Genomic DNA, 62,500 nt, shown 5'->3' with positions numbered 1-62,500 from the left:
TGAGTGAGTGAGCGAGGTGTGTGTGCGTGAGCGAGTGAGTGAGCGTGAGTGAGTGTGTGAGTGAGTGAGTGTGAGTGAGTGAGTGCGTTTGTGTGGGTGAGTGAGCTAGGGAGAGAGTGTGTGTGTGTGTGTGTGTGTGTGTGTGAGAGAGTGAGCGTGAGTGAGTGAGTGCGTTTGTGTGAGTGAGTGAGCTAGAGAGAGAGAGAGAGAGAGAGAGAGAGAGAGAGAGAGTGTGTGTGTGTGTGTGTGTGTGTGTGTGTGAGTGAGCGAGTGTGTGTGCGCGAGTGAGTGAGTGAGTGAGTGTGTGTGTGCGTGAGTGAGTGAGTGCGTTTGTGTGAGTGAGTGAGCTAGAGAGAGAGAGAGAGTGCGTGTGTGTGAGAGTGAGTGAATGAGCGTGAGTGAGTGCATTTGTGTGAGTGAGTGAGCTAGAGCTAGAGAGAGAGAGAGAGAGAGAGAGAGTGTGTGTGTGTGTGTGTGTGTGTGTGTGTGTGTGTGTGTGTGTGTGTGTGTGAGAGAGAGTGAGTGAGTGCGTGTATGTGTATATGTGTGCGAGTGAGTGTGTGTGTGAGACGGCACGCGATGACTGGTCGGAAAGCAACGTGTAGTCCGACATGACAAGATTTTAGGAGTCTAAATCGTGTAATCTGAACCAGGCATAAGAGCAATAAAATTCAAGCTGCAATACTTTTCAGACGCGGCTGTTATTTAAAGAAGGAACCCGTCTAAATAAAATACAGATTTGTGTGAAGGTAAAAATGTAAAATAGTCATCTTCATTTATACAGCGCTTTAACAATGTAGATTGTTCCAAAGCAGCTTTACAGTGATAATAGGAAATTAAAGTAATTGTTTGGGCTTTACAGCAGATCTAGAATAAAGTTATTGTCCAGCTAAAGTTAGTTTGATTGATTCACTTCCGTCGCAACGATCATTAGTTATTAGTTATAGATTAGTTAGTCTATTAGTTATAGTTATAGATTAGCGTGTGCTCCATTTTAACCACCTCTCTTCCTTTTCTGTTGATGTTCATTTCTTCATATTTCAATTCAATTCAATTCAATTCAAATTTATTTGTATAGCGCTTTTCACAATACATATTGTTTCAAAGCAGCTTTACAGAAAGTGCATTTCAGAAATGTACATAGAGAAAAACAGTTAGTTAATTAATCATGTATTGATTTAGGGCATAAACATATCGCCAGCGTCGAGTCGTCTCTTCACGGGCGTCGAGTCGTCTCGTCACGGGCTTCGAGTGGTCTCTGCACGGGTGTTGAGGCATCTGTAGTTTCCATGGGAGGCTGAATACAAACTGGAGCTGACGATCTGTATTTACCTCGGGACTAGCGTCCCGAGATAACAACAGAAAAGCAGATGGGAAATAATTAGCGTAGCTGCTGTTCATAATATCAATGCATTCAATCTGATTCAACTGTAGTATAAAAGGTAAGTATTATGTGAATGCTTGGCTAAAGAGATGCGTCTTTAATCTAGTTTTAAACTGGGACAGCGAGTCTGAGACTCGAACAATATCAGGAAGGCCATTCCAGAGTTTAGGAGCTAAATGTGAAAACGCTCTCCCTCCTTTAGTGGACTTAGATATCCTAGGAATGACCAGAAGCCTCGAATTTAGTGATCTTAAAGAGCGCGATGGATTGTAGGGCGATAGAAGTTCCGTTAAATACAGGGGAGCTAAACCATTTAGGGCTTTATAGTTCAGTAGTAATACTTTGTAATTGATACGGAACTTTATAGGTAACCAGTGTAGAGACGATAGAATTGGTGTTATATGATCATATTTTCTTGATCTAGTAAGAACTCTAGCGGCTGCATTTTGGACTAACTGTAGATTGTTTATTGAGGATGCAGGACAACCAGCTAATAAGGCATTACAGTAATCTAGTCTCGAGGTCATGAATGCATGAACTAACTTTTCTGCATCAGAAACAGATAGCATATTACGTAGCTTAGCAATGTTTCTAAGGTGGAAAAAGGCTGTTCTTGTAACATATGAAATATGATTTTCAAAAGACAAGTTGCGGTCTAATATAACACCCAGGTCTTTTACTGTAGTGGATAAAGTAACAGGACACCCTTCTAAATTAAAGTTGTATTGTAAGAGGTTTTGTGGGCAGTTTTTTGGACTAATAATTAATACCTCCGTTTTATCTGAATTTAATAGCAGAAAATTACACGTCATCCAGTATTTTATATCTTTAACACACTCTGTCAATTTAGATAATTTATTGTTTTCATCTGGTCGTGATGAAATATATAATTGAGTGTCATCCGCATAACAGTGGAAATTAATTCCATGTTTTCTTATAATATTACCAAGTGGCAGCATATATATTGAGAATAGCAGAGGGCCTAACACAGATCCTTGCGGCACTCCATAGTTTACTGAAGTTATCTTCGATTTTTCCCCATTTAAACAGACAAAATGGTAACGGTCTGATAAGTACGATCTGAACCAGTTTAATGCCTGTCCCTGAACACCAGTGTAGTTTTGTAGTCTATCTAAGAGTATTTTGTGATCTACAGTGTCGAACGCAGCACTAAGTTCGAGTAAAACTAGTATTGAGATACAGCCTTGGTCAGAAGCTAGAAGTATTTCCACAAGATCAACAGCTCCTCTAACACACGATCACTCTTCAAGACATTCAGCTCTTTCCTCTGTCCACCTCCTCCTCCACCCGCCTCCTCTTTAACTGCTGATGATTTTGCTAACTACTTCACCAACAAAACAACATCTATCAGCAGTCAGTTCTCAGCTCCACACACACACAGGAACCCAGACCGACCTCTCCCACAGCCAATAACCCTCTCTCCTCCTTCTCTCCACTAACCGATGAAGAAGTATCTAAACTTCTCCTCTCCAGTCATCCTCCCTCCTGTCCTCTAGACCCCATCCCCTCACACCTTCTACAAGCCATCTCTCCCACACTTCTACCAGCACTCACACACATCATCAACTCATCCCTCCATACTGGCATTTCCCTACAGCATTCCAGCAGGCTCGGGTAACTCCACTGCTTAAACCAACACTAAACACATCACTTGCAGGGAGTTACAGACCTGTCTCTCTCCAACCATTCATTGCGAAAACACTTAAAAGAGCTGTTTTCAACCAAGTAACATCCTTCCTGTCTCTAAACAACCAGCTGGATGTCAACCAATCCGGCTTCAAGAAAGGGCATTCAACTGAGACTGCATTACTGTCGGTCACAGAAGCCCTACGGATCGCAAAAGCTGCTTCCAAGTCCTCAGTTCTCATTCTCCTGGATCTGTCTGCTGCCTTCGACACTGTGAATCATCAGATCCTTCTGTCCACCCTCTCATCTCTGGGCATCACAGCAACTTCCCTCCACTGGTTCGAGTCCTATCTCACAGGTAGGTCCTTCAGGGTCGCATGGAGAGGCGAGGTATCCAGAGCACATCAACTGACCACAGGGGTTCCTCAGGGCTCAGTGCTGGGACCCCTCCTCTTCTCCATCTACACCACATCACTGGGACACATCATACAGGCACATGGTTTCTCCTACCACTGCTAGGCTGATGACACACAGCTCTTCCTCTCATTTCAACCAGATGATCCCACAGTAGCTGCACGGATCTCAAGCTGTCTGGCGGACATCTCGACATGGATGAAGGAACATCACCTGCAGCTCAACCTGGCAAAGACTGAGCTTCTCGTCCTCCCTGCCAATCCGTCTCTACAGCACAACTTCACTATCCAGCTAGATTCAGCATCAATCACCCCATTAAGGTCGGTCAGAAATCTTGGAGTAACATTTGATGACCAGCTGACCTTCACGGATCACATTTCAAAGACAGCCCGATCATGCAGGTTTGCACTGCACAACATCAGGAAGATCAGGCCTTTCCTAACTGAGCATGCAACACAACTTCTTGTCCAGGCTCTGGTCATCTCTAGGCTTGACTACTGCAATGCTCTTCTGGCTGGACTTCCACCATCTGCAACTAAACCTCTACAAATGATTCAGAACGCTGCAGCTCGTCTTGTCTGCAACGAGCACAAAAGGGCCCACGTCACTGCTCTGTTCATCTCTCTGCACTGGCTACCTCTTGCTGCTCGCATCAAGTTCAAGGCATTGACGCTTGCTTACAGATCTATCACAGGCTCAGCTCCCTCCTACTTTCACTCACTCCTAAGAGCCTACATCCCTACCAGAAGCCTACGATCGGTCAACGAGCGACGGCTCGTGGTTCCATCACAGAAAGCCACAAAATAACTTTCCAGAACATTCTCATTCACAGTTCCATGCTGGTGGAATGCTCTCCCCACCCTCATCCGGAATGCAGAATCCCTGACAACATTCAAAAGACAGCTGAAAACCCATCTCTTCCGTGAGCACTAAACCTCATAAAAAAATGTTTCCTTTAAATCCTCGCTTATAGGGCTTATGCTACTCTGACCAATGCCTGAACTTCGTATTTTGAGCACTTCTTGTGTTGTTTCTTGCCTCTTCACGATGACTCGCTTAATTTAGTCCTAATTTGTAAGTTGCTTTGGACAAAAGCGTCTGCTAAATGACTAAATGTAAATGTAAAATGTAGTTATTAACTAAGGGGCCGCTAACACGACACCGTTCTAACAGAAAACTCTTAAAGTCCCTGTAAAGTCAAAATTAAGTATGTGTTCTGAGTAGGGATGTTAACCGATGACCGTTTGACCGATGGTTGACCGTATCAACGTTAACCGATCAAAGTTGTCGGTAAAAAAAAAAGAAAAAAAAAAGTGATCTCTAAATTAGGCTATTATAGACAGTGGACTAAACGCTACTACAGTTAGCCATCTCATTCCAAGATCTTTTTGTGTGAAGTGAACAAATCCCTCACACTCAATTTTTCATAACTCGCCTGTTTGTACTTAATAAACCAATAAAAACATCTGGGGCGAGGTCACAGCGTTTGGGTTCGCGCGCTCACAAGGTTTGCGAAAAGTAAAGGCTACAGGCTAAAACACTCGAGGTTAGAGCCAGGGCAGACGACAGGATGAAGCGTTCAAAGAAAAGTAGTGTGTGGGACCATTTCACCAAAAAGAATGACACAGATGTAAGTTGCAACTTGTGTGATACAGTGCTTAAATACAGTAGTAGCACATCATCTATGATGTGATGATGATCATCATCTTTCTTTATTATTGCTAGCACTACCTCAAACTAAAGCGGCGTCTCTTCGGAGCTGTCGTTTTCTTGAGCTTCTAACGCTAGACAAATGCCTTTATTTTCAACGCGATCACCTTGCACCAAACCATTCCAAAACTAAGGAGCCATTTGTCCTCTGATTACATACAAGCTCCTCGGCGCCGCGTTTGCAGGACTCATGTTTCGCACTGTAGGGGATTTAAAAAAAAGTGATGTGACTGGAAGGGCGGGTGTGTGTGTGTGTGTGTGAGCGGGAGGCAGAGCGGCAGAGAGATGCAACAGAGTTGCGAAATTGCAGGCGCGGCTCGAAATGGCTGTTATTTCAAATAGCGTAGCATATTTTAAACTAATCGGTTAACCGGTTTCAACCGGCTAATGAGGCTCGGTGGTCGGTCAAGACATTTTTTAGTTTTCACCATCCCTAGTTCTGAGCTTGTCACACAACAGAAAAAATTGTTATTAGCCACCCAGCCAAATTTGAATGATAAAAAAAGCAGCCAAGTAAATAAAATAAGCTATCAAAATCTTGATATCTTGATAAAATCTCCCTACAAATCAACCCTCAACAAACTACTTGTCTGGCCTTAAAATTAATACAGAATTTGTATCGCTTCCACGTAGCCACGCAAACTGGAATTATCCCGACAACGCTTTATCTGTAGATAGGTAAAGGGAGGGAAGGAGGGAGGCCTTCACAGAGGAGAGACTAGTGGACATTTCAGGACTGCGCTGTCATCGTGTCCAGCCGAAGGTCCTTCATCAGATTTGGATCCGGCGGACTGTAGTAAACCTCGGGATAAACAGAGAGACTAATATTAGCGTAGACGCCATTCTTCTTATGATGTAACGAGTACATCAGGATTTATGGGAAGTGTTCCCGGTTCCGGCTGACCTAATCTATGCAGCTTAATATTGAATTATGGATGTCTATAATGTGTTATGTGTATGCTAGGTCAAAGAGATGTGTTTTTAGTCTAGCTTTGAACTGACAGAGTGTGTCTGCTTCCCGGACAATGTAGGGAAGATTGTTCCAAAGTTTTGGAGCTAAATAGGAGAAGGATCTACCACCAGCAGTCGATTTTTATATTCTAGGTATTATCAACTGGCCGGAGTTTTGAGATCGCAATAGACGTGAAGGACTATAATGCATTAAGAGCTCGCTCAAGTACTGCGGAGCTAAACCATTTAGTGCTTTGTAAGTAATCAGCAATATTTTAAAATGTATATGATGTTTAATAGGGAGCCAGTGCAGTGTTGACAGAACCGGGCTAATATGGTCATACTTCCTGGTTCTGGTAAGAACTCGAGCTGCTGCGTTTTGGACCAGCTGTAGTTTGTTTATTGAGTGTGCAGGGCAACCACCCATAATAGCATTACAATAATCTAGCCTTGATGTCATGAACCCATGGACTAATTGTTCCACATTTGTCAATGAGAGCATATGACGTAATTTAGATATATTTTTAAGATGGAAGAATGCGGCTTTACAGATACTAGACACGAGACTTTCAAATGAAAGATTGGTATCAAAGAGCACACCCAGGTTCCTAACCGACGACGAAGACTTAACAGAGCAGCCATCAAGTGTTAGACAGTATTCTAGGTTATTACGTGAGGACGTTTTTTGTCCAATAATTAGAATCTCTGTTTTTTCAGAATTAAGTTGTAGGAAATTACTAGTCATCCAGTTTTTTATATCAGCTATGCATTCTGTTAATTTTGTGACCTGGTAAGTTTCGTCAGGGTGTGAAGAAATATACAGCTGAGTATCATCAGCATAACAGTGAAAACTAATGCCATGCTTCCTAATGATATCTCCCAAGGGTAGCATGTACAGAGTGAACAGCAACGGTCCTAGTACTGAGCCTTGTGGTACGCCATACTGAACTTGTGATCGATAAGACATCTCTTCATTTACTGCTACAAACTGATAACGGTCAGATAAGTATGATTTAAACCATGCTAATGCAATTCCACTAATGCCAACATAATTTTTGAGTCTATTTAAAAGAATGTTGTGGTCAATAGTGTCAAATGCAGCACTAAGATCGAGTAACACTAATAGAGAGATACAACCACGATCGGATGATAAGAGCAAATCAGTCTAAAGTGCTGGAAAAGAGAGAGTTAAAAGTTTCTGTCGCAATATCGAGTTCTTCTAAGCTATCTGGGATGCTGAGATGATGAAACTGATCAGGAAGATTATTAATAAAGCAATCTTTAGCGGCAGAAGTGACAGGTCTCACATATTTGTAACACGGAGTCGGCTTTGCAGCCTTGGCTAAATGAAGTTTACACGAGACTAAATAATGATCTGAGATGTCATCGCTCTGCTGCAGAATTTCAACGCCTTCAACATTGATTCCGTGTGATAATATTAGATCTAGGGTATGATTACGACAATGAGCAGGTCCTGACATGTGTTGTCTAACTCCAATAGAGTTAAGAATGTCTTTAAATGCCAGTCCCAATGCATCTTTTTTGTTATCTACATGTATATTAAAATCACCAACAATTAGTACTTTATCTGCAGCCAGTACTTACTCTGATAGAAAATCTGCAAATTCTTTGATAAAGTCTGTATGGTGCCCTGGTGGCCTGTATACAGTAGCCAGCACAAATGTTAAACGTGATTTATCATTGACACTATATATTGCTATATTAAGCACCAACACTTCAAAAGAATTATATTTGAAACTAGACTTCTCAGTAATTCTAAAAATATTACAATAAATTACAGCAACACCTCCCCCTTTGCCTTTCAGACGAGGTTCATGTTTATAACAGTTGTAATGATTTATATCTGTGTTCCTCTGTTCTGTCCCGTGTTCAGCAGTTCCCCGTTATGTTGATTAGTCTCCCCAGGTGTTTCTGATTAGCCACGCCCCCTTGTTATCTTGTTTAGCTGGTCTGTCTGTGTATTTAAGCCCTGTGTTTAGTTTAGTCTTTGTCAGTTCTTGTTTATTGTTGCACCATTGCGGTTGTTCTGTTCCCCGAGTCTGAGTCCTGAGTTTGTGCTTGTATATGTGAAGTTTTGAGTTCATTTAATAAAAGACTACTGCACGTGGATCCTGCTTCCTCCTCTGCTTCAACCAAAGATGTAACAGAAGAACTGACCACACAATGGATCCAGCAGTACGCATCCTTCAGCTCCGTCAAGGTAACCGACCACTCGAATTTTTATTGTTATGGGCTCAATAAATATTACCAGTCAAAACTGGTTCGTGATGGTCCTCGAGGCTCGCTTGCAGGATTTATTAACTTTGCCCTTTTTTGGAGCGGATCGTCAGTTACTGTGGGCTATACAAATGAAGAGCCCCGCAGGCTCACATTATTGCCTAAAACTGAGCCAATTCACGTCATGCCCACTTTAATATTGGCAACTCCAGTGCTCACACCGCTCGCAAGTGTATTCACGCCAGATCCTGTCATGGCCGCTGCCGAGCCTGAGCCTCTTCACGTCAGCTCTGCCGAGCCTCAGCCTCTTCATGTCAGCCCTGCAGTGCCTGAGCTACTTCACATCAGTCCTGCCGAGCCAGAGCTTCACGTCACTTCTGCCGATCCAGAGACGGTTCTCGTCACTTCTGCCGATCCAGAGATGGTTCACGTCATTTCTGCCGATCCAGAGACGGTTCACGTCATTTCTGCTGATCCAGAGACGGTTCACGCCAGTCCTGCCGAGCCTGCACTTCACGCCAGTCTTGCCGAGCCTGCACTTCACGCCAGTCCAGCCGAGCCTGCATTTCACGCCAGTCCCGCCGAGCCTGCGACTGAGAGCGTCATGCCCGCCGAGCCTGCGACTGAGAGCGTCATGCCCCCCGAGCCAGAGCTTCCTTCGCCGCTGGTTCCGTCCAGCCCAGAGCCCTCTTCGCCGCTGGTCCCGTCCAGCCCAGAGCCCTCTTCGCCGCTGGTCCCGTCCAGCTCAGAGCCCTCTTCGCCGCTGGTCCCGTCCAGCTCAGAGCCCTCTTCGCCGCTGGTCCCGTCCAGCTCAGAGCCCTCTTCGCCGCTGGTCCTGTCCAGCTCAGAGCCCTCTTCGCCGCTGGTCCCGTCCAGCTCAGAGCCCTCTTCGCCGCTGGTCCTGTCCAGTCCTGACCTGCCCTCGTCGCAGAACTCATCCAGCCCTGACCTGCCTTCACCGCCTGTCTCATCCAGCCCTGACACGCCTTCGCCACTGGACTCCTCCTACCCGGAGCCTAAGTCCGTTAACCTCCCCAAGAAAATTTTGGGGGGGGGGGGGCAATAAGCCTTCACCGCCATGGCCACCCGAAGGGTCCTCTCCGCCGTGGCCACCTGAAGGGTCCTCACCGCCATGGCCACCCGAAGGGTCTTCTCCGCCTTGGCCACCCGAAGGGTCCTCTCCGCCGTGGCCACCCGAAGGGTCCTCACCGCCATGGCCACCCGAAGGGTCCTCACCGCCATGGTCACCCGAAGGGTCCTCACCGCCTTGGCCACCCGAAGGGTCCTCTCTGCCGTGGCCACCCGAAGGGTCTTCTCCACCTTGGCCACCCGAAGGGTCCTTTCCGCCTTGGCCACCCGAAGGGTCCTCTCCGCCGTGGCCACCCGAAGGGTCCTCACCGCCATGGTCACCCAAAGGGTCCTCACCGCCTTGGCCACCCGAAGGGTCCTCTCCGCCGTGGTCACCTCCTCAGCCTGCTTCACCATTGCCGCCTGCACAGCCTGATCCGCCCTGGCCGCCTGCACAGCCTGATCCGCCCTGGCCTCCCGTCCTGCCACAGACTCCAGGTCTTCTGCCGCTCCACGGGCCTGGCCCTCCATCCCGCCCCCGGGTCCGCCTCCTCTCCACCACCCTCCTGAACTATTGTTTTTGTTTTGATGGGCGTCGGGAGAGGAGGAGAGGAGACGGACCCGGGGGCGGGATGGAGGGCCAGGCCCGTGGAGCGGCATAAGACCTGGAGTCTGTGGCAGGACGGGAGGCCAGGGCGGATCAGGCTGTGCAGCCGGCCAGGGCGGATCAGGCTGTGCAGGCGGCCAGGGCGGATCAGGCTGAGGAGGTGGCCATAGTGAAGCAGGCTGAGGAGGTGACCACGGCGGAGAGGACCCTTCGGGTGGCCAAGGCGGTGAGGACCCTTCGGGGTGGCCAAGTCGGAGAGGACCCTTTGGGGTGGCCAAGGCGGAGAAGACCCTTCGGGTGGCCACAGCGGAGAGGACCCTTCGGGTGGCCAAGGCGGAGAAGACCCTTCGGGTGGCCACGGCGGAGAGGACCCTTCGGGTGGCCAAGGCGGAGAAGACCCTTCGGGTGACCATGGCGGTGAGGACCCTTCGGGTGGCCACGGTGGAGAGGACCCTTCGGGTGGCCATGGCGGTGAAGGCTTATTGACCCCCCCCCCCCAACATTTTCTTGGGGAGGTTAACGGACTTAGGCTCCAGGTAGGAGGAGTCCAGTGGCGAAGGCGTGTCAGGGCTGGATGAGACAGGCGGTGAAGGCAGGTCAGGGCTGGACGAGTTCTGTGACGAGGGCAGGTCAGGACTGGACAGGACCAGCGATGAAGAGGGCTTTGAGCTGGGCAGGACCAACGATGAAGAGGGCTTTGAGCTGGGCAGGACCAGCGATGAAGAGGGCTTTGAGCTGGGCAGGACCAGCGGCGAAGAGGGCTCTGAGCTGGACAGGACCAGCGGCGAAGAGGGCTCTGAGCTGGTCGAGCTGGACGGGACCAGCGGTGAAGAGGGCTCTGAGCTGGACGGGACCAGCGGCGAAGAGGGCTCTGAGCTGGACGGGACCAGCGGCGAAGAGGGCTCTGAGCTGGATGGGATCAGCGACGAAGGAAACTCTGGGCTGGACGGAACCAGCGGCGAAGGAAGCTCTGGCTCGGGGGGCATGACGCTCTCAGTCTCAAGCTCGGCGGGCATGACGCTCTCAGTCGCAGGCTCGGCGGGCATGACACGCTCTCAGTCGCAGGCTCGGCGGGACTGGCGTGAAGTGCAGGCTCGGCAGGACTGGCGTGAAGTGCAGGCTCGGCAAGACTGGAGTGAAGTGCAGGCTCGGCAGGACTGGCGTGAACCGTCTCTGGATCAGCAGAAATGACGTGAACCGGGCAGAAATGACGTGAACCGTCTCTGGATCGGCAGAAATGACGTGAACCATCTCTGGATCGGCAGAAGTGACGTGAACCGTCTCTGGATCGGCAGAAGTGACGTGAAGCTCTGGCTCGGCAGGACTGATGTGAAGTAGCTCAGGCACTGCAGGGCTGACATGAAGAGGCTGAGGCTCGGTAGAGCTGACGTGAAGAGGCTCAGGTTCGGCAGAGCTGACGTGAAGAGGCTCAGGCTCGGTAGTGGCCATGACAGGATCTGGCGTGAATAATCTTGCGAGCGGTGTGAGCACTGGAGTTGCCAATATTAAAGTGGGCATGACGTGAATTGGCTCAATTTTAGGCAATAATGTGAGCCTGTGTGGCTCTTCATTTGTATAGCCCACAGTAACTGACGATCCGCTCCAAAAAAGGGCAAAGTTAATAAATCCTGCAAGCGAGCCTCGAGGACCATCACAAACCAGTTTTGACTGGTAATATTTATTGAGCCCATAACAATAAAAATCAATGAGTGCGTAATCTGGAAAGTCAATGAGGTGTGAAAGGTCTAGGAAATCTCGGGTGTGGTCCTCGAGTGGTCGGTTACCTTGACGGAGCTGAAGGATGCGTACTGCTGGATCCATTGTGTGGTCAGTTCTTCTGTTACATCTTTGGTTGAAGCAGAGGAGGAAGCAGGATCCACGTGCAGTAGTCTTTTATTAAATAAACTCAAAACTTCACATATACAAGCACAAACTCAGGACTGAGACTCGGGAACAGAACAACCGCAATGGTGCAACAATAAACAAGAACTGACAAAGACTAAACTAAACACAGGGCTTAAATACACAGACAGACAAGCTAAACAAGATAACAAGGGGGCGTGGCTAATCAGAAACACCTGGGGAGACTAATCAACATAACGGGGAACTGCTGAACACGGGACAGGACAGAGGAACACAGATATAAATCATTACAACAGTAATCTTGCAGGGTGAACTCATTTAAAGTAATGTAATCGTTTGGTTTTAGCCAGGTTTCTGTCAAACACAGCACATCTAGATTATAGTCTGTAATCATATCATTAACAATGAGTGCTTTTGAAGTAAGGGATCTAATATTCAGCAACCCAAGCTTTATCATTTGCTCATTTGTATTATACCTGTTTTTTTTTTTTTTTGTTGAATATCAATTAAATTTTTACCCTTAGATGGGTTTGGAAGTTTTTTTTTATGTCCTAATTCGGGAAACAGACACAGTCTCCTATATGATGATATCTAGGTGAAAGAGGCTCTATGTGATCGGATTTATCTGACCTTGGTGATGTGAGACAGCTAGCAGACGGTCGGTTTAGCCAGTCTGTCTGCTTCCTGACCTGAGCCCCAGATTGTCATGTTTGAGCTCTAAGACTATGAGCCATATTACTAGAGAAAAGAGCAGCACCATCCCAGGAGGGATGAATACCATCTCTTTTCAACAGATCAGGTCTGCCCCAAAAACTTTTACAATTGTCTATGAATTCTTTATTATTTTGCGGACACCACTTAGACAACCAGCCATTGAGTGAGGACAATCTACTAAGTATCTCATCACTCCTGCGAAAAGGAAGGGGGCCAGAGCAAATTACAGTGCCTGACATCTTACTTGCGAGTTCACACACCTCTTTAATATTAATTTTGGTGATCTCCGACTGGCGGAGTCGAACATCATTTGTGCCGACGTGAATAATAATCTTAGAGAATTTACAATTAGCATTAACCAGCACTTTTAAATTTGCTTTGATGTCAGGCGCTCTGGCTCCCGGCAAACATGTGACTGGTGGCTGGTGTCTGTATTTTCACGTTCCGTGTAATAGAATCGCCAATAACTAGGGCACATTCAACAGGATTCACAGTGGGTGTTTCACTGAGAGGGGAGAACCTGTTTAATGTTGTTATCGGAACGGAAGAGCTGTGTTTTGTCCCGCAACTACAGCGCCTCACCGTCACCCAGTTGCCCTGCTGCACGGGCTCTCCTTCAACCGGAACCGAACAATGTACAGAGTTCACTAAGCTAGTCGCATCCAAAGCAGTATCTAAAGCCCTTGCACTCTTACAATTAACCTCGATTAAAGTTTGGATTTGTGTCTCTAGTTCTGAAATCTTCCCGGTCAGCTTTACTATCTCCCTGCATTTATCACATGTAAATCCTGTGCTGATAGAGAAGGATATGCTAAACATGTTGCATGAGGTGCAAGTAACAATAAGAGGAGAAGATGACATGACTTACCGTGTTTGTTGACTGATTCTACTCATCTAAATTGTTTGATGGACTCATAAAAGGCGCGAGCGCGTGCGAAAAAAATAAATAAATAAATAAAGAGCGCACAGATGGCACGCTAACAGGCTAGCGAATTACTAGCGTGTTGTGCTAGCAATAACGATTTAGATTGAAGCTAGCAATGTCAGGTTAATGTGTGATGCTGAGTAAGTTATATTTAGCAGTATAAACAACAAGGAATGATAGTAAATAATGATTCAAAACAGAAAGATATACGAAGCTTTGAGACGCACACCAACGCAACAGCTGCAGAAGCAACGAGGCAGACAGGAGCACCTGTATAGACAAGTACTGCAGAGTTAAACCATTTAGTGCTTTGTAAGTAATCAGAAATATTTTAAAATGTATACGATGTTTAATAGGGAGCCAGTGCAGTGTTGACAGAACTGGGCTAAAATGGTCATACTTCCTGGTTCTGGTAAGAACTCGAGCTGCTGCGTTTTGGACCAGCTGTAGTTTGTTTATTAAGCGTGCAGGGCAACCACCCATAATAGCATTACAATAATCTAGCCTTGATGTCATGAACGCATGAACTAATTGTTCTGCATTTGTCAATGAGAGCATATGACGTAATTTAGACATTTTTAAGATGGAAGAATGCGGTTTTACAGATACTAGACACGTGACTTTCAAATGAAAGATTGGTATCAAAGAGCACACCCAGGTTCCTAAACGACGACGAAGACTTGACAGAGCAGCCATCAAGTGTTGGACAGTATTCTAGGTTATTACGTGAGGACGTTTTTTGTCCAATAATTAGAATCTCTGTTTTTTTCAGAATTAAGTTGGAGGAAATTACTAGTCATCCAATTTGTTATATCAGCTATGCATTCCGTTAATTTTGTGAACTGGTAAGTTTCGTCAGGGCGTGAAGAAATATACAGCTGAGTATCATCAGCATAACAGTGAAAACTAATGCCATGCTTCCTAATGATATCTCCCAAGGGTAGCATGTACAGAGTGAACAGCAACGGTCCTGGTACTGAGCCTTGTGGTACGCCATACTGAACTTGTGATCGATGAGACATCTCTTCATTTACTGCTACAAACTGATAACGGTCAGATAAGTATGATTTAAACCATGCTAATGCAATTCCACTAATGCCAACATAATTTTCGAGTCTATTTAAAAGAATGTTGTGGTCAATAGTGTCAAATGCAGCACTAAGATCGAGTAACACTAATAGCGAGATACAACCACGATCGGATGATAAAAGCAAATCATGTGTGACTCTAATAAGAGCAGTCTCAGTACTATGGTACGGTCTAAATCCTGACTGAAAATCCTCCAGATATAATTTCTTTCTAAAAAGGAACATAGTTGTGAGGATACTGCCTTTTCTAGTATTTTTGACAGAAAAGGTAGATTCGAGATCGGCCTGTAATTGACTAATTCTGTACGATCAAGTTGCAGTTTTTTAACAAGCGGTTTAATCATAGCCAGCTTAAAAGATTTTGGTACGTATCCTAGAGAAAAAGATGAATTAATGATATTAAGAAGAGGATCTGTGACCTCTGGAAGCATCTCTTTCAGTAGCTTAGTCGGTATAGGGTCTAAAATACATGTTGTCGATTTAGATGATTTAATGAGTTTAACGAATTCTTCCTCTTCTATAAACAATGAATGAATACATTTTTTCCTTAGGGAGACTACAATGCACTCCCTGATGCGATGCGATGTTATAATTTTCTCCCTGATATTATCAATCTTATAAGTGAAGAAGGTCATAAAGTCATTACTGCTGTGCTGCTTAGAAACTTCTGGGCTTGAAGCTTTATTATTCGTTAGTTTAGCCACTGTTTCAAATAAACACCTAGGGTTTTGTTTATTTTCTTCTAATAGGGTTGAAAAATAAGCAGATCTAGCAGCTTTTAAGGCCTCTCTGTATGCAATCGAACTCTCTTTCCATGAAATGCGAAATACCTCTAGTTTTGTTTTCTTCCAGTTGCGCTCCGTTTTTCTGGCTGCTCTCTTAAGTGCCTGAGTGTGCTCGCTGTACCACGGCGTTGGACTATTTTCTTTAATCTTCTTTAAGTGCAACGGAGCAACTGTGTCTAAAGTGCTGAAAAAGAGAGAGTTAAAAGTCTCTGTTGCAATATCGAGTTCTTCTAAGCTATTCGGGATGCGAAGATGATGAAACTGATTAGGAAGATTATTGATAAAGCAATCTTTAGTGGCAGAAGTGATAGGTCTCACATATTTGTAACACGGAGTCGGCTTTGCAGCCTTTGCTAAATGTAATTTACACGAGACTAGATAATGATCTGAGATGTCATCGCTCTGCTGCAGAATTTCAACGCCATCAACATTGATTCCGTGTGATAATATTAGATCTAGGGTATGAGTACGACAACGAGTAGGTCCTGACACGTGTTGTCTAACTCCAATAGAGTTCAGAATGTCTTTAAATGCCAATACCAATGCATCTTTTTCATTATCTATATGTATATTAAAATCACCAACAATTAGTACTTTATCTGCAGCCAATACTAACTCTGATAGAAAGTCAGCAAATTCTTTGATAAAATCTTTATGGTGCCCTGGTGGCCTGTATACAGTAGCCAGCACAAATCTCAAACGTGATTTGTCATTTACACTATATATTTTTACATTAAGCACCAACACTTCAAAAGAAGTATATTTAAAACTAGATTTCATAATGATTTCAAAAATATTACTATAAATTACAGCAACACCTCCCCCTTTGCCTTTCAGACGAGGTTCATGTTTATAACAGTAATGTAATCGTTTGGTTTTAGCCAGGTTTCTGTCAAACACAGCACATCTAGGTTATTATCTGAAATCATATCATTAGCAATGAGTGCTTTTGGAGTAAGGGATCGAATATTCAGCAACCCAAGCTTTAGCATTTGCTCATCTGTATTATAGCTGTTTTTTATTTGTTGAACATCAATTCAATTTTTAACCTTAGATGGGTTGAAACGTGTTTTGGATCTAGAGGCTCTATGTGATGGGATTTATTCTGACCTTGGTGACGTGAGACAGCTAGCAGAAGGTCGGTTTAGCCAGTCTGTCTGCTTTCTGACCTGAGCCCCAGATTGTCATGTTTGAGCTCTAAGACTATGAGCCAAATTACTGAGAAGAGCAGCACCATCATCGCGGGTGAGAAAAATAAATAAATAAAGAGCGCACGGATGGCACGCTAACAGGCTAGCGAATTACTGGCGTGTTGTGCTAGAAATAACAATTTAGTTTGAAGCTAGCTATGTCAGGTTAATGTGTGATGTTGAGTAAATTGTATTTAGCAGTATAAACAACAAGGAATGATAGTAAATAATGATTGAAAACAGGAAGATATACAAAGCTTTTCAGACGCACACCAACGCAAACAGCAACGAGGCAGACAGGAGCAATCGAATAGCCAATTCGAATTCGAGCAGCCCGATTATTTTCTGCCTTCAGCTCTCTTTCAGATATGGCACTTTTCTTCTGAGGTATATGATGTATCCTCTTTACAATTCGCTAAATAAAAAACTGAGAAAGAAAGAGAGAACACACAAAAGAAAAACTTACTCCACACAATTCACAAGCAGTAGATATTTCATATCGTCACCTTCCTAAAATAATTGCCCAAGTCATTTTGATTATTTTAGGAAGGTGACGATATTTCAAAATGTCAAATTCATTTGAACTGAAACAATCAGAATATATAAAAATTCACTTAATTCATAGCTAATTTTTCGTTTAAGCTCAGCCCTGGGTTGCACAGCCCTGATGCCGTATTCAGCTTAGTCGTCGTCTTCCTCTGAGCGGGTGGGTGTGGACACAGTCCTGTATAAAACATCACATGTTAATATGCTTCTCATGAAGGAAATTATGTTTACATCATATTCAAGTGATATGTTTTGAATTCAGATGTAGCGCCCGTTTCACACATACTCCGTTTTCAGTGCGTATTTTTTTCCGTACCCATGTTAACAGGTTAGAGCTTTCACACTGCACGCGGCTGCAGTCCGTCGATCCGTTCCAGTTGCGGTGCATATACAGCAGTGTAAAACAAGTTCTTTGTGATCGAGTCTATTTTTGCTGTGCTGCAAACGCTGAATTAAAGTGACAGCGCATGTTTTGTGGTCAAAATGAACACAGATTGACCTGAAAATGTAGTAATTTCACCATAAATGCGATTAATTAAATAAAATGTAGTCATCTCACCATAAATGTATTTAATTAAATACTACTTTTTTCACTTTAAGACCGGGGTAAAGCAAGGAAAACTACAATTTACCTCAACAAGGCGACATAATGAACGACACTCGTCTCATTCGTGGAGGTGGAAAAACAAGTTCTTTGTGACATGCAAGATATATTGTATTAAAATTTAAATGCAAAAGAAGCTGTTTTTGTCAATTTTAAGTTTTAATTTAAAATGTTTGCGATTTTTATATAAGTACATGGTTAAATATTTGACCACTGGCTTGAGGAACTTAAAGGTGAACTAAGTAACTTTTTTACCTTAACTGAACAGCTTCGGAGTCATTGGAATGGTTATATTACTTATTTCGGGTTGAATGGTGGTCGTTTCGCACCCCCCTGGTGCCCGTGAGTGGAAAATTCGCACTTGCAACTTTGAGACCGCGGGCCGCTGGCCGCCGCGTCAGGAAGTATCGTGTGATATCAGGTCTCGCGATGTAAACAATTGCTTTACGGCCAAAAGAAATCTGCTAAAATGCTGTCATTATTGCGCTCCCTCACGCTGTCCGACCCCGAAGGAAGAAGACGTTTTAAAGAATGTCCCATCTGCTTTGATGTCGTTGATCTGCTAGCCTCTGGTGTCTGAGAATCACCAAAGAGTTTTTACAACAGTGTTGTCAAATATCTATTCCGAAGCTGTGGGGGGAGCTCTAGAGAGAAACCTGCGAGCAAAAAGCGAGAATACAGCAAAGAAATCCCGAAGCTACTGAGTGCTGCTTTAATATAAGTAGAAGTAATGCATTGAATAATAGGCCGACTGTTGAACATTGGTGACCTTGAATGTGCTCCTGGTGTCTAAGGGGGTGTGAGTCTAAGGGGTGTGGTTCATTCATTTCGGCTGTTCAGGTGTTGCAATTTAATAAATGACTGCATGCCCCTGTGAGTGTGCACGCCAGTCAAACGAAACCCGATGGCTACGTGAGTTTATTCCTCCGTCATGTTTTAGTCGGCTTTCTACCCTTTATGTTACGATGGCAGCTTCAACAGGTTATGGGCCCAGAAAGGAGTTTGGAAGCCGGTGGAACCGTTTATGTTTTGACGGGGATGAGAAAAATTATGAACTGTGGGAAACTAAGTTTCTGGTGCACCTGCGTCTGCTCAGTTTGAGGAGCACCATACTGAACGAACCACCTAATGATGACGGTGTAGAAGAAGACGTAGAGAAAAATGAGGACGCGTATGCAGAACTGATTCAGCTGTTGGATGATAAAAGTCTTTCCCTCGTGATGAGAGATGCAGCGGATGATGGAAGAAAGGCGCTGAAGATTCTGAGAGAACACTATGCTGGTAAAGGGAAACCACGAGTGATCAGCTTATACACAGAGCTTACGTCTATCCAGAAAGCTGTCAATGAGAGCGTCACAGATTATGTCATTCGCGCAGAGACCGCTATCACAGCTTTGAGAAATGCGGAAGAGACTTTAAGTGATGGCTTGTTGATCGCAATGGTTCTGAAGGGCCTACCGGACTCTTTTAAGCCATTTTCCATCCATATAACCCAAAGTGATGAAACGATAACTTTCACGGAGTTTAAAAAAAAGCAGAGGAGCTATGAGAGCACAGAAAAAATTAGTGCTGCTTGCTCAGAGGATGACAGCGTGATGAAGGTGAAAGCAAGAGACGGGTGGAACATGAAACTCTGACCTGTTTTAACTGCGGACAGAAGGGACATAAGGCTGTGGAGTGCATTTCTGTTACGGGCGAGCATAGAGAACAGCGACAGTGGTGTCATCTTTGCAAGAGTTCCACGCACAGGGATGTGAATTGCAGGCGGAGAAAGCAGGACAACGCGAAGCGGGTGGTGGATGAGGAGGACCACACCTTTGCTTTTAAGGTGGGCCAAGTGGATGCCGTCCTGGTCAGCGGAGTGAAGGAAAAAGGCCTCATGGTTGATACAGGAGCCACGTCGCACATCATCCGGGACATCACACAGTTCAAGGACTTTGACAAAAGTTTTGAGCCACACAAGCACATCTTAGAGCTGGCTGATGGAGGGAGGACCAGCGGTATCGCCTTGAGGAAAGGTACAGCCAAAGTTCGCCTGAGAGACAACAAAGGTCGAGTGGTGGAAACGATGCTGATGGGGGCGCTGTACGTCCCATCTTTTCCACAGCACATCTTCTCAGTCAGACGTTGTTTAAATTGTGTTTAAACGTGCATACGTCTATTAAAGAGTGTATATGTGTACAAAGAGAATCGCAATGCTGAGACGTTAAGACCGGGGTAAATCAAGGGAAAATACAATTTACTTCAACAAGGCAACATAATGAACAACACTCGTCTCATTCGTGGAGGTGGAAAAACAAGTTCTTTGTGACATGCAAGATTTATTGTATAAAGATTTAAATTATGCAAAAGAAAGGGTATGAGTCTGCTGTTTTTGTCAATTTTAAGTTTTAATTTAAAATGTAGGCTATGCGTTTTAATATAAGTACATGGTTAAATATTTTACCACTTTGCTTGAGCAACTTAATATATAATTATATGGAGGTAATGCATTGAATAATACGTTGTTTAAATTGTGTTTAAACGTGAATACGTCTATTAAAAAGTGTACATGTGTACAAAGAGAATCGCAATGCTGACAAAAAACTTTTTTTAAATGAAAGTTGCTGATAACTTCTGAATTTGAAATACAAAGTATTGAGTATGTGTTTGTGGTACAGCCACGGATCAGTTGCGCACTGCAAACGCATCATATGTGAAAGCACTATAGCGCGTGCTGCTCCTGCACCGCATACGCACCGCAACACGCACTGCACACGGAGTATGTGTGAAACGGGCGTAGGAAACCGGTTTCAGATTGCTGGACTAGCTCACCTTTGGCACGGGAAGAGAAAGATGAAGAGGAAGAGGAGGAAGCTTTACTGACTGTGGTCGGCTGGAGATTGTCGAATTTTCTTTCATAATATTTCTATTCTGTTGACGATACATAAGAATAAGAAAACACCTTAATACAATGCTCAACATATGAACGCAGGCTTAATGTTAATAATGTTAACACATTCAACACTATGATAGCTTTCTTACCCTCATCGTTGTCAGGGAAGAATTCAGTATCACAGAGATATGTCGGGAGATTGAGCTTGCGCTTGCGCCTGCGCAATTGTATATCGCCATACTCTATCTCAATTAAAGTAATAGATTCATCAAGCAACCTGTGTATATCTTCAACCATATTGTAAATGGTGAATGACTTCTTTGGAGGAGGTTTGCATGACATCGGCTCTTCTCTCTGGATTGTGCTTTTCACTGGTTTCTGTTCCTTTATAACCTTCTGTGGAGGTTTGCGTGGCATTGGCTTTTTTCCTATCTGCAATAGAGATGTGATTTTTAAGTCAGCATCACACTATTGATCCATATTACAATATTTAATGAGCAAGACAAAAATATGGGGGAAGTAGAGCTGGTTCTGTGTGCCACTTACTATGTTCTCTGAAAACTGCATCAATTTCTCTTTCACTGTTTTCCAATTAGCTTGTTTCTGTAGGCTGGCACTGTGAAAGAGAGAAAGCAAGAGTGAGATTACCAAGAGGTCACTCAAACCATAAAATTATACTAGCCACTGATGATCATCACAGTAGCTTTATCGCTTTGTCTTATAAAGACATGTATTTTTATATCTTACCACTTATCATAGTCTTCCGAAACCTCCTCTTGTCGTAAGAGGAGTCTCACAGGATCCGTGTCTTTCAGCACATCTAAAGCCACTTCATCTAAAGCTGGCCCAATCTTAGATGGACTGTAGACATCCCAAAAGTTCTCTGAGTAAACCAAAACCGGATCTTTCATGTTTTCTTTAGGCTCACAGACTTTCCTGAAACAGATTACAGTAACAGAGATGGCTATGAATAATGTTATCAGAAGCAGTATCTTAACTGTGCATATGCAACATCTACATATGTAAAACTAGAACATAAGTTGTGCACATTGGCATGACAGTAGTATTGTGCTGACCCTGTTTTTATCTGTGTCCTGTTCGCATTATTTTCTGCCTTCAGCTTTCTTTCAGATACAGCACTTTCCTTCTGAGGTATATGATGGCCCTCTTTACGAATCTTTACAATAGAAAAAGAGAGAAAGGTTACAAGAGTACAGATGCTACACACAAAAGAAAAACTTAGTCCACAAATTACAAGCAGTAGATATTTCATATATCATGTTGACGATACATAAGCATAAGAAAATACTTTAATACAATGCTTAACATATGAACGCAGGCTTAATGTTAATATTGACCGATGATGATGGTTGAAAAAAATCATTATTACGATATAGGGTGACCACCATCAAACACACCAAATGTGGGAAGATTTTAAGTTTGTGTGGGACAATGTGTGACATGTTACCAACACTAAAACATAACCTGAAACTGTTATATAATGTCTATATAACTTAATAAAAACATTTGTATTCTGCCTTTCAGCTGATAAAAGTTATTTGTTCTTTAGTAATATGATCATTAAAAACCAATAGACTGATGAAAATGCGGGACATTTTCTCAACAAGCGACGTGCGGGACAAGGGGTGAAAATGCTGTGCGGTACAACCAAAGACAGTAAAAGAAAGGGTACAACGCAAAGCGGGACGGGTGGTGATTGCTTTCTTACCCTCGTCGTAGCGATGCCTTCTGGGCTTCTCTGAGGCAGTGGTTGTGGTCTCAGTCTAGGCATCTCTGAAGCGCCCACAGGTTGTGCAGTCTGAGCAAGACTGACACGTTCCAGGGGCCTGAGCCTGCGAAATTTTTTGATTTCCATTTTATGATCTTTACGAATCTTTACAATAGAAAAAGAGAGAAAGGTTACAAGAGTACAGATGCTACACACAAAAGAAAAACTTAGTCCACATTTTACAAGCAGTAGATATTTCATATTTCATATTTCATGTTGACGATACATAAGCATAAGAAAATACTTTAATACAATGCTTAACATATGAACGCAGGCTTAATGTTAAGTTTGTGTGGGACAATGTGGGACATGTTACCAACACTAAAACATAACCTGAAACTGTTATATAATGTCTATATAACTTAATAAAAACATTTGTATTCTGCCTTTCAGCTGATAAAGGTTATTTGTTCTTTAGTAATATGATCATTAAAAACCAATAGACTGATGAAAATGCAGGACATTTTCTCAACAAGCGACGTGCGGGACAAGGGGTGAAAATGCTGTGCGGTACAACCAAAGACAGTAAAAGAAAGGGTACAACGCAAAGCGGGACGGGTGGTGATTGCTTTCTTACCCTCGTCGTAGCGATGCCTTCTGGGCTTCTCTGAGGCAATAGTTGTGGTCTCAGTCCAGGCATCTCTGAAGCGCCCACAGGTTGTGCAGTCTGAGCAAGACTGTCACATGTCAGGAACCTGAGCTTGGGCAATGTATTGCTTTCTATTCTCTGATCTTTACTATTCTTTACAACAGAAAAAGAGAGAAAGGTTACAAGAGTACAGATGCTACACACAAAATAAAAACTTAGTCCACAATTTACAAGCAGTAGATATTTCATATTTCATGTTGACGATACATAAGCATAAGAAAATACTTTAATACAATGCTTAACATATGAACGCAGGCCTAATGTTAATATTGACCAAGGATGATGGTTGAAAAAAACTCATTCATTACGATGTAGGGTGACCATCATCAAACACACCAAATGTGGGAAGATTTTAAGTTTGTGTGGGACAATGTGTGTTACCAACACTAAACCATAACCTGAAACTGTTATATAATGTCTATATAACTTAATAAAAACATTTGTATTCTGCCTTTCAGCTGATAAAAGTTATTTGTTCTTTAGTAATATGATAATTAAAAACCAATAGACTGATGAAAATGCAGGACATTTTCTCAACAAGCGACGTGCGGGACAAGGGGTGAAAATGCTGTGCGGTACAACCAAAGACAGTAAAAGAAAGGGTACAACGCAAAGCGGGACGGGTGGTGATTGCTTTCTTACCCGTGTCGTAGCGATGCCTTCTGGGCTTCTCTGAGGCAATAGTTGTGGTCTCAGTCCAGGCATCTCTGAAGCACCCACAGGTTGTGCAGTCTTAGCAAGACTGTCACATGTCAGGGGCATGAGCCTGGGCAATGTATTTCTTTCCATTCTGTGATCTTTACGAATCTTTACAATAGAAAAAGAGAGAAAGGTTACAAGAGTACAGATGCTACACACAAAAGAAAAACTTAGTCCACAAATTACAAGCAGTAGATATTTCATATTTCATGTTACATAAGCATAAGAAAATACTTTAATACAATGCTTAACATATGAACGCAGGCTTAACCCTCTGGGGTCTAAGGTGTTTTTGGGGTCCTTGAGATGTTCTGACATGCCCTGACATTTGTGCTTTTTTCAGTTGCTTATAAACATATTAATGGCAAAGGTGTAATTACACTCTATTTAGCACAAACAGGGCTACCATAATATGTGAGCAACATGTATGTACATGTTTGTATTTTTGAGAGAATAATGTTTATGCATGGTTATTGAAAAAACGAAAAACTAGAGTTTCTGAAATACGGCCACAAAACACAAACTAAATATGTGTCCACAAGACTTTTGACTAATGGATGTCGTCGCCTAGAGTTTTTTCCTCAAAATGATCTGAAAATCATCCTGCCTAATCATTCACATAAAACAATACATTGATTTAAATTTTGTAAGACACTTTCTGCTTGGAAAGGCAATATGCGAGGGGGGCGTCAACGATCCAACACCATCATGCATATTGAGTGGTTCGCACCTGAGGAGACAATGGGGCCCGCATACATAATGAGCCATTCATTCAGGTGTGTCACTGAGCCACAAGAAAGAATGCAAGAGCTATATATATATATATATATATATATATATATATATATATATATATATATATATATATATACACTCACCTAAAGGATTATTAGGAACACCATACTAATACTGTGTTTGACCCCCTTTCGCCTTCAGAAGGGTACATGGTGCTCATAAAGGGATGGACATGGTCAGAAACAATGCTCAGGTAGGCCGTGGCATTTAAACGATGCCCAATTGGCACTAAGGGGCCTAAAGTGTGCCAGGAAAACATCCCCCACACCATTACACCACCACCACCAGCCTGCACAGTGGTAACAAGGCATGATGGATCCATGTTCTCATTCTGTTTACGCCAAATTCTGACTCTACCATCTGAATGTCTCAACAGAAATCGAGACTCATCAGACCAGGCAACATTTTTCCAGTCTTCAACTGTCCAATTTTGGTGAGCTCGTGCAAATTGTAGCCTCTTTTTCCTAATTGTAGTGGAGATGAGTGGTACCCGGTGGAGTCTTCTGCTGTTGTAGCCCATCCGCCTCAAGGTTGTGCGTGTTGTGGCTTCACAAATGCTTTGCTGCATACCTCGGTTGTAACGAGTGGTTATTTCAGTCAAAGTTGCTCTTCTATCAGCTTGAATCAGTCGGCCAATTCTCCACTGACCTCTAGCATCAACAAGGCATTTTTGCCCACAGGACTGCCGCATACTGGATGTTTTTCCCTTTTCACACCATTCTTTGTAAACCCTAGAAATGGTTGTGCGTGAAAATCCCAGTTAATGAGCAGATTGTGAAATACTCAGACCGGCCCGTCTGGCACCAACAACCATGCCACGCTCAAAATTGCTTAAATCACCTTTCTTTCCCATTCTGACATTCAGTTTGGAGTTCAGGAGATTGTCTTGACCAGGACCACACCCCTAAATGCATTGAAGCAACTGCCATGTGATTGGTTGATTAGATAATTGCATTAATGAGAAATTGAACAGGTGTTCCTAATAATCCTTTAGGTGAGTGTATATATATACTGTATATATATATAGGGTTGTAGTACTCAAGTCCGGTCTTGGACTCGAGTCTAGACTCGAGACCATTTTTCTATGGTCTCGGACTCGCTGGTATTCGGACTCGGACTTGTCTCGGTCTCGGCCACTGGTCTTGCCAAATATGGCTTTTGGTCTCGACCGAGTCCAGGTGTCTTTATTATGTTCCCAGTAAGCACACATACGTCGCCGCAATATTAAAACAAAATATTATTGGAGGGAAAGTGAAACACTGGCCACCTAATAACTAGCGATGGCTCTTTCGGCTCTTTTTCGTGAGCCGGCTCTTTTGACTCACAAACGGCTCTTTAAAAAATAAATGTTTAAATAAACTCGCTGAAAGTCTACTGCTAGTGCAACGTGAATATTTACATTTTGAATTGTCCATAACAACCCGAAAATCTGCTTGCCTTGCACATCTAATTAATGGGCAAAGTTTTCCGACTTTTTTTCTTACTTTTTTTTGTGTGTGTGTGGATTTCGGAGTCAAATCACTCCATAATCTGACTCTCTTTTAAATGCCTATTCCACGAGTATAGGCTACAATGACTGGCTGTTTTAAAATATAGCTAATATCGAAACAAAATAACCCAGGCAGTCTCATCTACGAGACGTTTAGGCCTCCTCCAATAGTACGCTACTGACAGCTGGGCTCATAGCTTGCAGGTTTGCTTAGTGGCAAACTTTTTTCATTTGATTGGTTCAACCGTCAGCCGCCCGAATTTAATTAAAATATTATTTTTCGTCACGTCATCCGCGGTTTATCCACATCTCTAGTGTGTGTGTGTGTGTGTGAGAGTTGGCTCGGCCCTCCTTCATGCAGTTTAATTGGTTGACATTGTGTATGATTGACAGGAACATAATGTGAGGCTGATCAGACAGTCGAAACGAATGTGTGTGCGCCTTTAGGCCTATATAATAATTTTTTTGTTGTTCTTTGAATTAGTCAATTATTTTAAATGAAATTAAAATCATTCATTATTTCATTATTACATAATGATTTAATTTCTATAGGCTATATTTTTTAGCAGACTTTTTTTTCCCCGTCCTGGACTCGGTCTTGACTCGGACTCAAACCTCTTTGGACTCGGTCTTGTCTTGGACTCTAACCTCTTTGGACTTGGTCTTGACTTGGACTCGACTAGTCCTGGTCTTGGACTTGTCTTGGACTCGACAAAGGTGGTCTTGACTACAGCCCTATATATATATATATATATATATATATATATATATATATATATATATATATTCTACAAAAATTGGTTCACAGTTGGAAGCATCTCAATTTTTTTTTTTTTTTTTTTCACAAATTGTGCTTGCAAATTGTATAATATCCAAGGTAAACATGTCTAGTAATTGTGCAGTTAATTCTCATACTGTATTTTCAGTTTTGGAATATGTATCCTCTCCCCAAATTTGTCACTAATAAAACACAATAAAAATTATTTAAAGAAAAGGCTTATATTTACCTTTTAATAGTTTGTTTACATCTACCTTGTAAATATATATTTTTTAATTTAAAAGGTTACAATTACAACAACAATTCAAGTGTAATCTTTCTTTGTAAAAACTATAGTATACATTTTATCATGCATATTTCAAAGTTAAGGATTCATTACTTTGAATATAGCCTACATTGGAACAAAAACTATAATAACATATTATTTGATTATTTTTGACAAAACATACTATATTTAACATATGAGCAAAAATTGGCAAACAAAAGCTTATTTGATGTGGCAGTCTATTTTACAGTAGAAATTTATAATCTATCCAAAACTAGTCAACGAAATGTTGTCTTTCATATGTCTGTAACATATGTCTATCGTTTTTATTACAGGGAATATAAATGTTAATTTGCAGTTTAATACGTTGCTTATACAAATACATTTTATTTCAACATATTTCTGTCGATTTTTACTCATCTCAGTATAGCAATATAGTTTGCTAAAAGCTGATCATTCATTCACACACAGAAACGCGATTCACTTGAGAATGACAAAACGTACTACAGTATTCCTCAGCTCAGCTGGATCCGTTGCTCCTCGAAATACCAGCACTTCTGAGGTACATTTTCCATTATTATTATTACGATAGTATTATTCCTCACAGCGCCGCGAGACGATGTAAACAAGTACAATGATCTGATTAAACTTGATGTGTTTTCTCGAGCTGATATGGGGTTTTCTCACAGTTTGCATGGATTGCCTCAGATCATTTGCGTTTGAACAGCGCGCGCTCTCCGCGGGCGGGATCACATTAAAACTTAATGAGCTGAGATGGAAACGACTGACATCTCTCTCTTTTCATACAGATTACATAAACAGAGAATATTTGATTTAGTTTTGAATTAGATCATTTAAAAGTACACACTTGAATGATTATAAAAATATATTGCTCATGCCTGGGTGAATAGTATTCGCTGAGTTTTGTTTAAGTTTAGAGACGTGCTCCAAAAAAAAAAGTTCACGAGACGGACAGGCAGAAAGAACACCCTGTTTATTTTCTTTATTTTACAAAAACACAATGTTTTTTTTCACCTGTAAGTGGACACATAAAAAAGTAGACATTTAACAGTTTATTTTTTCATATTTCTTAAGTCTGTATGACCATAAATGACGGAGTATTTTAAGTCTATTTTGCTGCTATGTGGAAAGAAATCGAGCAAAACGCGCCGGCGCGTTTGCTGACCTCAGGGGGTTAATGTTAAGTTTGTGTGGGACAATGTGGGACATGTTACCAACACTAAAACAAAACCAATAGACTGATGAAAATGCAGGACATTTTCTCAACAAGCGACGTGCGGGACAAGGGGTGAAAATGCTGTGCGGTACAACCAAAGACAGTAAAAGAAAGGGTACAACGCAAAGCGGGACGGGTGGTGATTGCTTTCTTACCCGCATCGTAGCGATGCCTTCTGGGCTTCTCTGAGGCAATAGTTGTGGTTTCAGTCTAGGCATCTCTGAAGCGCCCACAGGTTGTGCAGTCTGAGCAAGACTGACACATGTCAGGGGCATGAGCTTGGGAAATGTATTGCTTTCCATTCTCTGATCTTTACGAATCTTTACAATAGAAAAAGAGAGAAAGGTTACAAGAGTACAGATGCTACACAAAAAAGAAAAACTTAGTCCACAAATTACAAGCAGTAGATATTTCATATTTCATGTTACATAAGCATAAGAAAATACTTTAATACAATGCTTAACATATGAACGCAGGCTTAATGTTAATATTGACCGATGATGATGGTTGAAAAAAACTCATTCATTACGATGTAGGGTGACCACCATCAAACACACCAAATGTGGGAAGATTTTAAGTTAGTGTGGGACAAGTTACCAATACCAACACTAAAACATAACCTGAAACTGTTATATAATGTCTATATAACTTAATAAAAACATTTGTATTCTGCCTTTCAGCTGATAAAAGTTATTTGTTCTTTAGTCCCTTCCAGAAAACACCATTACATCACAGTGTAACATGTCTTTATTTTACATGTCATTTAAATTCAACATCACTGGGCCCAAAGTCCAACTAAAATCCAACAATATAAACAATGAACAAAAAATATAAAACAACATGCAATTAGATCATTGACAGTCTTATATATTAAGAATATATTAAACCAAAAACTAATTTTTTAGAAAGGATGTGAATTAAAACAACCACAGCAGGCAACAAGTTGATCAATTCTGTTAAATGAATTTTAATTGACCGAATTATCCATTTGTTTTCTGACAGGGAACACATGGAACAATCACCGGTCCACATTTTGACTGACAGCTGTCACAACCATTTAGTGACTGTGTTTACTCCTTTCTTTTCAACCATTGGATAGGGTTTAAAAAACGGCTGTTGTATTTGTACTTCTGACGAAGCGCTGTTAAATATAGGTGTAAAGCCACGCCGCAAAAAGAATGAATAAAATGCTTTCTTAAAAAGGCATAAGAAAGCATGCACGTTTTCTTAATATGATCATTAAAAACTAGGGCTGCACGATTTTGGGAAAATTTCATATTGCGATAATAGAGGTCAATATTGCGATTACGATTGCGATATGCGATATAATAAACAAATGGTTTCATGAGTCAACTTGCTTGGTTCTCAAGGAAAATAAATACACACACAGATTAGTAATAATCTGCCTAAAGAAAAAAGTTATTTAGTCAAGAGCAGTGAGTGGCTACTGTGTACTGTCCCTTTAAGACCTGCCGCTGCTGTCAGAGACGCGGATCTCACACGCGCCTCACAAGTCATCACAACTCTTCACGTTCATCATAAGACTACTCTTATGTTATGAAGATACTCGACAAAAAGATATTTTGGAACAATTTTGTGTGTTATTGTTTGTTCAAGCTCGAAAGAGAACTGTATTCTGGCATATTGTTTTGTGCACACGCACGATATTAGCGCGAGTCTTATTAGTGTGTGTCACAGTCAGGACATTCACAGGCAGCGCGTTCATTTTGGCATACATGTGTGTTCGTTCTACTGCTAAAGAGAACTTGATACATGGCGCGCTGTCTGTGCGATACTGGCGCGCGTCTATCTGTGGCTCGTGTCGTGTGTATGTGAGTGTGTCAGGAGGACATTCACTGACAGCGTGTTCTTTTTTGTCTTATCGCGCATGAATGGTTTAAAAGCATTTGCATGAATAGCGGGATCATGTAACACTAGCCAAAGGATGTCACAAATTAACAGATGCTGCGTTAATTGAGCTAATTTGTTTATTTATTATAAAATCGCAGCATTTTGCGTCATATAATCGCGTAGGCTTGACATTGCGATTGCGATACGATTAATCGTGCAGCACTATTAAAAACCAATAGACTGATGAAAATGCAGGACATTTTCTCAACAAGCGACGTGCGGGACAAGGGGTGAAAATGCTGTGCGGTACAACCAAAGACAGTAAAAGAAAGGGTACAACGCAAAGCGGGACGGGTGGTGATTGCTTTCTTACCCGCGTCGTAGCGATGCCTTCTGGGCTTCTCTGAGGCAATAGTTGTGGTCTCAGTCCAGGCATCTCTGAAGCACCCACAGGTTGTGCAGTCTTAGCAAGACTGTCACATGTCAGGGGCATGAGCCTGGGCAATGTATTGCTTTCCATTCTCTGATCTTTACGAATCTTTACAATAGAAAAAGAGAGAAAGGTTACAAGAGTACAGATGCTACACACAAAAGAAAAACTTAGTCCACAAATTACAAGCAGTAGATATTTCATATTTCATATTTCATGTTACATAAGCATAAGAAAATACTTTAATACAATGCTTAACATATGAACGCAGGCTTAACCTTAATTATTGATCATTTCCGATATGTGTTGCTGTCTGGCTCTACATAACTCATTGAAATTGCCAAGGCTTTGTTTATAGATGTCATGGTGAATTTGTAGTTTAGTTTTCCGCCACTTGCGTTCTGCTTTCCTACATTCTCTTTTAAGGGTGTTTACCGCCATGGTGGTTCTCCATGGTGATTTCTGTTTGCTCATATTTCTCTTTACCTTAACCGGTGCAACACGATCGATGACATTCAATACTTTAGTATTAAAATTATCCAAGAGAGCATCAACTGACTCAACACTTATTGTTGTTGGGAATCTGGCTATAGCTTCTATGAACTGAGCACTGGTACTCTCATTAATGTACCTTTTCCTAATAGAAACAGAGTTTACTGGCAAATTCAGGGTAGTAAATGATTCAAAAAAGACACAAAAATGATCAGACAGGGCAAGATCTTTAACCGTAACAGATGAAATATCAAGACCTTTAGAAATAACCAGATCTAAAATGTGACCATGAGTATGTGTACGCTCTTTCACATGTTGAGTGTCTAAAAGTGCAAAAAGATCTTTGGCATTATTATCTGTACTATTATCAATATGAATGTTAAAATCCCCTGTAATGATAAACAGCTTAGAATCAACCGATATAATAGAGAGTAATTCAATAAAATTAGCAGAGTATCGTGGTGGTCTATAAATCGTTAAAAATAGAATTTTGGGAGTGCCCTTCAATGTAAAACAAAGATATTCAAACAAAGAAAAATAACCTAATTTATTTTCTTTACACTGATATGTATCTTTAAATAAGGCAGCCACCCCTCCTCCTTTCCTACCATTTCGACACGTAGTCATATAGGCAAATTTTTCAGGAGCTGTCTCATTAAGGATAGTAGCACTACTGTCCTCTGTAAGCCACGTTTCAGTGAGAAACATGAAATCTAAATTATAAGATGATATAATATCATTTACCAAGAATGATTTATTAGCAAGGGATCTGATGTTAAATAAGGCCAATTTAATAGATGTAATAGGGGATCCTAAACTAGTAGGTTGATGTAGTACAGTTAACAAATTAGCCAGGTTTATTTTATTAGTTACACGCTCGTTTACGATTCCTTCTATTTCCAATCAACACAGGAATAGAGTTACCGGGTCCTAGCTTGTACTCAACACAGTCAACATAACTATTTTCACAATGGCAAGGACCCGGAAAACATCCCTTAGTGCTTTTTGTGCTCTGTGGAATTAGAGGACAAGATGGTTGACGATGTGGCAGTTGTCTAAGCGCTCATTTTGAACAGTGGGGTGAGGTGGGACATAGAGAAAGTTGAGCTCTGCTCTCTTTGGTTAGAACTAGTTCCCTGATAGATGAGTGTGTTGGAAGAAAGGAGGGTGTATGTGATAATTGCGGAGGATGTGAATGAGGAACTGGAAGAACTGGGATGAGTGAGTGGATACTCTGCCTATGAATACTGTCCTTCATGCTTAACTTATTGGGGAATGACATCCTAATATCGTAACATATGTTAGCACCAAGCAAACGGCACCCCGTGATGTTTGGATGAACCCCATCCGATCTAAAACGGTCCTTACAGTTCCAAAAAATATTAAAATTGTCAATAAACCTTATCCCATGGTTGAGACAAGCCGATGCCAGCCACGTGTTCAGCCCAAGGAGTCTGCTAAAAGATTCAATTCCTTTCCCCACGGTTGGAATGGGGCCTGAGATAAAAACTTGTTGTTGAAGCTTAAAGGGGTGGTTGATTATGATTTCACTTTTCTAACTTTAGTTAGTGTGTAATGTTGCTGTTTGAGCATTAACAACATCTGCAAAGTTACAATACTCAAAGTTAAAAGCAAAGAAAGATATTTGCTTTTAAAGAAAAGGACTACAACAAATGGCTGGCTGGGACTACACAACATTCCTCCCGGGTTAGTGACATCACTAACCCTAGAATTTACATAAACTCCGCCCCCGGGAACACACAGTCCATGTTGAGAAGAGGAAAAGTTGTTGTATAAGAGTACATTTGTGAGTCAGCTCAAACTTTAGCATCCATCTTTTCACATGCAATAGAAAGTCACTCTGTGTGCATCTCACAACAGTTCCTATATGAGCGATTTATAGATTTATCATGACAGAATATCTTAATTGAAAATAGTTAACTCCACATCAGCAACATAAATTCATCAACTAACCATTCAGAGACGTTCTGTTGCATTCTACATGTTGTCACTTCTTCTTGAGTCTCTCCATCTTTGTCTGACTCCGTTTTAACATTAAAGGCAGAACAGTTTCTGTCATTTTAGTGTGTCTGCGTGAGGTAATAGCAGCTGCTAACACACAGGAGCTCTTGAAACCCCGCCCTCTGCAGCAGCTCATTTGCATTTAAAGGGCCAGGCACAAAACGGTGCGTTTTTGCAAACCCTCAAAAAGTGACAACTTTAACATGCTATATAAAAATATCTGTGGGGTATTTTGCGCTAAACCTTCACACACACACTCTGGGGACATCATAGATATATTTTACATCTTGTGCAAAGGGCATTTTACCACCCCTTTAATTATTTCCTTCAGTAGCATATAGAAATCCTTTTTTAGGATCTCAGATCCAGTTTTCCTTTGTAGAATGTCAAAAGACCCAGTGTGAATAATAATCTGCATGTTGCTTGGATATGCGGAGAGAATAATTGGCAGCATTTCTGTTAGCTCTCTAACCGATGTATCAGCCATTGTTAGATTTTCAGTCTTTGTCATTCTGATCTGTTTGGTTATATCATCCCCAATCAAGATCGTATTTAACTTATCAGCCGTAAAGTTAGCAAAGTTTCTTCTTTCCCCGGTTCTATTACTGTGCGTTCACACCGGACGCGAATAGCGCGTCAAATTTGCACCTGCCGTCTAGTTATACGCTTGACCACTTTGTGTTAATTCGTAATAAATTCGCAAAAAAATTGACGCGCGTAAATTTCGCTTCAAACTTTCGTTTTTACGTGCGTCAATTTCGCTCTTGACGCGCGAATTAACACAAAGTGGTCAAGCGTATAACTAGACGCGGCAGGTGCGAATTTGACGCGCTATTCGCGTCCGGTGTGAACGCATAGTAATAGAACCGGGGAAAGAAGAAACTTTGCTAACTTTACGGCTGATAAGTTAAATATGATCTTGATTGGGGATGATATAACCAAACAGATCAGAGGCGAAAGTCATGAAACCCGTTGGCGGCCATCTTTTTTAGATGTTTATCGAGCATTAGCGTTAGCATTAATCGAGAGAGTCACCACTCGTATATGCTCTGGAGAGCAGAAACAGCTGCGTAGGGGACATCGTCGCTGTACTCAAGTCCACCAGACCCTCCGGAGGGTTTCAGGAGTTTCACAATTTGCTCCTGGAGGTCGGTTTGGTGGACCTAATGGTGAGGATGCTGACGAGGACAGCGTAGGCCGTATAAGGCCTCGGCCTCGAGTGGTCGCTGCCTGACGAGCCCGCGCTGTACAGCCCGGCGCGAGGTTCACCCTCGCCCGCACCCACTTAATCTGTCATTTATTTTTGTTTTGATAATAAATGGAGCAAGCCTCCAAAAGTGAAACCTGTCCTGTGATTTTTTTTTTTAGTTTGTATACACTAAATTGTGTTTACATTAGATTAATAATGTTTCATATAATCTAGAATAGATATGGAATAAATTGCATTCAATACAAAATGAGTATCTCTCATATATTGAAATCGATTTTTTATGTGAAAGATTTGCTTTGTTGTGCATTTTAGTCATATTACAAAATAATTTATTGAGGCCAAACATAAAATAACATTATAAACTGTCAGTTCACCACGTGACAGCAGCAAGCAGGCTCCTGATTGGTTAACGCGGCGCGAATTGACACAGAAGTTCAGATTTTTCAACTCGGGCGGCAGACGCGAATTCGCGTCAAACGCGTGAATGCACAAAAAGCACTAATAAAATCATTCGCGCGTAACGCGCTTAACGCGCCAGACGCTCAATTTGCGCCGCAGGAATTTTTACGCGCGTAACGCGTCTTTGCATTGACTTAACATTGAAATCACTCGCGCCTGACGCGCTATTCGCGTTCGGTGTGAACGCACCATTTTGTAAGACACTTTCTGCTTGGAAAGGCAATATGCGAGGGGGGCGTCAACGATCCAACACCATCATGCATATTGAGTGGTTCGCACCTGAGGAGACAATGGGGCCCGCATACATAATGAGCCATTCATTCAGGTGTGTCACTGAGCCACAAGAAAGAATGCAAGAGCTATATATATATATTCTACAAAATTGGTTCACAGTTGGAAGCATCTCAATTATTTATTTATTTTTCACAAATTGTGCTTGCAAATTGTATAATATCCAAGGTAAACATGTCTAGTAATTGTGCAGTTAATTCTCATACTGTATTTTCAGTTTTGGAATATGTATCCTCTCCCCAAATTTGTCACTAATAAAACACAATAAAAATTATTTAAAGCAGAACTCGGCAACTCTAGCGAACTCTAGTCACTTCTTCGCTGATTTTCCCTTTTGTTGTCGCATGTTTTCCCCACAAGCTCCCCCTACAGCTGTGGGAGGGTGTATATTTCACAACACGGTCGTAAAAACTCACTTGCGGCCCCTCCTCCCCCTCTCTACCGCTGCTCATGTGCGTTTGTTTTGATCGGAGCAAGCCAACTGTATCGTGTGGAGCTATGTCTACCGTGGTGGGTAATCTGGAAATACATCATACATGTGTGTGTGTTTATGTCGAATTGCCGTAAAGCAATTCGCGCTCGTTCTCATTTCTCATGAGACTTCCAATTTCTATCTTGCCGGGACGGTAGTCCCCAAGTTGCAAAGTTGCAAGGTTGGTTTTCCGCCTAGGAACGCTGGGGGGAGCGGGGAAAGTCACCAATATCACCAGAACAGGTTATTTAACCATCCAAATAAAAAAAAAGTTACCAAGTTCTGCTTTAAAGAAAAGGCTTATATTTACCTTTTAATAGTTTGTTTACATCTACCTTGTAAATATATATTTTTTATTTAAAAGGTTACAATTACAACAACAATTCAAGTGTAATATTTCTTTGTAAAAACTATAGTATACATTTTATCATGCATATTTCAAAGTTAAGGATTCATTACTTTGAATATAGCCTACATTGGAAAAAAAACTATAATCACATATTATTTGATTATTTTTGACAAAACATACTATATTTAACATATGAGCAAAAATTGGCAAACAAAAGCTTATTTGATGTGGCAGTCTATTTTACAGTACAAATTTATAATCTATCCAAAACTAGTCAACGAAATGTTGTCTTTCATATGTCTATAACATATGTCTATCGTTTTTATTACAGGGAATATAAATGTTAATTTGCAGTTTAGTACGTTGCTTATACAAATACATTTTATTTCAACATATTTCAGTCGATTTTTACTCATCTCAGTATAGCAATATAGTTTGCTAAAAGCTGATCATTCATTCACACACAGAAACGCGATTCACTTGAGAATGAAAAAATGTACTAATAATAATTTAAAAGTACACACTTGAATGATTATAAAGATATATTGCTCATGCCTGGGTGAATAGTATTCGCTGAGTTTTGTTTAAGTTTAGAGACGTGCTCCAAAAAAAAAGTTCACGAGACGGACAGGCAGAAAGCACACCCTGTTTATTTTCTTTATTTTACAAAAACACAATGTTTTTTTTCACCTGTAAGTGGACACATAAAAAAGTAGACATTTAACAGTTTATTTTTTCATATTTCTTAAGTCTGTATGACCATAAATGACGGAGTATTTTAAGTCTATTTTGCTGCTATGTGGAAAGAAATCGAGCAAAACGCGCCGGCGCGTTTGCTGACCTCAGGGGGTTAATGTTAAGTTTGTGTGGGACAATGTGGGACATGTTACCAACACTAAAACCTGAAACTGTTATATAATGTCTATATAACTTAATAAAAACATTTGTATTCTGCCTTTCAGCTGATAAAAGTTATTTGTTCTTTAGTAATATGATAATTAAAAACCAATAGACTGATGAAAATGCAGGACATTTTCTCAACAAGCGACGTGCGGGACAAGGGGTGAAAATGCTGTGCGGTACAACCAAAGACAGTAAAAGAAAGGGTACAACGCAAAGCGGGACGGGTGGTGATTGCTTTCTTACCCGCGTTGTAGCAATGCCTTCTGGGCTTCTCTGAGGCAATAGTTGTGGTCTCAGTCCAGGCATCTCTGAAGCGCCCACAGGTTGTGCAGTCTGAGCAAGACTGACACATGTCAGGGGCATGAGCTTGGGCAATGTATTGCTTTCCATTCTCTGATCTTTACGAATCTTTACAATAGAAAAAGAGAGAAAGGTTACAAGAGTACAGATGCTACACACAAAAGAAAAACTTAGTCCACAAATTACAAGCAGTAGATATTTCATATTTCATGTTACATAAGCATAAGAAAATACTTTAATACAATGCTCAACATATGAACGCAGGCTTAATGTTAATATTGACCGATGATGATGGTTGAAAAAAACTCAATCATTACGATTTAGGGTGACCACCATCAAACACACCAAATGTGGGAAGATTTTAAGTTAGTGTGGGCAGAGGCGGACAGAGTACACAGCTTCATTACTTGAGTAAAAGTACAGATACCTCTTGCTAAATTTTACTCAAGTACAAGTAAAAGTACTACAGTCAGATGTCTACTTAAGTAAAAGTACTGAAGTACTTGTTTTTAAAAGTACTTGAGTATCAAGAGTACATTTTCTAAATATTGCATTACTACTGCCACAGTGCTTACATTGGTAAACACAGCAAACACTTGAAGCGAAAACTATCATTAACTTGTTCAGAAAATTGAAATAGTCTGGCGAGGTGGGGCCACGGGTTGGCACATTCCCGGGATGGACCTGCTGCGTCTTCATCCATTGTTTCGTCCATGGTTTCGTCTCTTATCTAAATCTGACCATGGAGTTGACTTTGGCGGAAAGCTGAAGGTGATTGCTGATAGGCTGTCCCAATCAGTGGCGCCTGCACAATCCAATCACGTTTGAGAGGGAAACAACAAATTGAGGGTTTCCGAGATTTTTCTTTTTTTCTTTTTTTTTTTTTTAGAAGAAGTAACGGGTACTCACGGTTATGGATAGAAATGTAGCGGAGTAAAGAGTACAATATTTGCCTCCCAAATGTACTTGAGTAAAGTCATGAGTACTCCCCAAAAATGATACTCGAGTAAAATACAGATCCCTCAAAATTGTACTTAAGTACTGTAATCAAGTAAATGTACTCCGTTACTGTCCGGCTCTGAGTGTGGGACAATGTGGGACATGTTACCAACACTAAAACATAACCTGAAACTGTTATATAATGTCTATATAACTTAATAAAAACATTTGTATTCTGCCTTTCAGCTGATAAAAGTTATTTGTTCTTTAGTCCCTTCCAGAAAACACCATTACATCACAGTGTAACATGTCTTTATTTTACATGTCATTTAAATTCAACATCACTGGGCCCAAAGTCCAACTAAAATCCAACAATATAAACAATGAACAAAAAATATAAAACAACATGAAATTAGATCATTGAGAGTTTTATATATTAAGAATAGCCTATATTAAACCAAAAACTCATTTTTCAGAAAGGATGTGAATTAAAACAACCACAGCAGGCAACAAGTTGATCAATTCTGTTAAATTAATTTTAATTGACCGAATTATCCATTTGTTTTCTGACAGGGAACACATGGAACAATCACCGGGCCACATTTTGACTGACAGCTGTCACAACCATTTAGTGACTGTGTTTACTCCTTTCTTTTCAACCATTGGATAGGGTTTAAAAACAGCTGTTGTATTTGTACTTCTGACGAAGCGCTGTTAAATATAGGTGAAAAGCCACGCCGCAAAAAGAATAAATAAAATGCTTTCTTAAAAAGGCATAAGAAAGCATGCACGTTTTCTTAATATGATAATTAAAAACCAATAGACTGATGAAAATGCAGGACATTTTCTCAACAAGCGACGTGCGGGACAAGGGGTGAAAATGCTGTGCGGTACAACCAAAGACAGTAAAAGAAAGGGTACAACGCAAAGCGGGACGGGTGGTGATTGCTTTCTTACCCGCGTCGTAGCGATGCCTTCTGGGCTTCTCTGAGGCAATAGTTGTGGTCTCAGTCCAGGCATCTCTGAAGCGCCCACAGGTTGTGCAGTCTGAGCAAGACTGACACATGTCAGGGGCATGAGCTTGGGAAATGTATTGCTTTCCATTCTCTGATCTAAAATACTGCGTTGATCCAAAATCCTACTAGTAAACTCATATGATCTGAAACCGTACACAGATCAGACAGCTCTAATGTGCAATTCAACTGTTTCGTTGAGTTTAGTTCAGTGACGTCACCAATAGAATGCATTCCGACGTCACAAAGCAGCGCCTCGGTGCCACAGAAACGCATGGATTATTGCTTTGATTTAAAAATTGAAAAGAGAGAATGACCTGTTTATGGTCACCACAAGCATTGTCCATGAGAGAAATGTAGATAAGGCTATATATAAAATACCTATATTTATATTTGAGTAATAATATATGTATTTTACACTCGCAAAATACAACACATTGTTTTTGCCTTCATTAAACTGTAAGAGCATCGACCACAAGTTTCTGCTGCACGGCCCTAATTAAAACCTATAGACCAATTTCGAGCCGACGTCACAATTTTTAGCTTGTTTGCTGTACACCTTGTCACACAGCAGCTTTTAGTCATTTTTCTGTCTTTTGTTATAAGTCATAATAAATGACAAAGAGGCAGCCTCTCGCAATGCAAAGTCAATGGAGACCATTGGATTGTTTAGATAGATATATTATAATAAATGAGCAAACATTGGCCACTTAATATTTAATATTCAGTTTTAATGATCACAATTATTAAATTGAACAAGCACAACATTCAGCATTCAATCAAATATTCTCAAAAATGTATTATTATTAATGTTATTTCAACACAAGATCTCATTATTTCAACTTAATATGTGTGCGTGAAACAAGCAAGATGTGCATTTGTAAATCCGTTAATAAATATTAATTAATATTTAATTATATTAATATATTATATTAATAATATAAATATTAATTAATAAATAGTGTTTTCTGTCAGTGTCAGCTGCAAAGATGAAGTTGGCGATCGCTATGTAGTGAACGCGCTGAGACAAATGCACACCATGGATTACATAATCAGAGAGTGGCCTATTTCTTTTCGTTTTGAATTGTTTCTTTTAAAGACATTTCAAGCTTTTTTTAGATATATTTCTCATGTCTGTAAGGCATACACTGAGTTTCGGTTAATTTATGATGAGATGCGCTCTAGTTCACGTGCAATGCAATGACCACGCTGGCGCCTCCATGTCATGATTAGCCTATACTGTCTGCTATTTGCTTCTTATTTATACAGGCAATTGGTTAATGAAAAATTTACAAAGTAATACAATATTAGCAATGTTAGCAATATTAATGTCCATTTTAAGGCAGCGTGATAAATTTATAATGTGAAATATGTTACAGTCTTGTATGATGGTCAAGAGCAACGGTAGTCCTCGCTTGGGCTGGCGTCATCTCAGTCTCCACTGGTGATGGTTCATCTAAGAGTCTTCATAAGAGGCTGGATGTCGACGGGCATCTCGATGCAGAAACATAAAAGCAGATGGAAAATAATGAGCGCAGTGGTTGTTTATTGTATTTCAAGTTTCCTGACTGTTGTTAATGAATTTAAAATGAGGGAGTGTGTCTGCGTTCCAGTCCACTTTTAGACACGCACTTGCGCTTACACTTCAGGCACCTATATGTCCCACAATGCAGTACAATTGTGACGTCACCACAGATCTCATCTAATCACCACCACAACAAACAACTCTATGATATATTAATTCAAATGTTTTAATTGAAAACAAACCAAACAATATATATACATTTGGATGCTGCATTAAACAAATTCTTAAAGGGAAAACAAATGTAAATAATAAATCAACTACATAGCTGATTCCAAGTGATCAAGGGCGTAGGGCGTTCCAATTCAGCCCATTGCAGTTTCCACCAGTAGTGGGCACTCGTCCAATGTAAGCAATGACGTACATCCGAGTGAACGAGACGGAGGTAAGTTAGCAAGTGAAGGGCATGACAATTTTGGACTGGAACGCAGCCCTGAACAGTACTATCAGGAAGGCAATAGTTTTAATGGTTCAATCGTTTAGGAAGGCTCTACCTCCTTTCGAGGACTTAGCTATCCTGGGAACTGCTAAAAGTCCAGAGTTTTATGATCTTAAAGGAGAACTCGGTAAATCTAGCGAACTCTACTCACTTCTTCGCTGATTTTCCCTGTTGTTGTTGCATGTTTCCCCCACGAGCTCCCCCTACAGCTGTGGGAGGGTGTATATTTCACAACACGGTCGTAAAAAACTCACTTGCGGCGGCCTCCTCCCCCTCTCTACCGCTGCTCATGTGCGTTTGTTTTGATCGGAGCAAGCCAACTGTATCGTGTGGAGCTATGTCTACCGAGGTGGGTAATCTGGTAATACATCATACATGCGTGTTTGTTTATGTCGAATTGCCATAAAGCAATTTGTTTTTCGCGCTCGTTCTCATTCTCGTTCTCGCTTCTCACGAGACTTCCAATTTCTATCTTGCCGGGACGGTAGTCCCCAAGTTGCAAGGTTGGTTTTCCGCCTGGGAACGCTGGGGGGAGCGGGGAAAGTCACCAATATCACCAGAACAGGTTGTTTAACCATCCAAATGATTTCTAGACAGTTTTATTACGTTAAAAAAGTTACCAAGTTCTCCTTTAAAAAGCGAGATGGACTATATCGTGAAGCATAGTGACTTCCCTAAGCACTTCCCCTCGGGGGAATCCCTGCCGCCATTTTTAAGTGCGTTCCACTTTGTGAAGTGGACGAGGGAAGTTTATGTGGACAGACCCTCGTTCCCTCGATTTTGACCGAGGGAGCGAGTCTACTTCACATGTACACTTCAGGCACCTATATGTCCCACAATGCAGTACGATTGTGACGTCACCACAGATCTCGTCTAATCACCACAACAAACAACTCTATTATATATTAATTATAATTTTTTTTAATCAAAACAACCCAAACACACCTATAGAAATTTGGATGCTGCATTAAACAAATTCTTAAAGGTAAAAAAAAATTATAATAATAAATCAACTCCATAGCTGATTCCAAGTGATCAAGGGCTTAGGGCATTCCAATTCAGCCCATTGCAGTTTCCACCAGTAGTGAGCACTCCGAGTGAACGAGACGGAGGGAAGTTAGCGAGTGAAGGGCATGACAATTTTGGAGTCGGACTGGAACGCAGCAATAGTACGGGAGCTGTGTGGAGTTCCGATCCAGAGCCGTTGAAAAACAGAGTTACAATACTCCCATAGACCGCCATATTTAACGGCTCTGTTCCGATCATATGCGTAATGCAGACATTTCGGATCCGATTTGAGCTTCGGATGTGTTGAAAGGGTGACCAATATCAAATCCCGGGCAATGAAAGCATCCCCACCAGTTCTCATGAAATAGAAAAAAAAACAGCTAATGGTGTCGTTGAGGTTGTGGTGACGCTGGTCGTTAATGCTAGATAGCTGTTCAGCACAGCAGCACACAGAATTGTACTCTCGTATATCCGTAAAAGCAAGTCAATTAAACAGCAGTCACGAAGTAAGCTATTTCTGGATTGGACCTCCGATTCAAGCGTCCAGTGAACGACAATGATGACGAATAACCCACCATAACCTTAAACAGGCATTTGAAACACCTGGATTAAAACACAAGACAGAGAGGAAACTCACCAAGCTTGCTTTGATGTCGGACTGAAAACATACCTGAAACAGCACGTTCTTAAAGCACCGTGAAACTCATCCGCTTTACCGGAAGCTCACACAACATTGAGCGCCGCCGATTAATTCCCCTGTCCACTACAACAAAGAAGTCCATATCACCCGGTGCCACAGGAATCACTTGAAACAGAGTCGCCAACCTGCAGCTCTTACCTCTCAAGCTCTCCAGAACAACAACAATGACAGGACGTCACGTGTGATGCCCGCACAGGTAACGCGCACCAACCACATTTATAGTCCTCATAACTAGAGCTGAATCACTATCCAGCCGAGCGTTAATAGGCAGAACGAATGCCTACTGCTACAGTCTACCCCCCAACTTCTCATCGTCGCCCCAACGGTGAAACAAATACCTGAAGCTCCTAAGCTCAGGTGACTTAATGCCACGGTCTAAACAAAGCCACAACAGAATGAGACCCTTGTACTGGGGAGTTGGCCGCTCCAGGGTCTACCCTTCCAAGCCCCCGACGTCCTGTTCGACGTGGAACTACGGTCGAATCGGGTGACCTCGGGGATATAGCCGGTAGCACAGATAGTCGACTCGTATCTCAGCCACCACTATCCTCCTCAAGCTGCATACTGGGGTATCATCGGGTGGGGTAGCAGCAGTCACCACTCCCAACACTGGGGTACCTGCAGTAGTCCTTCCACGGGCCACTGGGGGAACTCCAGGCACCACATAACCCAAATCGACATCCTCCAACTCTTCCTCCGCCACTGATTGAACTGGCGACTCTATCAAAATGTCAGGTAATTCCTCAGACACCTCATTACCGATTTTAGGCTTCAACAATGACCGATGGACATGACGGATCTTGTATCACTGTATACACAGTGCCCCCATCTTCTCGGGTGCCCTTATGACTTGGTAGATAGTCGTAACTCCATAAATCCTGAATCTTATGAAGACCCCGTTCTGAATGATCACGAAGGTACACCTGTCGCCCCTCCTGCAACGGTAACTCCTGCACCCGCTGATCATGTGTTGCTTTACGCCGAGTAGCCGCAACCTTCATTCGTTCGCGAGCACTCTCAAAGGCCACTTGTAACCGAGCCTGATGCCCCTCGACCCAATGATGCACCCCACCCGCAGCTGGCTCCTGCACACGCCCCAGCAAAACATCTACCGGCAGCCTTGGCTCCTGTCCAAACTTTAAAAATAAGGGCTCTCGCCAGTAGCTTGATGTGGGGTTGTATTATAACAGAACAGTACCTGTGATAAACAGGTCGCCCAGTCTCTCTTCCTCCCAGTATGCAAGGTTTGTAGCACATTGTGTAAAGTACTATTAAATCGTTTGCACTGGCCGTTACCTGCCGGATGGTAAGGAGTGCTGCGAGACTTGGTCACTTGGTAAAGACTGCACAACTGTTGGATCAAAACGGTTTTAAAGTTGCGGCCCCCAAACTTAAAGAACCACTCTTCCACCAGGACTCAGGCAACAGTCTCTGCCCTCTGGTCGGAATAGCCACAGTGAGTGAACTTCCATAACACATCAGTTAATACCAATACGTTCTCCTGCCCTGAAAGTGACGGCTCTAAGACAGTGAAATCCATAGCCACGATTTCATTAGGCCTAGACGCCAAAAGGTGCCCCATGACACTTCGAGCAATCGGGGGAGCCGCCTTGGGCAACTGACACCGCTCTGAACCCCGTGAGCAACATCAGTGGCCATGCCCGGCCAGTAGCATCGCTGTTGCACCAACTCCAAAGTGCGTTCGATGCCCTGGTGCCCATGCTGTTGATGGAGCTGTGTCAGTACCTCTGATCTTGGCAACACTAGCTGTAGTGCTTCCTCTCCGCCTTCCTGATGAACACTCTTCGATACAACAGGCCCTTTTCCTCCACCAACCGGTCCCGTTGCTGGAGAAAAGTCAACGTGGACTTAGAGAAACGTTGTCGCTCTATAGGCCCTGGACGTCGTTGCTGTCGCCACAGACTCCACACCTGCTCGATGTCGGGTCAGCCTCCTGCAGTGCACTTATATCTGGACCGGAACGGCTAGGCAAAGCCTGAACAGCCCCAGACTGTGCCGTTCTGACGAGACAATGCATCTGCGTTCTGATTGGTTTGGCTGGATCGATATTGGACCTCAAAATCAAACACCGCTAATTCAGCTGCCCATCGCTGTAGGGCGGAGGTTCGTAGTTTTTACACTGTGATTCCTCAGTAGCCCCAAGCTTAGCTGGGGCCAAGTGACTCAGCGGGTTGTTATCGGTTTGTACGACACATTTATTGCCTAGAGGGTACTCGTCAAACTTTTCAGTCAAAGCCCATTTAAGGGCCAAGAATTCTAATCGCATTGAGCTATATGTGGCTGTATTACGCTCCGCAGGCCTAAGGGTACGGCTCGCATAGGCGACGGGGCGAACTTTGCCATCGACTTCTTGCGAGAGGATCGCGCCCAATCCCACATGGCTGGCATCCACCTCCACGATAAATAGTTTTGCAAAATCTGCATACGCCAGAACGGGTGCCTTCGTAAGCCAGTACTTAAAGTGTAAATTGCAGGTTACATTTTTCATGAAGATAATGCAATGTGCTTATTAAACATAAAGATAAGAACCGCCCACCATTGTTTTGTATGTTTTTTATACCAAAATGCTGAATATAATATGAAAAGTTGGTACTTTTTACAGTGGTTTTAAGCACTCCCCCTCCCTTCCACTAGGTGGGGCATGACGTCATAAGAGGGACTCCAAGCCTAGAGTTACCGCTAGTCTAATGGCAAGTAGGCTAGCAAGTTATATTGGAGACCTAGCTAGCAAAAATGGTTAACTATTGTGTTTGTGCGGGACGTATGAATACATCAAAAACAGGGCAGAGGCTCCACAAGTTCCCCAAGAAAAAACGGCTGATTCGTGCCTGGGTGAGGTTTGTGGCTATGAAGCGGGCAGATTTTACTTCTGCCGCTGTGACAAAGTCAGCCGTCATATGCGGCGAACACTTCACTGCTTTAGGGGCTGTTTACACCTGGCCACTTCATGCGTTTTCTCAGATCGGATAGCTATCCGATCGTGAAAAGACCAGGTGTAAATGCCCTCCGAAACGCATTCGAGACGGATTTGAATCCGATCGCTCAAACCACTTCAGGAGGTGGTCTGGGACGCATTCCAGACGAAACTGGACAAGTGTAAATGCATCTGGCTGTTGAAACCACATATGTAAATTGTAGTCCTCCCAAAAATGATAAAAACATAAACGTGTGAGAGCGTGTTATAGGCTATATGTAATGTTGTAGCCAGATATGACGATGCTACTGGAACACGCATCACCGCAGATGAGAAGCTGAGCATCTATTCATTAAGCCAGCGTGCAAACTATCTCAAAACAAAGTGAAAGTAAGTCGCAAACACTTAACACACAATCATCATCATTAAAAGTAAATTCTTAAGAAACTAAATGATCTTACCAGGGCTCTTGCCGCTCTCTCTTACTGCGGTCTTTGTTTTAGTTGATGATCAATAAAATGCAGCTCATATCTGTTGCTTTCGGTGACCTGCACTTCATTAAATCTGCATACTCTTGCTAGTGCAAGAAGGCCCCGGGTCTTGAGGCCGCCCTGGCAATTTATATACGACACCACCGAGGTGTTGTCTGTTCTGACCAGATCGTGGTGGTTCTTTACCACCGGGAGAAAGAACTGAAGGGCGTTTGACCTCTTTCATCTCTAGACAGTTTATGTGTAGACGCTTTTCCGCATCTGACCACAGGCCCATGGAAGGTCTCCCTTCGTACCATTTCAGCCACAGTTGAAAAGGGCACATGTGTAGCAGACCCAGCCGCAGCACCGTCGAGGCTGAGGCCATGAGACCCATCATCCTCTGAAACATTCTGAGAGGAAGATTTTTCCCCACGGTGAATGTTGCTGCAAAGTGCTGAATTGCCGCCGTGCGCTCCCGCGTCAGGCGTGCTATCATAGACCTGGAGTCCAAATCTATCCCCAGAAAGGATATTTCCTGACTGGGAGATAGAAAGCTCTTGGCCCAGTTGACTCTAAGGCCCAGCTGATCCAGATGGGCCAACAGTAATGTCTTGTGTGTCACCAGTTCCTCCTTCGACTGGGCTAATATTAGCCCGTCGTCCAGATAATTCAGGACTTTCACGCCCCGTCGTCTGAGGGGCGCGAGCGCCGTGTCCATGCACTTCGTAAATGTACAAGGTGCCAAAGACAGGCCGAAGGGAAGGACAGTGTACTGATAAGCATGGCCCTCGAAGGCAAATCTCAAGAATGGCCTGTGACGGGCTGCTATTTGGATCTGAAAATAAGTGTCTTTCAGATCCACTGATACAAACCAGTCCCCCGGTCGGATTCGAGCGAGGATTTGTCTGGTCGTGATCATTTTGAATGGGCGTATCATCAGTGCTTTGTTCAAGCGTCTGAGATCTAATATAGGGCGGAGTCTACCGTCTTTCTTTGGTACCAAGAAATAACGGCTGTAAAACCCTGAGTCGCTCTGGGCTAAAGGAACGCGTTCCACTGCCCCTTTTCTCAGCAAATTCGCTATCTCGGCGCGAAGTAGGTGTGCTAATTCTTGATTCACCGATGTTTCGACCCATGCTGTGAAGCGCGGCGGTCTGCGAGCGAATTGCAGTGAGTAGCCCTGTTTCACCGTCTTTAGCACCCATTCTGAAACCCCTGGTATCAATTCCCATGCTTTCGCGTGAATTGACAGGGGTAGAATGAAGTCTGGGTTCCGTTCGCTTACGTTCTAGGACCCGGGGACCAAACCATGAAGAAACGGTTCGTTCATCATGTTCATTTGGAATGGGACAGACCGTGTTATGTGTGGTGGCTCTGTAGCTAGCACTCCGGTCGTATGAACGGGGAGATGCTGCATTACAGACACAGCAATGTGAGCTCGCGGCACGAGGCACAGAGAGTTTTTCACAAAGTGTGTGCGCTGAAAGGCAGACATGTGACCTGCACTTGAAACACTGCCAGCTCGTGCTGGGTTCATGCGCTGAGGGGTGAGCGCTGTACAGCGGGCACATTTCCTACACTAAAACCATGAACGGCGTGAGCCGGTTTGACTGATATGAACCCTGTGGTGGTGTGAGACACTGCATGGGTAGTGCTTGTGTGTAGGGGTGAACACTGGGCAGTGGGCACTTTTCCTACACTTAGTGGTCGAGCGGCCTGAGCTCGCTTTATTGTATTCGACCCTGGATGAGTGTGACACACAGAGAGGGTAGTGTTTGTGTGTGCGTGGGTGGGCACTGGGCAGCGGGCACCTTTGCTACATTCAAAACACCTTCGGCATGAGCCGGAATATGACCAGACATAATGCTCTTTTTGAGATTTATGTGGGTCGCCATAAAAACGACGTTTGTGTGCAGGCGAGCGAGTTTTGGAACCGGCTCGTTGACTGCCAAGTACACTCTTCGAGTCGCCTCTGCTGAGGGAACTGCGAGAGCGGTTCGTGCTGATTTCGACGGTGGTCCGGCCACAGCGGGACTTGACCGTCGGCGCTTTCCTAGGGGGGCTAGGAAGACTTGGGAGGCTCAAAGCTGGGCGCGAGCCTGGGTCTGGGTCCCCGGGCAGGCGGCGGTCTGCGACGGCTCGACGAGGGCGAGCGCTGGCGTGCATCCCGGGCCTGGTGCTGTTGCTGAGCGTTCTTCGAGCGGGCGGCTGCTTCTTAGTTCAAGTTCACTTGTGCATTCGCTTCATTTTGTGCAGATATCATTTGTAATATTATGTTTATTTTGTATATATCTGATTAATCTCATATAGGATGCGTTTCTTTGCGTTAAATAACGCGCTAGCAAAGTGCTCCAGTTTAACGGTATTCATTCAGCGCGCAGCTCAAACAACAATGCACGGTTAATAATAACTATGATTAGGACTGTCATATTACATAACATGGGAACACTGTTTTATTAAATCGTTGTGAATTCATTGGGTTTAGTTGCCATTTTCAGCGCGTTGTTCCGGGAAGAGCACGTCCACAACAGTATTCCAAGCACGCTTCTGAGGCGTTGGTGACACTTCATTAGTCGTTATATTTGATTATTAAATAATTAATTGAATCACATTGAAACATTTTACAATCCTACTAGCCCTTTATTTAGATTAAAAACCATTCTCATTCATTTGGTGAGGAACATAGCGTTTTGTGCAGTATTTGCACACCCTGTCATGCTGTTGGCCATATGCTACTGCAGCAGACTCATAATGTAGTGTTACGGCTAACGATTAATTGATCGTTAATTTAAACGACGATTGATCATGGGAATTTGTTAAAATTGACATCCCTATAAGCAATATTTTGCTTTTTATGTTAAAGACACTATTGATACCGTGAGAAATTTACATTCTCAGGAAAATAGCCGCTTATCAGTTCACTGTTAATTGATCGATAAGGTCAATCAACTACTGATTAATGAATTAATCGATAATTTGCATCCCTAATACCAATGCGTATACAATGACATTTTTTGGAGCTGATCTTTTTATTGGGAAAATATGATGTGTTTAAAAGAGCATCTAAGTAATGTGAAAAAATTGCATGTGTCACCAGGATCAAGAGGCAGAGGTTCCCTCATCTCTCTACTGTCTAAAACGACCGTCAACTCTGTGATTGATACCATCCGGTACTTAATTCAGCAAATCATCTCCACTGAGATCCGGAAAGCTGGGATGTTTTCTGTCCAGCTGGATACAACGCAGGACATAACAGCACAAGACCAATGCTCAGTCATTTTGAGGAATGTGACTGATGTTGTCAATGAGAGGCTTGTCGCAGTGGTCCGGTGCAGCGCGTCCACTGGACAGTCCTTTGTCAACTTGCTAACAGAGGTCCTTGAGCACCTGAAACTGGACTCAAGTCTGTGCATTGGAAATGCAACAGATGGAGCTTCAAACATGCAAGGGCAGTACAGAGGCTTCTCTGCACTGCTGGCATCACAGTCCCCCAACCAGAGGTGTCAAAAGTATTCACATTCATTACTCAGGTAGAAGTATAGATACTAGGGTTTAAAAAGACTTCTGTAGAAGTTGAAGTATCAACTCAAGCTTTTTACTCAAGTAAAAGTATAAAAGTACTTGTTTCAAAACTACTTAAAGTAAAAGTAATGTAAGGAAAAAAAATGCATTAATGCTCGCTCTCTCTCTCTCTCTCTCAATCAATCAATCAATCAATCAATCAATCAATCGACGTGATTTGCCCGATTTCTCCCTCGCTTACTGCATCTTGGTTTCCTTCGGAGGAGTTTTGGCGCTTCGCACAACCAAATGTGCCTACAGCCTCTCACAAGTTCGAAAGAAAACACAACGCCAATCAGTTTAGCGATGTGTATTCAGGAGGCGGGACTCAGATCTAAACCGTTTGTGTAATTGGCCAATTTTTTTTTTTTAACGACGACAAGCCGGAATGAAAACAAGCCGAAATTAAATAGGAGTAATGAGGCTATTTTTAAAATGTAAAGAGTAGAAGTAAAAAGTCGTCTGAAAAATAATTATAGATACCCCAAATTTCTACTTAAGTAAGGTAACGAAGTATTTGTACTTCGTTACTTGACACCTCTGCCCCCAACCTTGTACACGTATGGTGCTATTCACATGTCCTCAATCTCGTGCTGTCTGATACCACTCAAATAGTGACAGAGAGTGGATCACTATTTGATCTTCTCAATGACACAGCAGTGTTCATCAGGGAGTCATATCAGAGAGTGAACATTTGGGAGAAGGAGAGCCATGACAAGAGACACAGACGCATTGCTCCAATTGGAGAGACACGTTGGTGGGCTAAGCACGATGCTCCGAACAAAATATTTGGATCATTTGGAAAGCCTCAAGACTGTTTGTATATTGATGTGTTGTCCACGCTCACAGCCATACAGGAACTGAAGACTGTGAAAGGAAATGTACGCACCAAAGCCAGAGGATACAAAGAGGGCCTACTCGGGTATGAGACAATACTGACAGCTCAATTATTCCTTAGGATATTTGAGCATACATCACCATTGTCAAAGTACCTGCAGACGGAAGGGATGGACGTCCTCTCTGCCCATAGGATGGTCATGTCAACACAAGATGCCCTAAAAAAAGATGGCGAGAGATTTCCAGACTGTCAAGGCTGCTGCTGATGACTTTGTGAAATGGGAAAATGAAAAACTTCAGCAGCAAGATGAGGAGACCGACATGGAAGTGGAGGCTGCACTGCCACAGAAAAGAAGAAAGAAGAAGAAAGCCGTGCCGGGTGAGATGTCTCAGGATGACGCCATAATTGATGCTGAGAGAGCCTACGAGGTAAAGGTTCATATTGTTGATACAGCTATTGAGGCCATCCACCAAAGATTTCTGACACACGGCACTCTTTATGCAGATTTGTCATTTCTGGATCCCAAAAACTTCTCCCTGATCCGAAACCATGCTCTCCCTAAATCTGCACTTGAAGACCTCAGCAAGTGCCTGGTTAAATCTGATAGCAGGGCAACAGTTGACAATCTGCAGTATGAGCTGAAAAGCTTAGCGGGACAGTGGGACAAGCTGAAAGAGTGGATGAATATGTGACCAGGACAGTGGAGGATGGACCTGATGGAAAGGAAGAGGACATGGAAATCAACAAAAGCTGTGCCTCCTGCAAAGACTGCCCACTGTGCTGCTATCAGATTCTCCAGAGATTCATCATGCTCACTGATGCATATCCCCTGCTTGGACTTGCGTACAAGTTTTTGCTGACACTTTCAATAACCCAGGTGGCCTGCGAACGATCATTTTCAGCCCTAAAATATATCAAAAGCCGACTGAGGAGCAGCCTGTCTGCCAGCAAATCGGAAGACTTCATGTTGATGGCCACTGAGAAGGACATCCTTGTGGCTTTGGACACCGACACTGTAATTGACAGAGTTGCAGAGAAGAGCAAGCTACTGAGGAAACTGCTGTTATTGTAAGGTGAGATGAGATTATTGATATTATTATAAAAATATTCATAATATTGTAGACTGAAAATGTGACTCATTATTCCCTTTACACCTCTCTCTCTCTCTCTCTCTCTCTCTCTCTCTCTCTCTCTCTCACACATCTTTTTATGCTTCAGCTTTACAAGTGTGGCAGATTTTTTTCTGTGGAAAGAGTTAATGTCTGGACTTTGGAAGAACCTTTGTTTTTTAATGGACTTTTGTCGACTGAACTGCTGAATTCAGGCACTCTACGTAATAATCTGATAAAGGCTGGCATTTGTAAAATTGGACATTTAAAGATTAACAACCAGTGGATTACAGCGGAAGAATTGCATCTTAAAACAGACATTCGGTCTCTTCGAGTTCTTCAAAGATTGCTGGAGGAAATAAAGAATCTTTTGTGTCTTCGGATATTACATTTGGAAAACTTTGATGGATTATTCCCTGAAATACGTGTGTCTGCGGAAGTGGGAGATTGGGAAGAGACTGAAGGGAGTCTATTGACTTTTAGAGCACCTGAACTTGGAAACTTTGAACTTCTTTCCAAAAAAGCCCTCTATACGATTTGTGTTAAGACTCTTAATTTAAGAGCTCTTGACAAAGTGATCGAGTCAAAGTGGATCGGAGTGGCTGAGCAAGGATCTTCCCCGAAAGGTAGTTGGAGGTCCCTGTACAAGAAGCCCACTGAGAAAAGATTAGGTGATTTTCAGTGGCGGATTGTACATTGGGGAATAGCCACAAACAGATACAAAGCACATCTGGATCCTTTGCATAGTGTAGAGTGTAGTTCTTGTGGGGAATCTGAAACAGTTAATCATCTTTTTGTTGAATGTTCAAGATTAAGTGGACTTTTTTGGTTGTTAAAAGAAGTTTGCCAAAGGTTAGGTTTTTTGTTTACTAATGGGTTATTTATATTTGGGCCAAAATATAGTGTTGCAAAAAAACAAAAAGTTGTATTACTGAATTTTATTTTTGGTAAAGCAAAGATGGCAATTTGGTTAACCAGGAAAACCAAGGTTCTTAATTTAAGTGGAGTAGATCCAGTGCATATGTTAAAAGGTTTTATAAAGGGACGCTTGATGCTGGAGTTTGCTTATTATGAAATGATCAATGATATTGAGGCCTTTTTTCTGATGTGGGGAACCGAAGGTGTGTTGTGTAAGCCCAGTGTAGGGCAAGGTTATCAGATAAGTTTTGGAGTGTTATAAAAGTGAATTTGTGTTGTATTTGCTAATTTTTTTTTTAAAAAATTGTAATTGTAATTTTTTTTTTTTTTTTTTTTTGGTGCTTGAATAATGTTTTAAGGTGTTGGATTATATAATATTTCTTTTTTGATTATGTTTTGAAAAAATTATTGTAAAATAAATCAGATTTTAAAGGTCTCTCTCTCTCTCTCTCTCTCTCTCTCTCTCTCTCTCTCTCTCTCTCAGGATGCCCTCACTTTGTGTAGGCCCTACTCCACTGCCACCTTTAATCACCAGGGAGTCAGTCAAGAGAGAGTGAATACACTGGTCCACTTGCACTGGTACACTGGTCCATGGCACTTAGTTCTCAGCTTTGTAGGGGTTTTTGGGAATGGAACTGTAGATATGCATATCTACAGGGACCGCAAGGATGGTGTACTGGTTGGTTGTGTCCGACCGATTGTGGTGGGCCGGTCTAAGCAAAAATGCCAGGGCCCTTTTTTTTTTGTCCCAGTCCAGCCCTGGTACCAATACTAATGCTCGGACACCCTCGGTCTCTCTCGCTATGACTGTCTAACTCATGTAGGCTACCCCTGTCTTGTACCTTTTTAGTCCTTTTCTCTTATTTGCTTCCTGTTTTGTTTATATCCTCCTGGGACCTAGGAATAGACTTTATAGGACATTATATTTTAGTGAATTTTTACCCTGTTTGGAGGTTCAATTTTCAAGTAAAAGGGAAACAAGTGGGTATTTGCAAATTGAGCCTTTATTTCTGCTTCAGCTAAAAATCAAACAGCTAAAACACTCGAAAAAATGTTAAAAATTTGTATAGGCTATTTCGAGTGTTTTAGCTCTTTGATTTTTAGCTGAAGCATTTCCAGCTCTGCTCACGCACGCTCATGGGCCTCGTCGTCCTGGAGAGAAAGACAAAAAGGGGGTTACCAATGATATCAAAGTTTACACATTATCCATTCATATCTCTGGAGTTATATGTGCTTGCGCCTCCGAGAGCCTCCGTTTGGCCTTTTCTTCTCCTCTTCTAGATGTTTCAGCTCCATCTTCATCTCCTGACAACAGATCACACAAGCATGACACTCGTTTAAACTGGAACAGCTCAACCTCAGATGTGATTTCTTAATTCTTCATACAATCACCTTTATCTCAATGTCCAGCTCTTTCATATTCTTCTGAAATCTGGACGTAGCTCTCCTCATACGCTCACTCAAATACGTCTAAAATATGAAAATATGAACAATCTCTGAGTTCTGGGATTAGCTACTTTTCTCCAAGTAGCACATTAGGAGTTTAAACACATTTAGGAGCGCATTAAAGACTTTAGGGGTGCAATGCAATTTTTTCAAATGTGTTTTATCTTAATAAGGGGATATAAAGAGACATTATGAGAATAGTAGGCTATAAGGTTTTTACATATTTCTGCTTCAAACTGTTTTTAATAATTATGTAATAGCTAATTGATAGTCCTACTTTAGTTTAAGCTTTATAAGGCCTATAAACATGTGACGGTATCAAGCTTTTATTGTGGTACGACCTCAGAAAAAAGGTACAAAAGCGGTCACTGCGACGGTAGACAGGTAAAAGGTGCACATTTGTACTTAATGAGTGCATATTAGTACCTCATAGGTACATATTGGTATCAAAAGTGTACATTTTACAACCTGAATGGACAATACACAAAAAAATTATAAAGTAAGCAAATGTTTAAAACAGATTAAAGTGCCAAAGAACTATAAAGAACAATAGGTAAGTTAACACTTTACAATAAGGTCCCATTAGTTAAGGTTAGTTAATGAATTAAGTAGGCTAATATTAACTAACAATGAGCAATAGCTACATTGTATACAGTAGTTATTCTTTGTTAATGAATGTTAATTAATAATACATCTGTCCATGATTAGTTCATGTGAGCTGACAAACAGCGCCATCTGCTGTCAGAGAGAGAAAGTGCGTCTTCATTCAGCGCGTCTCATTCACTCGTTCATTGTTATTTATTTAATTAAATAATCGCCTTTTAAAGTTTAATAATCATATTAGGCTCTATCTGGGGTTTATCTACACTTCAACGACTTCTGTGAATCTCTGAAACCGAGTCTCAGCGGCCACAACGAACGACGGTAACGTTACATTAATGCTTACAACAAAAACACGGTTTGTGCAGTTATTCATTTGTTCGTTCTGAGAATTGACTTTTATCCCCTCCCTGGAATTCCTACATAACTTGTAATATTCTAAAACAACACTCGGACGCAATAAATACTACAATAAGTACATTTTAAAGATGACATTCTATGCATTTGTCGTGTTTACTAAAGTCTGTCACTCATCATTAGAGCATTAGCCTACAACATTACAATTCTGACACAAGTGTGTCTGATGTGTTTGTGTTCAGCGATAAGGATATAAAGCTTACAAAATGTTTATCATAAACTAGCGCTAATACTTAAAGATGTAAAAGACTTGAATCCGCTACTGATACTTACATTTCCAGTCGTGTTTCTCCCCCGATCTGAACTCATTTCTTCTCCTGCTGTTAAAAAACTCCGGAACTTTATAAATGTTTTTTTTTCTACTGTAAAACCTTTTTCTGCTGCTCGTGATTTAAACATTTAAAAAAAATGCCAAAACAATATCGGTCACTTAATATGATTCAAATAATGTTGTTGAGTGAATATTTGTATTATTTTACACTGAACATTGTAATAGCACTAAGAGCATTATATGACGGGGCTTTTGGAGAACTGTAGAAAGCACAGGTTTATATGATACATTTACATTTTTTAATGGCAAAATTCCATGTCCACAAATGTAAATTTTCCTGTAAAATGTATTTCGACTCAATTCGATTGTCAATGAAGCAAAAAGCAGTAAAAACCTTGAAAATGTACAAATGTTACAATGTCTTCATGTAGATCTGCATGTAGTGTACTCTACTAGTGTGCAACTCTGACTTACATTGGTTGTATTTTCTTGTATACTGTAGTATTTGTAACACTTCTTTTTTGTTAATTAAAATTATTTTATTTTTTTCGTTGCGTTTATGCCGTGATGTTTACCGTAACTTCGAGACGACAACACTTGATGATGACAAACCCAGCTGTTTACAAGTTGAAATCTCATAATTATGGTAATTTCAACATGGCGTGAACAAAGTTAATTTAATTTGAAAGCTCTGTCATCACTAGATCTGATTTTAGAGCATGAAGAATAATTAATATAAAAAAAACACACATATTTATAAATGAAAGCATTTTATTTCAGTTGGAAGGGAATGAATAGAAATCGGTGTGGACAGCTTCTGGGCGTTTGGTTTGGCGTGAGACACGATCCCGACCCCGATCACTGATGTTAGCAGTTCCTGGGTTACAGATCAGTGAGTTTTAGGGGCCGGTTCATTCGTTTCTCAGAGGAATCAGACGCTGGATGAGGGATAAGAGTGGAAAGCACCATTACACCTGCTAATGATAATGTTTCACACTGAGAAGGAAGAGAAATATGACACTCGTTCATCACAGGCCAACAAATGCTCAAATCTTCCTCATCATCATCACGTACGAGACGCCACAGGCACTGAAGCCGCTCACTACAGTCACACACACACACACACACACGGCTACGGTTGAATATTCAGTTTGTGGTAGAGAAGCACTCTTGCTGGTCCCAGGCTGCAGTGCATTATGGGAATGAAGCACTCATTCTGTGAAGAACGGATGGTCCAAAGCGTTCAGCGCAGAGATTCGCTTCAGCGGGTCGAACGTCAGCATTTCCTGAGGAGGTCAAAGGTCACAAGATGATCTGAGCTGTTAAGAACACTCAAACGTTCAGATCAGAGCCGCTTCAGCTTCACTCGTGATCAGTCAGTTATCATCAGGGTTATTATCCTCAAACACAACTATTAGAAACATTTCTGTTCATTCAAATAAAGCTGATATAAAACAAAGTAGTAACTATTAGTGGAGAAATTAAATGAAAATTAGAAATGTTGCCTTATAAACTGAAATAGGTTCACCGTCCCACAAGTTGCCCATATATTTTTAGAACAATAATATCTTAGTAAAAACCTAAAGTAATATTGACAAACTATATATCATTTGAAAGCTTACAATCTAGTTTTCATATTTGGTGGCTGTTTTTTAAAATAAATTACAGAGGGGCAGTAATTTATCAATTTGCAACAAGAATATTTCATATTCATTAGGTGCGTTTAGGCCTTTATTTTGAAATAGAAATAAACATGAAAAATCATGAAAGATTGGTAGAAACCTCAGTTTGTTTTCATGCCAGGAGTTCAAAAGATAACACCGATTCAATTTTATGAGAAAAAAAGGTCTGAAAATGTTTTGAATATAAAGAAAAATATTATGGATTCTCGATTTGTGACGCGGCAGCGAGCTATAACGCGCATGTGTGCTCTTTTTATGTTTATTAGAGGTTCAAATCAAATACTGCCAAAACACCCATACTATTTCTGAATAGGATGTATACTTCATAAATTGTATGAAATTATGGAAATACATGGTTCAGATGACTCAAAACATAATATGAAAATGGAGGCGCCCTTATATGGTCAGTAAGGAAGCTGGCTGTCCATCTAGTGAAAAAGTTTGGTACTGCGCCCAAATAAAATCTTACTGAAAGCTCATTTTTTGAGATATCAACCTAAAATTTGGAACACAACTTGTTTAGATTTTTGGCTTTAATTTTCTAGCAGTTTTAGAGTAAAATATATTTTGTAATATATATATCTTATATAAAATATGAATAATTATACTTTTACATTGTACATTTTCATAAACTCAAACTTTCACTTTCATTATTTATTTCACGTCTACAATAATCTGGCAAATGTCTTCTTAAAAACAAGACCAACCATATGTCTATATTCCAAAGCATTCTTGAATTACAACCATTTAAGTTTGTATAGTGATTTTTTTGTCTAGTTAAAGGGTTAAGTTGAAGCACTCAAATTATTAACTGGAAATAAATCAAACTAAAATTGAAATAAAAAAAAGCATAACTATAGACATATTTATTACAGTTTTATGTATTTTAGTACTTCCAGTTAATCTCAATGAAAATGATAAATGATGTCTTGCAACCAGCTGGAATAAAATAAGTGCATTTTTAAATATAGATTTTTTTTATTTCAGCATGAAGTTTTTTTTTTAATGTGTGTGTGTGTGTGTGTGTGTGTACAGTTTGGACACATTTTAATATTTTTTATGTTTTTGAAAGAAGTCTCTTATGCTCATCAAGCCTGCATTTTTCTTATAAAAAAAAAAAAAAAACTAATATTGTGAAATATTTTTAAAATAATGGTTTTCTGTTTTAATATACTTTAAAATATAATTTATTCCTGTGATCAAATCCATTACTCCAGTCTTCAGTGTCACATGATCCTTCAGAAATCACTCTAATATGATGATTTGATGCCTCGTTTTATCAATGTTGGAAACATTTGTGCTGCTTAATATTTTTTTATGCTTAATATTAAAAGTCTTTACTATCACTTTTTTATCAATTTAACACATCCTTGCTGAATAAAAGTATTAATTTCTTTCAATAAAAAAAGAAAGAAAAAAAGACTGACCCCAAACTTGAACGGTAGTGTTTAATGTTACAAAGGATTTCTATTTTAAATAAATGCTGTTCTTTTTTTACTTTTTATTCATCAAATAATCATGAAAAAAGTATCACAGGTTATAAAAAAATATTAAGCAGCACATTAGATTTTAATTTTATTTTATTATAATAATATTTCAAAATATTACAGTTTCTTTTTTATCAAATAAAGGCAGGCTTGATGAGCGTAAGAGACTTAAATCTTAATTGTGTCTTTTGACCGGTACTGTATATATGATCATTTCTTCACCTCTTAAAAAAAAAAAAAGCTAATTTACTTCGTTTTCTGTTTTTACTATGGTAAAACTAGCTGTATGTGAAGTGACATTGACTGTAAACGTACCAATAAGAGCTCCGCCCCCTTCTCGCTGATCTCGGGAACACAGTCTGTGATTGGCTGAGGGTTTTGAGGGCTGAAGTTCTGACGGGACAGAGTGACATCATTCGGCCACTCCTCTTCAGACGGCAGGCCGATCACCCTGTCAATCAACACGACTCGTTATTAATCACGTGTTGTGTGTTCAGCGTCTCTCTAACACAAGTGTGTGTCATTACTCACGCAAAAATCTTCCCCAGCTGATCCACCTCTGAATCTCCACAGAAGAGCGGTCTGAAAGATCACAGAAATCACGACTAATGAACGAACTCATCGACAGACAGGGTTAGACAAAACGAGCACTAGAAAGGTCAACATTAGAGGTCATTAAGCAATGCTGAATAAACACATTCATAAAGTAGTTGTGACGACACAGGGTTTTTAAAATAAGACGTTTTATAACTTGCACAGATCATGTTAACTGCGTATGTGTTTAAGTGAATGAAACAGGCTGCGGTTCACATTCGATGAGGAACCAGGGAAAGTGCAAGTTTAAAAATACTCAACAAGGCATGATATATTCAATAAAGAAATATGCATTTGCTACCAATACAGTTGTGGTCAGAATGAATGGCACCCCTGGTAAATATGATCAAAAATGGCTGTAAAAAATAAATCTGCATTGTTTATGCATTGATCTTTCATTCAAAAAATGTGCAAAAATCTAACCTTTCATTGAAGTAAAAGAACTGAAAGTGGGGAGGAAATCACGAGTAAAATATCTCTTAAGTATATTCCCATTAATATTTACCTTTATTTAGCACACCAGGGTGACTAGGAACATGAAACTGTTTAGCTATGACTTCTTGTTTCACAGGAGTTTAAATATGAGGAAACACAAAGGCAAAATTCCCTTAATCATCCATCACAATGAGTAAAACCAAAGTTCTGATGTGCATCAAAAGATTGTTGAGCATCACAAAATAGAAAGTGGCTGTAAGAAAATAGCTAAAGAATTGAAAATCCCCATTTTGACCATCAGGGCAATAATTAAAGGGTAACTAAATCCTAAACCAACTTTTTTTAGTTAATGATCTGTAAGAATGGGGTTTTATTAGTGCTGTTCATTGATTCGATTAACTTTTTTGACATTTGGGTATAAAGTGTTTTAATTCTACAATATATGGTGTAAAATCGTCTGAGTGCTGCCCTCTTCAGGTTGAACGGTGTTTGCCTATTGGATGTTTGCAGTACTGCGAGACGTAAGCAGGTTCCAGCTCACCACGCCTCTGGTACGAGCTACCACGCATTGCATCAGTTAGGGTAGCTTCAAGTGAGCGTAGATTTATCTGTATTTAGTACAGTGGTCAGGATGGGACGTAGGTGTAGTGTTACTGGTTGCAACAGCACTGCTGGACTGCATAGCTTTCAGACTTGGAAATTAGGCGCCAGTGGTTGCATGCACTCGGCCTGGAAGGCCGTGAGTTTCCGCCTAGAGCTCAAGTGTGCAACCTGCATTTACCGCGGGATTGCTTCTCCAACGCAATAGAGGTGGAGATGGGCTTCTCCTCCACACAGCTCGCGCTGAAAAGCGACGCAGTGCCAAACGCTGCTCCTCCTGCTTGGACTCCACCACCGCAGCGGCGTCTTGATGTGAGTGATCAGAAATATTTTAAAAGTTAATGTTGACCAAACATTTAGTATTTTTCACCCACATTCTTTTCAAGTCATTGAGTTCTAAATGAATGGGACTGTTTTGGACCCCATTAACTTTCATTGTATTTTCAAAAAGCTTAAACAATCTTCAAAGTATCTCTTTTAAAACCATCAACATGTTAATATAGTTAGCTATTAATAGAACATAGTCATTTGTAAATAACTATATTGTCCCCTTTTTATATGTTAATTTTTGTTATTGTTATCTGCCCAATAAGCCGATCAATCCATAAGCCGATAAATAATGGATTATTTCCTTCAGCTGAGACACTTCAGATGCGAGCCGTGATGGTTTGAAAATGACCCCAAACACCTTAAGTGTTATCCTTTTTTAACAGCGATTAAGGGTTAATCACAATTTATGGTTAGGCTAAAGTTAATCCTCTGGGGTCGACAAACGCGCCAGCCACTGATCTATATAATGACTGGATAGCTCATGACGTTCTAAACTGCCACTAGGCAGTGAAGCCACCGGAAGTGTTCGAGCGGCCATCTTACGATTCCCTACCAGCAGAGGGATCCAACGCCCGTTATACAGAGATTGGTAGCTCCGACGGCACTTTTAAGATGACCCGATGTGCAGCATACAAGTGTAAGACGACGTTCACAAAGGGATGTATAACAAGTGCCCACAGGTTGTAATTCAAGCCCTATAAGTAGTAATTTATATGCAATATTGTCGCTATGCCCGTGTTGTTTTCTCCGAGGCAAGAGCTGCTGCATCTTCAAAAATCAACGATAAAACAGTCAACAGTAGCCTATAAGAAACCTCAGAGCAGCAATAATCACAATTAAGTGTCCAATAGCGACACCATTTGACAGCTTCAAAAGAGCTTCGTGCAGAGTCCGTTTACCGTTACATTAACCCATACAATTTGTATTAAGCAATTCCTGAACATGTAACTTGCTAATCAAACACTTTATATGAACAAACTACTAATCTATAAAACACAATCGGTCTTCCGACCTTTTAATATTGTGTGAATTGATGTTGATATGCGCGAGGGAGAGAGAGCAATACAGCGCTTGTGTTGTTTGAAGGCTCTGAGAGTGCGCGCGCGCGGCCGGGGCTCTTTCTGCTTGTATGCGCTCTGTCCACTGATCTAAATAATTCGTTGTTACGACGACTTGTTCCCTCGTTTTAATAAATCGTGGACACGTTTAACTAATTCCCTCCCTCATTTTGATTTAACGAATTACAACGTGGCCACAATATAATAAAACGAGGGAACAAATTAGTATTGTGCTGAGGTGGGCTATTATTAATTCGGACGTGGCTACGAAACAATATTCACATCATGAATATTCACCAATTCAAAAAAATATAGGTCTTTAGCATTCACTATTTAATTAATAGTATCAAACTGTTTTTCTTACCTGTGAAGATAGCTTTTCAGTGAAGGCCGACTAGTGTTCTCGTACAGCTTTTAATTCCTTTTGCAAAGAAATTGCCGTTTTTTAATAAGCTGGAAAAATATTCGACTTTAAACAAATACCCATTTAAATGCTAAGGGTGTTTGCGTTGTAAAAATGTGCAGGGAGACTTTAGATTTTAAAACGGTGTCTCGTTAGGCAATGTTTTTTCAGTCAAATCATAAAATTTCCTATTGATTCAATAGAACGCATGAGCTCACTAGGGAATACCAATATGGCGGCGCGGTGGCTTCACTGTTCATGACGTCATGAGCTATCCAGTCATTCTATATAGATCAGTGGCGCCAGCGCATTTTGCTGGATTTTTTCACATAGCTGCAAAATATGAATATGCCTACAGAGAGCGCGCGCTACTGACATCAACTCGATAAAACTCATCAGATGAATGTACTTTACGTCGTCTTGCGACCCTGTGAGTCACTCTCCATTTTAGAGTCTGACAGCAGCTGTCAATCAATCCGTCACTGCGGGTCTCAGGTGCACGCCCCCCCCCCGCTCAGCCCCGCCCTCGGCTCCTCCCCTCTATCTCCGCTGGGCTCTGCCCACTTTTCCAGC

At 41.5% G+C, this 62,500-nt stretch overlaps 2 protein-coding genes and 1 long non-coding RNA gene across 3 annotated transcripts in view; all 3 read right to left on the bottom strand.

The window, feature by feature from the left end:
• Positions 1-20,932: 20,932 nt before the first annotated feature.
• Positions 20,933-21,443, bottom strand: LOC311282287. The gene is made up of 3 exons (XR_014625913.1): positions 21,357-21,443; positions 21,156-21,225; positions 20,933-21,041 (listed from the first exon to the last, which is right to left on the bottom strand). It is a non-coding gene; the product is annotated as an uncharacterized lncRNA (long non-coding RNA).
• A 90-nt stretch (positions 21,444-21,533) lies between these two features.
• LOC311281727 (uncharacterized protein) lies at positions 21,534-39,260 on the bottom strand (the record flags this gene model as incomplete). The annotated part of the gene is made up of 9 exons (XM_084394936.1): positions 38,986-39,260; positions 37,033-37,197; positions 30,535-30,699; positions 28,466-28,630; positions 23,690-23,854; positions 22,976-23,140; positions 22,339-22,503; positions 21,658-21,786; positions 21,534-21,545 (listed from the first exon to the last, which is right to left on the bottom strand). Exons 1-9 carry the CDS (start codon positions 39,130-39,132, stop codon positions 21,534-21,536), a joined length of 1,278 nt encoding a protein of 425 aa, XP_084251062.1. The 5' UTR covers positions 39,133-39,260.
• A 16,831-nt stretch (positions 39,261-56,091) lies between these two features.
• The window catches only part of cdk4 (cyclin dependent kinase 4), a 28,793-nt gene continuing 22,384 nt past the window's right edge, over positions 56,092-62,500 (bottom strand). Inside the window, exons 6-8 of the mRNA XM_084394814.1 lie at positions 59,039-59,089; positions 58,823-58,958; positions 56,092-56,624 (exon numbers count right to left, since the gene is read on the bottom strand). Of these exons, the coding sequence (XP_084250940.1) occupies positions 56,550-56,624; positions 58,823-58,958; positions 59,039-59,089 (262 nt within the window). The 3' untranslated portion in view covers positions 56,092-56,549. The remainder of the gene's footprint in view (positions 56,625-58,822; positions 58,959-59,038; positions 59,090-62,500) is intronic.

Source organism: Rutilus rutilus (assembly GCF_951802725.1).
Source record: "Rutilus rutilus genome assembly, chromosome: 22".
NCBI classification, from domain to species: Eukaryota; Metazoa; Chordata; class Actinopteri; order Cypriniformes; family Leuciscidae; genus Rutilus; species Rutilus rutilus.
The sequence above is the reverse complement of the archived record's forward strand: the minus strand, read 5'-3'. Positions and strand labels throughout refer to the sequence as shown.